Below are 61285 nucleotides of genomic sequence, written 5' to 3'. Positions count from 1 at the left end.
AATATAAATGTATAAAAAAACAAATTGCATAAAAAAATTGATTTCATATTTTGTGTGTATCAGTAATTGAAACCATAGTTTGCCTTGTATTGCACTTATGGGATTACATCACAACTATAATATTGGTAGTATTACAAAAATAAAAGTAGATTTCTTGTTAACTAGAATTGTAGATGCGTACAAGTGATGGTATGGGGCTGTTTTTCACTCTGTTTGGTCGGCAACGTAGTTCAGGTAATTTCTTAGTATGTCTAAGGACTCTTTTCTGAGTAATCTGGGGTAAGATGTTCTTTAATTGGTTCCTGGAAATACTTTTTCCAATGAAAGAGGTGCACAGCGAATGTCTCCTTTGCTCAAGTGTTTCCATATCACATCAGGTAAGAACGTTCTGGTAAGTAGTATAGCGAGCACCAACGATGATGCGGAGGGCTCGCTTTTGATTTTTTTCTAAGCTTTCGCATTGTTTCTTGGTGATGCCGCTATTCCAAACCGGTGTCCATATTCGAGGATAGGCCGAACATATCCATCATATATGGTTAACAAATCACGAACTGGAAGGCTGTGCCTTTTTAAGATACGTAGCATGTGAAGTTTTCCATTTGCTCTTTTGATGATATCTGTAACATTTGATTCCCATTTCAGGTCACTTTGGATCAGAATGCCGAGAAGCTTTATAGTATTGACGGATTGTAGTTCTAGACCGTCAACGCGAATTGCGGGTAGGACAGTAGGATTTCGTGAGAAATTGAGTTTATAATTTTATAAAGTTTATTGAGTTTAAAATCATGCAAAATAGTAATTGGTAAAAGTTTTTTAAAGTATAAATACATTACAATTGCACATTGATAACCATAAATATTGTATAGGGACCTACTCATAAAGAGCTTAGGTTGTAAAAAAAAAAGAGGTAAAGTATTATACAGTTATTGACTGGCAGGGGGTGTAATATAACATTATTTGGACCGCTGAAGGGAAAATATGGTCACGAGGGAAATATAACTCCCTTCAGGTCCAAAGAATGTTATATACCCCCTGCCAGTCAATAACTGTTATATTAGATAGTTTTTTTGTGGGTTGGGAGTCCACATTTTTTTTTTGCCCGAAATTTTTTTTTTTTCGGGGACATTCAAAATCACGGAAAAATAATCTTTTGAGATAGTTCAAGAAATAAAAAAAACCTTACAAAAAAAAAAATACCCCCCTGCCAGTCAATAACTATTATATTAGATATCCTTGTTTGTTTTTTTTGTGGGGTGGGGGGGGGGGGTCCATATTTTTTTTTGCCCCAAATTTTTTTTTTTTTTCGGGGACATTCAAAATCACGGAAAAATAATCTTTCGAGATAGTTCAAGAAATAAAAAAAAACCTTACAAAAAAAAAAAAAAAACCTTACCCCAAAAAGCATTTTTCAGGAAAAAAAATTACAAATTTTTTTTTAAAAAATTACCCCAAAAAGCATTTTTGTGGAAAAAAAAACAATGTGGAAAAAATAATTTCAAGGGAAAAAAAAATCATGAAAAAAAAATTGGAAAAAATAAAATGACCCTCGGTAATGGTGTAATGTGTGTAATAGGTAACATACAGTCATCAAGAGGGCGACATGCATTGATTAAAAATATATTCATTTCACCAGCCAGGAAAATATAACCAACCAGGAAAATATAACAATTTGGATCCTCGCAATTGATATCACGTGACGAGCTCTGGACCAATCACATCTCGGTATCTGTCTATAAGCTATCTAATATTACACGGTATTGGCTGTATGATATTATTCATATCATTTTCTTCTGTAACATTAGAAGCCTATTAGTACTTGGCATACTGCAGCATGCCCATAGAAAATACAATGCATTTAGGTGGGGCAATATTAATGTGTTATATAAAATCATCAATATTTCTGTAGCAAAATATTTCAATTTATAAATTACACCAACACGTTTAGCCAATCTATTGCAGATGACACCAGTGTATTCCTTCCAAATTAATTCATCACCAATTGTGACCCCAAAGATGTTAAATGCGTGACTTGTTCAATAACAGATTCCTTAAGGGAAAGTTGAGTTCTGTTGCAGAGGGCGCTACACAAAATAATGTTTTTTGTGAGATAATGAAAAACTGAGTGTCAAATTTGAAAGAACATGATAGTTAAATGACAAAATAATATTTGTTTGATCAAAATCGGTTCAGAGACGGCTGAAATATAACGATTTCTAATACTTGTGTACCACCACAATTATTAGATATTTTGAAAAATTTGAAAAAACAGTTGAAAAAATGAAATAACGCCTTTTACGTCGTATTTCAGCCAATGCCGATGTTGGATTTTTTAGTCCTTGGCATTTTCATGTTGCTTATATTACCCACAATTTGCCGGCTCATGTATTGTTATTTTTAATTAAATAATTAACGGTCTTTTTGGAAAGTGGAGCTGAATTGGTATGTATTGGCTAAATTTCACACATCTTGGGGTCTAAAATTACCTTTATAGCAATTTTAGATTCTAAAAGGGCACTATAAATGTCATAGATAAGAATAAGAGCAATAACTATGCACTATGAAGGTATTTGCGGTCTGAAAACAGAACTCAACTATCCCTTTAACTTTAACCTTTATTTTAGTAACATCGATGATTTTCTTCTAATTTATATTGATTACACGTTAATGTTTATATAACCAATCAACCAGTTTAGCAAATTCTGCATTAAACATATTTTGAAGAAATACAATATCTTGATGAGATATAAACACATTGCCATCTGCAAATAATATCAGTTCTAACACTTTAGAAACATTGCAAATATCGTTTACATATAAAAGAAATAATAATGGTCCTAGAATTGAGCCCTGGGCACTGCACATCTTACTGCCATTGTCTGTGATTCACATATTTCTAGTACAACATTTACTCTGCGGTTATTTTAATAATTTGTTTAAACCAATTCGAAATTCAGACTAATATAAGGTTGAAATGCAATCTAGAGGCATTAATTTCGAGTGTCTTTGTTTTGGGGAGGATCGCGATTAATGCGAGGTGTTGAATGATATCTGAGAGTTGTAAATTGTAAGTTGTAATTGTAAGTTCACTTTCATATAGGTTTGAACTTTGAAGTACAGTTTGTTGTGAGTTATAATCATTGTGCAAATCAAGGATGACAAGATTAAATATTGAGATGTTGTAGTCGGACAATACAGGTCCGCATCATGCAGGTTAGCGGGTGGTACTAATTTCTGCCAGCGGAACTACTTTGATGAGTGAGTTGAGTACATACGATATCAAGTCTTCGGGAAGATTGCTTATGGAATCTGCCCTCGATATTTCAACAGGTGAATTGGAAGTATCATTTTCTGGCAGTTCTATCTATTTCATCTGTTTTTACTTTCCGAATTGGCGGCACGAGTAATTGGCACTATAATGTGTATAAAGATATAATAGTAGAATAATAAATATGTAAGGTAAATGAAATGTCAAAACGGCCTGGTGTATTCATTTCAGTTCTGGTATTGGAGACTATGATAAAATTCACCCATACTCGACAGTGCCAGTTAATAGCTTGAACACGCCACCTTAAGAGAGAGAGAGAGAGAGAGAGAGAGAGAGAGTAGGAGAGGGGGGGGGGGGGGGGTAGTTGTCCTCGACTCCTTCGGGGTTAATTCTCCAGGGGTAATTTTCCAGGGGTAATTGTCCTAGGGGGTAGTTTTACGGGGGGGGTAATTTTGCGGAGGGGTGATTTTCAAGGGGGTAATTGTCCTGATACAGGTTAATATATTCAATTAATGTCTGGCCGCTGAAAACAGTGAACAGGGTAAAGTACAACAAATGGCGCGAGAGAGAGAGAGAGAGATAGAGATAGAGAGAGAGACAGAAAGAGAGAGAGAGAGAGAGAGAGAGAGGGGGAGAAAGGGGGTTATCATATACAGTGCGTCCCAGAAAAAAACGAAACCGAGAAGTATCAATGTTTTATCATAACTCAATCACAACCATAATTAATGAATGATACATATTTGGAAAGCTTAGAGTCTCCTCTTTCAGTTGATGCTACTCACGTAATGCATATTTTACGCATGAGTGATTAAAAGCAATTTGAAGGAAGGATACCAAAAAGTAATTTGGCGGGCGGTATCTGAATTTCAAAGTAGCCGTAGCAAAAAGCAGATTTGACAAAAGACTTAACTTCGTTTCGTTGACAATCAGCCATGCATGAAGACTCTCGTCTACGGCTGATTGTCAACGGAACGGAGTTAAGTCTTTTGTTAATTTCGTTTATTGATACGGCAGGCAGCCAGTGAAAACGAATTCGTTTAATCAAATTATGGAAATGCAAGCACTACTTTAAACAAACAGAACTTTGTCATTCCTCGCTCATTTTTCTTGATTGAGGTGTCATATGAAAGGGCAGAAACTCAACTTTCTAGAAATGTAAATTTTTCTTCGAAATTCAGATACCGCCCGCCAAATGTCTTTTTGGTTTCCTTCCTTCAAGTTGCTTTTAATCACTCATGCGTGAAATATGCATTACGTGAGTAGCATCAACTGAAAGAAGAGACTCTAAGCTTTCCAAATATGTATCATTCATTAATTATAGTTGTGATTAAGTTATGATAGAACATCGATAATTCTCGGTTTCGTTTTTTCTGGGACGCACTGTATAATGTGCTGTTTGCATGCACTTTGATCAGTCATCAATTGCCAAATATAACATGAATATGACTTTGCAAAAAGTATTTTCTACTTGGTGTATGCCACTCACAGCGGCGCAAGGGCTGAACTGAGTAGGCCTATTTATTTTCTTTTGGCATTTCATGTTGTAAGTCTATTGTTATCCGATCCCGGCTCTATGTCAAAGATGACGAAACGAGTAGCTTTGGTAAGTTCAGTGGTAGGCCTACTCTAAAATGAATTGTTCGCATTTAGTGATTCATGATGCTACCATTGCATTTGCGTAACTTTATTATTGCTTCACAACGTAGTTCGTAAAAATATCACACTTCTTGCTTTGCAGTAAAATGGTGGATTCTATAGTATGCACGTGCTACTGGAAGAATCTATAACATTTTGCTATCTTATTTTTGTAATAAATCTAGTTTAATATTCGTCATTCATTTATATTTAGAAGTAAGAAAAGAATCTTTTATAGGAGAAGACAAGATTTAGCTCCCTGGCAGTTGTCGCTCTCCCGGGATGATTTTTTTTTGTGGGGGGGGGGGGATGCGGCTGAAGCCTCCACATCTATTTTTCAAATTTGTAAGGGCATTTTGGCAGAAAAGGGAGCCTATTATTAGGGACTTCCATTCAAAACGCAATTATTTTTACACCTGGGATGCACTTTAGCGAGAATATGAGGTGAGGCATTACTCCGAAGAAAATAGTAACCGTATTAGGACAATTACCCCCTGGGCAATCGCCCCCGGAAAATTACCCCCCCCCCCCCTGGGAAACTACCTCCCCGAGGACAACTATCCCCCGAGGACAATTACCCTCCGAGGACAAATACCCACCGAGGATATATCTTCGGTATCTTTCCGCACAGTAAATTGTAAAAATCTATTTGGGTATAAATGCGAATCTCGAAGATGGAGAGGGTGGGGCGAGAGGGAGGGGAGTGAGTAAGGGAGAGGGAGAGAGAGAGAGAGAGAGAGAGAGAGAGAGAGGGAGAGAGAGAGAAAGAGTGTGTGTGTGAGAGAGAGAGTAGGGGAGGGGGGGGGGTAGTTGTCCTCGACTCCTTCGGGGGGTAATTCTCTGGGGGTAATTTTCCAGGGGTAATTGTCCTAGGGGGTAGTTTTACGGGGGGGGGGGGGGGTAATTTTGCGGAGGGGTGATTTTCAAGGGGGTAATTGTCCTGATACAGGTTAATATATTCAATTAATGTCTGGCCGCTGAAAACAGTGAACAGGGTAAAGTACAACAAATGGCGCGCGAGAGAGAGAGAGAGAGAGAGAGATAGAGAGAGATAGAGAGAGAGAGAGAGAGAGAGAGACAGAGAGACAGAGAGAGAGAGACAGAGAAAGAGAGAGAGAGAGAGAGAGAGGGGGAGAAAGGGGGTTATCATATATAATTTGCTGTTTGCATGCACTTTGATCAGTCATCAATTGCCAAATATAACATGAATATGACTTTGCAAAAAGTATTTTCTACTTGGTGTATGCCACTCACAGCGGCGCAAGGGCTGAACTGAGTAGGCCTATTTATTTTCTTTTGGCATTTCATGTTGTAAGTCTATTGTTATCCGATCCCGCTCTATGTCAAAGATGACGAAACGAGTAGCTTTGGTAAGTTCAGTGGTAGGCCTACTCTAAAATGAATTGTTCGCATTTAGTGATTTATGACGCTACCATCGCATTTACGTAACTATTATTGCTTCACAACGTAGTTCGTAAAAATATCACACTTCTTGCTTTGCAGTAAAATGGTGGATTCTATAGTATGCACGTGCTACTGGAAGAATCTATAACATTTTGCTATCTTATTTTTGTAATAAATCTAGTTTTATATTCGTCATTCATTTATATTTAGAAGTAAGAAAAGAATCTTTTATAGGAGAAGACAAGATTTAGCTCCCTGGCAGTTGTCGCTCTCCCGGGATGTTTTTTTTTTTGTGGGGGGGGGGGGGATGCGGCTGAAGCCTCCACATCTATTTTTCAAATTTGTAAGGGCATTTTGGCAGAAAAGGGAGCCTATTATTAGGGACTTCCATTCAAAACGCAATTATTTTTACACCTGGGATGCACTTTAGCGAGAATATGAGGTGAGGCATTACTCCGAAGAAAATAGTAACCGTATCAGGACAATTACCCCCTGGGCAATCGCCCCCGGAAAATTACCCCCCCCCCCCGGAAAACTACCTCCCCGAGGACAACTATCCCCCGAGGACAATTACCCTCCGAGGACAAATACCCCCCGAGGATATATCTTCGGTATCTTTCCGCACAGTAAATTGTAAAAATCTATTTGGGTATAAATGCGAATCTCGAAGATGGAGGGGGTGGGGCGAGAGGGAGGGGAGTGAGTAAGGGAGAGGGAGAGAGAGAGAGAGAGAGAGAGAGAGAGAGAGAGAGGGAGAGAGAGAGAGAGGGAGAGAGAGAGAGAGAGAGTGTGTGTGTGAGAGAGAGAGAGGGGGTGGGGGGAGAGAAGGCATTGTTAATATTGTTACAAGGCTACTAAGGACATTGATTCAACAATGTCCACTTGATAATGAGTGTGGTGGAGGAAGCACTCACAAAATTGCAAATAAAGACTTTCAAGAAAAAAACTCAAGGTCAATTTTAATACCTTATTGCAACAGTAGTGTATATATAGAAATACGAATTCGGAATACAAAATAATTGTGTAATTGTTTGCACATTCGTAACGCACAATTTAAGGTACATTTTTCGGAAGTCTTCACTGTTCCAGAAGAGTAGTTTACGAAATATTATGATTTTTTTTGTAAATACGAACTTCCAAACAGGCATGAAATGAAAAAGAAAAAAAACCTCCAAGGCAAAAATCTTCTACCAAAAAGGACTTGCATTCCTTCAACATTGGGCCTCCGTCTATAGATGCTGAACAAGCTTTGACAAGTAGAAGTCTGTAAAGAACTATTTCCAGATTGCGTTTGCGTTTTACCGTGTCACCCCCCCCCCCGGCCCTGGATACGCCAATGATTTTTTAAAACTTTTTTTCTGTTTCTCCGAAGGTTACTGGAAGTAGCAGCGGCCTGGGGTTGGCAATCGTCAGGAGTCTGTGTAAGAGGCTAGGCGATGACGGTATCGTCTACCTGACGGCCAGGAATGAAGGTTTGTATATAATGGCCAGCACACAATACCATAAAGTTTTTTCTAGATATTGAGTACACTGATTTATTGTACCACTTGGAAGCCTTATATAGATAATAATGATTGATATGTATTCGATACCTTTGATTAGTTGGTTTGGCAAAGCCCCCCCCCCCACCCCCAACAAGAAAAGCACAAATGAAATGGCAATAAACGTGATTCAACTTGGAAGTCTGAAGAAAAAAACATTTTCTCTTCCTCACTCGCTTTTCCCCTCACTTTATTTTTCTTGTTTGGCAAATAGGTGCAAAGAGAATCTCCTTTTCAAACATTTTAAAATTACTAGTAATGATTGATCGAGATAAAAGAGCAACTTTTGAATAAAGTTTTCTATTCCCATTTTTGATATGACCACGTGTAGAAAATATTTAGTTGTGAAATTGAAATGTAGACATTTTAATTTTGAAATTCCAAAATGAGTGCACTACCCGGGAATCGAACCCGGGTCATAAGAATGGGAATCTTGCATGATACCACTACACCAGCAGTGCTTATGACGTAGCCGAGTGATTTTGAAATATCTAACTTTGCTATTTACAAATGTATTCAGTCTCTAGATGTTATTTTTAGAACTAATATTGTATGAAATAAAAGTATGGTGAAAAATTAATTCCATTTCATTATCAAATATATGGAAATCCTCTCTTTTACATGTTTAGTAGTCATGTTAGCGATCGTCTCGTTTAGATGTTGAAGTCACGCGACATTGTAACAGAATCCACTCCATGTTCTGGGTATCTTTTTACTCTTTTGAGTGTGGGTGGATTCCGTTGTTTTGAGCTTGGACTTCCACTTGAAATTGAAGTGATCCCCAATAAAATTACTGGATGGTCACTCCTGTATATTTTGCGATTTATAAAAAGATCCAACCCAAAATGTATCCAACCCAAAATGTGCTCCACTTGCTTGGACCACTTACACAATAATATTTCACTTCGAAAAACAAACAAACGTTGAGCCAAAACAATCCAGTGGACCTTATCAGGCGCGGATCCAGGGGGGGGGGGGGTCGAGCGTGCCTTGCCCCCCCCCCCCCGCAAAAAAAAAAAAGAAAAAAAAAGAAGAGAGAGAGAAGGAAAAGAAGAGAAAGAGGAGAGAAAGGGAAAAAAAAGGAGAGGAAGAAGAAAAGAAAAGAGGGAAGAAGGAGATCGGGGGAAGGACTTGCCTCCTCCCTTCCCCCGGCCCCCCAATAAAAAAAATAAAAGAGAAGGAAGGAAAGGAAAGAAAAAAGATAAAGAGGAGATAAAGGGAAGGACAAAATAGGAAGAAGAAAATAAAAGAAGGGGGGATATCAGTTGCAATTTTCCCGCCAACAAGTTGTGGATCGAGGGGGGGGGGGGGCAAAAGACCCTAGCCTCCCCCCCCCCCCCCCTGTCCCCGCTAAAAAAAAGAGAGAAGGAAGGAAAAGGAAAAGAGGAGAGCTAAAAGGGAACAAAAAGAGGAAAAAAAAAAGAAAAGGAGAAAAGAAGCGGAGATCAGTTGCGGTTAATCCCGCCAACAATGTGTGGAGCGGGTTGGGGACCAAAATGACCGTGCCCCCCCCCCCCAGCAAACCTAGAGATAAGGAAGGGAAGGGAAAGTGAAAAAGGAGAGAAAGGGAAAGGAAAAAAAAAGAGAATGAAGAAAGGTAAGGGATATCAGTTGCAATTTTCCCGCCAACAAGGTGTAGATCGGAGGGGGGGGGGGGGGTTGGAGAAATAGAATTCAAACGTGGTTTATTTATAATTCCATAACGGTGGTTAACAAATAATGCTGAAATGAGATAATTTTCCTCACTTCATGCGTTTGTTGGAAAATGACAAATTCCTAAATTTACAGCCAGGCAGGAAAATGCTTCTTGAGATGCATACATATCAGGGCCCGCGGAACGGCGGGGATCGGGATCCTCGAGCAACTCCCCCCACACTTTCTTTGAAAAAGTATATTAAAGAGAAATAGAAAGAAAGAGAGCGGGAAAGAAAAAATAGTTAACTGCCAGTGTCACATTATAATGGGGTATCAAAATATGCTCATCTGACCATGATTAAAATTAATGCCTAAAATCCTAAGGGCTCTGCCCCCTGGATTCCACCTAGGGCCCTAAGACGGGCCCTTAGATGCTCATATGACGGTCATTTAATGCCTAAAACCCCTGATTTCTGGGAGCTCTGCCCCCTGGACCCCACGCCAAATAGTGTCCTGCTAGTGTCACAAATAATAAGGTATCAAAAATGCTCATCTGACCGTAATTAAACGCCTAAAACCCCTGAGCTTCTGGGGGCTCTGCCCCCTGGACCCAACCAAGAGCCCTTAGGCGGGCCCCTCGATACTCATCTGACCGTAATTGAGTGCCTAAAACCCTTGAGATTCCGGGGCTCCGCCCCCTGAACCCCAAGCCAATTAGTGACCTGCCATTGTAACAATTAGGTATCAAAATAATGCTCATCTGACCGTAATTAAATGCCTAAACTCCTGAACTTCCGGGGCTCTGCCCCCTGGACCCCGTCTAGGGCGCTCAGGCGGACCCCTGAGTGCTGATCTGACCGTATTGCCTTAAACCCCTGACCTTCCGGGGCAAACAAGGTATCAACATATGTTCATCTGACAGCAGGCGCGTAGCCAGGGGGGCGGTGGGGGTGGTCCCCCAACGGTACGAAGAATCTTCCTCTTTCTCCAATGATTTAATGAAAAGTAAAAGCTTCCGCGCTTCGCGCGGGTGGGGGAATCTAAATTATTTTCGAGAGCGGAACAACGAATCGTCTTCATTCTCTAAAAAATTAATGAAATGTCGAAGCGGGGGGGAAACTGAATATAGAAAAGGATTAATAGTCGAGAACAGTACAACGAATCGTCTTCTTTCTTTAATGATTTAATGAAACGTAAAAGCTTCCGCGCTTCGCGTGGGAGGGGGAAAACTGAATTTAGACGAGGATTAAAAGTCATAACGGTACAACGAATCGTCTTATTTCGCTAATGATTTAATGAAACGTAAAAGCTGTATTCAGACGAGGATTATTTTCGAGAACGGTACAACGAATCGTCTTCTTTCTCTAATGATTTAATGAAACGTACAAGCTTCCGCGCTTCGCGCGGGAGGGAGGAGGGGAAAACTGAATTCAGATGAGGATTAAGAGTCGAGAACGGTACAACGAATCGTCTTCTTTCTCTAATGATTTAATGAAACGTAAAAGCTTCCGAGCTTTGCGCGGGAGAGGGGGATGAATTAAGACGAGGATTAAGAGTAAAAAACTGTACAACGAATCGTCTTCTTTTTCTAATGATTTAATGAAACGTAAAAGCTTCCGCGCTTCGCGCGGGAGGGGAAAAAACTATTTTCAGACGAGTAGGCACGTACGGAAGGGGGGATGGGGTTAGGGGGTTGACCCTTCCCTCTTCGGTTTTTTATGTGTGTATTTTGGAGCAACCCCCCCCCCCCCCCTTTTCTGTGATTTTTTTTTTTTTTTTTTTTTTTTTTTTAATTTAAAAAATAATTTAAAAAAATATGCCAATGGCTGACCTAAAAAAGGTGACCTTACACCCCCCCAACGGAACAAAATGTCAAATTTTCAAATTTAGAGACCCCCCCCCCAAAAAAAAAAGTGTCCTCTTCCCCCCCCCCCCCCCCCCCCCCGCTTATTTAGCGGCTGGCTGAGTCGTTACGATTTTTTTTTTCGGACCCCCCCCAAAAAAAAGTGGGGCCCCCCCCTAAGAAATCCTGGATCCGCGCCTGGACCTTATAACACCCAGAAAGGGGGACTTCAGAAGTTTCTTGAACCGGTTAACGGAATAAAGCTATTTTTGCAATAGCAGGTAGCTTTTTACACAACTTTGAAAAAGACTTTTCCCTAGCACGTTTCTTATGTAGAGCCAGGTCGAGTTTAATAGCAAGACAGACAATTATCATGATGATGAGCGTTTATAGCGGATATGATGACTATGAACCAAGCATTATACTTATTAACTTATACACCGATTGGTAAGATTTTGAGTTGTAGACAGCAGGAGAAATTTTGATCGGACACAAAGATCAATCCAAGACTGTCCCTCGATCGCAAACCCCTAACCCTCCCATTTTCTGCAAAATTTGAGACGGATGATTGGATTGCAGATATCGATCTCTGATTTGTAAAAACCATGTATACTCCATCTACTCGATGTTTTTTTATAATCACAAAGAGCGCATTTTCTTTGTTATGGCATTAAATGCCAACCATATGTAGGTCGGGGCTTGGAGGCCGTTGATGTCCTTAAGAAAGAAGGACTCGGCCCGAAGTTTCACATACTCGACGTCAATGATCAGGACAGTATCGAGACGCTCCGAGACGACATCGCCGCACAGGACGGAGGCTTGGATATCCTCGTCAACAACGCAGGCATAATCTTTAACGTGAGATATTCATCTTTCCGATTTTCTCCTTCCGTTTAATCCCTTATAATGAAAGAATGAAAAAGATCTTTAATAAGTTACTTAATGAGATAAACGCGAGTGGGCGAAGCGAGGGGTGGATTAACAAAAAATGCTCTCAGTCGCTTTATATTAGGGGCACATGCTTGGAAAGCTATGAGAAATTATTGTTTCGGGGATATGAGGGGTCATATGGTAATTATTCGTCTTTTAAAGCTTATCTGCCGTAGTTTGCAGGAGGGATTTGACTGCCCTGCAAGGTCACTGGACAGGTGGTTATCTCATCAACTCAGCTCTCAGTTAACATAAGAAAAAGAGGATCATGGGGGACCAATGGTCACCGATTAGGCATTGTTTGTTATATAGAGGGCGCAATTAGCTACAAGTAGTGCAGTGGGCCTTTAATTGGTATTTGGTAATGTAAATGCAGTTGCCTTGAATGTGAAAAATCCTTCATTGTCAAGAATAGTATATTCTTGAGCGAAGGGGAATTGATTACCTTGGCCTTCTGTAAAGTTCAAAAGGGCATGGTAGAATGATAGATTGGAAGATGCCTATTTTAACACTTTAGTATAATATGTCATGGTAGTTTAAAGGGCAAACGTTCTACTGTAAACAAAAGGGGGGCACACTTCTTATATCAAAATATTATAACTTATCTAATCTTTACCTAACTTTTACCTAACTTTCTCTTTGAAAAAACGTTTCTCAGGATGATACACCAAAAGCAATTCAAGCGGAGAAAACGATACAGACAAACTACTTTGCAGTTCGGAATGTGACCAACGCGCTCCTACCCATCATACGGGACGGGGGGAGGTAGGTATAACCATTGGCAGTGGCGTATAGCTACAGGCCTATCCCCCATAGAATTGATAAATATAAAAGTAAAGGATGAAAGGAGAAGGAAGAAGGGAAAGAAACGACAAAAAAAGAATACGTCTGGACCACCTCCCGTATCCTATCGCTAATAAAAATTGTATTTCCTGTCCAGCCCCCATCGCTTCATCGCCCTTGAGATTCTTCAGACAGGACGCAAAACATGGGTGGATCCGGGGGAGCAGGGGGGGGGGGTAGAGTACACTTTTCCCTACTGCAAAAATAAATTCTGGTGAAAATATTTTACCAAAATGTGTTCTTCTGCATCCGTTTGAGACCAACAAGACACATGAAGAAAAAAAAACACCTACAAATTTGATGTATGTGTATTCAAACATGCAATGAAAATTACTCGAAGGTTTTAACGAAATTAAGATATATATATATATATATATATATATATATATATATATGATAAAAAAAGATATATATGATAAAAGAGAACAAGAGACTTGTAAAATCTCTATCAAGTGAAAGAATGTATGTATAATTTTGTCACCTCTTCGCCTTCACAATTCATACTTCGATTTAATAATTCATCAGTCAAACTTCAAACTTTAATCTCAACAGAAACCCCCTTTTTTTTTTTATCTCCCTTTCCCTCCTCCCTCCCCCTCTCTCTCTCTCTCTCTCTCTCTCTCTCTCTCTCTCTCTCTCTCTCTCTCTCTCTCTCTTTGTACATGATGTATACAGGGTTGTTCACATTGGCAGTTTAGTGGCTCCGATGACTTTCTACAAGATGAGCAATGAGATGCAACAGAGATTCAGAAGCGTTAACACTGAGCAAGGGCTCAACGATCTCATGCAAGAATTCGTCGAGTAAAAAGATTCAAACACGATCACAAAGGCATTCAAAAAATCAACTCAAGGGCTCTTTCAATACCCTCTTGTCATACGCCTCTTGCCCATATCGTGTTCTATGTAACGTTTTCACATTTCGAAGCGAGGGTTCAGTGACACAAAGACGTAACTCCATATTTTTCCAAAATGAGTATTTGATATCAAAATGTTGGCTTTCCAAGAAACACAAAGACTTAACTCCACCCAACACCCCCATTGAAGTCAATTGCTAGTGAACATTCAACTCATTAAGGCCCAAGTGCTCAGTGACAAATAAACCACTTTTTTTCTCAAAATGGCCAAAATGGAGTTACGTCTTTGTGTCACTGACCCCTCGAAAGGGTGATGGACAAGGCTATCAAAATTGCATTCATTTGATATTTCGAAAGTAGTTGCAACATTCAAACTAGCGCAAAGACTTTCGAAAAGTCCATTTAAGGGCAATTTCGATACCTTTTATTGCCTGTAGAAATCATGTGCGGATTACGTAAGATGCTACTATAATATTCGCATCTTCCAAAAGGTGGTAAATATTATTGTCAAGGATTTGACATTGCCTTATGTTGATTATTTGAAAGTCTTCGTAATCACGCTATTTCTCTCATATCAATAGCGTAGATCCCGGATAAAGGGGTCACAATTAAAATGAGACAGAGGGAGAAAGAGAGAGAGAGAGAGAGAAAGAGAGAGAGAGAGAGAGAGAGAGAGAGAGAAGAAGAAGAAGAAGAAGAAGAAGAAGAAGAAGAAGAAGAAGAAGAAGAAGAAGAAGAAGACGAAGAAGAAGCAGTAAGAAAACGAGGCAGGAGGGGGGGGGGGGCAACGTGAAGAGAACGCGATATTACACCCTCCCTCATTTTATGGCACGGTTCTCTCGCATATCATCCACCTAATATTTCCCATGCCCAGCCCCCTTATTTCATGATGCCATTGCCCCCCCCCCCCACAATGGCTGGATTTTGACACTACTACTACTACTACTACTACTACGTACTACTACTACTACTACTACTACTACTACTACTACTACTACTACTACTACTACGTACTACTACTACTACTACTACTACTTCTACTACTACTATTACTACTACTACTACTCCTACTACTACTACTACTACTACTACTACTACTACTACTACTACTACTAATACTAATACTACAATTTCTACCACTTATAGTAATAATAATGATGATAGTAATAGATTATCATAATAATAACGGTAATGATAATGATTTTAATGATAGTAATAACAATAAGAATATGAAGAATACAAGGAAGAAGAAAGAAGTACATGTAGAAGAAGAAGATTAGAAAAAGATAAAGGAAAAGAATAAAGTTAATAATCAAGAGAAATATCCATTGGACTTTGCTTTTTTTGTAGTTCCATCAAGTCCGGAGAACCTGTCCAAAAGGGATTTGCAGACTGGTCATACGGAACCAGCAAACTGGGCGTTACGACCCTTACCCGTATTCAGGGTGAAGCTCTCAGGAAGGATTCAAGCAAAAAGGATGTCCTCATAAATTCAGTGAGTTTAAAAAAACAAACATGTTTGTCTTTTGAATTAAAAATAGTCACGAATTTGGTAAACCTGAAACAAAATGCAACACAATCAATACCAAACATATTATATAAAACATTTTTGAAAGTGAAGAAAAATATTAATATGTAAAAAGATTTTTCTTTGTTGAATACATGTTGTGAAGATTTATGGTTAAAATGTCGAATTCTAAGGAATGAGACCAATATTTCTATGTTGAAAAGTAAAGATATCAAGACAAATGCAAAATATATATAAATGTTTTTAAATCACTGTTACCCCCCCCCCCCCCATTCATCCTTTTCTTTTATTCTTTATAACAATGATGTGGTGTTTGATGACGATAACGCTATTGCCAATGCATTTAAAGATGACTTCATTCGAACAAAACCATCTGAAAACTCATAAACTGTGGTTTTTGTTGCTTCATAATTTGAATGGGCATTTATTCTGGTGGTAGAGCGTTAGTTTTTGTTAGTGCTAATATAGTCAAACCTGCTTTAGTGACCACCTGTCTACAAAGACCACATTATTTTCTTGTTTCCCTTGAAAAAGGTTTCTCATTGAAACATGTACTAAAGGATCCTGTCTACAAAGACCACTTTTTGTGTTTCTCTTGGGCGGTCGATATAGACAGATTTGACTGTACTTTGACTATTTCATTATCACGCAGTGCTGCCCAGGATTTTTAAAGACTAGTTTCACGTCGCACTTCGACGAGGAGACCGTCAAGCAGATGATCAGTCCAGACCAAGGAGCAGACACCCCGGTCTACCTGGCTCTCCTGTCGCCTGGGACCAAGGACCTACAGGGCCAGTTCCTCTTCAGGAGAGAGATCAAAGATTTCTATAACAACGACATCAGACCCGTTAGTTATGTATAAGAACGACATCGGACCCGTTAGTTTTGTATAAGAACGACATCAGACCCGTTAGTTTTGTCTAGGAATGACATCAGACCCGTTAGTTTTGTATAAGAACGACATCAGACCCGTTAGTTTTGTCTAGGAACGACATCAGACCTGTTAGTTTTGTCTAGGAACGTCATCAGACCCGTTAGTTTAGTATAAGAACGACATCAGACCCGTTAGTTTTGTCTAGGAACGACATCAGACCCGTTAGTTTTGTCTAGGAACGACATCAGACCCATTAGTTTTGTCTAGGAATGACATCAGACCCGTTAGTTTTGTATAAGAACGACATCAGACCCGTTAGTTTTGTCTAGGAACGACATCAGACCTGTTAGTTTTGTCTAGGAACGTCATCAGACCCGTTAGTTTAGTATAAGAACGACATCAGACCCGTTAGTTTTGTATAAGAACGACATCAGACCCGTTAGTTTTGTCTAGGAACGACATCAGACCTGTTAGTTTTGTCTAGGAACGTCATCAGACCCGTTAGTTTTGTCTAGGAACGACATCAGACCCGTTAGTTTTGTCTAGGAACGACATCAGATCCGTTAGTTGTGTCTAGGAACGACATCAGACCCGTTAGTTTTGTATAAGAACGACATCAGACCCGTTAGTTTTGTCTTGGAAGGGTATCGGCGAATGAGGGTCTTATTCTGTGAATGATTATTAATAATATTAAAATATACAAATGTACCATACAGCCAATCTTAGATTATTCTTGTGTCGTATGATGATGATGATGATGATGAACAGCATTTGTATAGCGCCATTTATCTGCAAAAGCATGGGGGAACTGTTTTGTACAAAACAGAAATATTCTTTTAAGACTACAGAAAAGAGCTGTACGTATTGTAGTAGGCAACTTTGACTTGATTTGATCTGATTTGATTTATTGGTTTCTGCATCATTTTTTCTTCTTTTCATCTTACATTTTCATGAACATAATATGGTTTCATTCAATATTATGATATTAATAGCTTGAAAAGAATGAATTCATTAAATGGCAATCCATTGATACTAGAAGGGACAAATTTATATTCATGGAAAAGCCCAGGTACGATTTTGCAATGAAGTAATAATAATAATAATAATAATAATAATAGTTCAGTTCTTGTATAGCGCATAATACGTTATGAAATAACATCTCCTTGCGCTTCCAAAGAGCTTTGGACTTTATTACCCGAGCTTTAGCTCCGGCAGCCTTATGTTATGTTATGTTTTTGACAGACATGGTTTTAACACTAGACTTGCCAATACGTTGAATATTGTTTTACCCAAGCCTAATCTTGAATGTTGTAAGAATTGTTGTAGATACGCTGGTGGTAAAATCTGGAATATTTTACCTTTTGTTTTTCAATATGCTAAATATATTGATTTCTTTAAACGTATGTACAAGGACAAATTGTGTAAACCTGTGTATTACAATGTTGATTCATATACTGCTCTTGACATGGCTTATTTCTCTACAATGTATATCTGATTCTTGTTATCCTGATTAAATATATTTCAATAAATAGATAAATGAAAATTCAAATCAAATTATGAAAAACAAATTCTCAACATTTTCCCAAATTGTACTAATTGCCAACATAAACTGAGAGTGGAGTCATGTTCCCATTCCCTGCCTCCGACTTTTAATTATGTTTAATTTATAATATTCTTCATTATTTTCAACGCCTATCCTTCTCTATCCCTCTCTCTTTCTTTCTTTCTCGGTCTCCCTCTAACTCTCTCTCTCTCTTTCTGTCTTTTCCCCTTCATTCTCTCTCTCTCTTTGTCCCTCTCCCTCAGTCACTTCGATCACCGAACACCAGGGCCCCATTTCACAAAACTTGTCATCAGTGACAAATGATAAGTTTTTTGTTATAAGCTACTAAAATCCCAATTGCTTCTGATTGGTTATCAGCAGATTTGTCACTGATTATTGTAATTTGTCATTGAAAAAAGGGTTTGTGAAACGGGTCCCAGAACCCTCTTCGAGGTACTGGAACCTTCCTTTTCCACACGTACCTTTTGATTCTCTTAAAAAAGATGTTCGTGTCCACTCTCCACTTCTCTCACGAAATTCCCAAACCCTACATCTTCACAGTCATGCACTTCAAACACGTGAGTATACAGTTAATGGGCAAGAGACAAAGACCGGTGTAGAAATTCTTCATTTTCTTTCTTTCTTTTTTTTTGGAAAAACGATACAAGATAAAGTGGCATCAGAATATATACATTCTATCAAACATAGTATCATACATATAGTGGTAAATAATTACATGATTAGAAAATTATATTTTGGTACATTGCGTATAAAAACAAATTAAAATATATATCGTGACACAAATCATTATCGGAGTATGTAAACCCATTGGCCCATATTCTACTGAATTTATATTCAAATGCTGGGTTCAGTTTCGGTTTACAGTAATATTTTAGCAAGGCAACTTACACCAAGGTCTAATATTCATTTGCTAAACATTATTTAGATCCAACACTAGTAGAATATGGGTCGCTGGATATTAGTCAGATTTCAAATTAATCTCAAATGAATGTAGATATATCTTTGTAAACACACTATTGAATTTCGCTCACCAGTACCGCACAGGTGTGGGTATTATCAAAATAGACGTTTATAGCATGGATCATTCCAGACAAGAGAGATGCAGATAGAGAGAGAGCGAGAGGGAGGGAGAGAGAGATGGAGAGACAGACAGAGAAGGATGGGGTAGGAGGGGGTGTTGGCTATAGAGGAGAGCGAATTTTAAAGTTTTGACTGGTTGAGAGGGGAGACAGGGAAGAAAGTGATGAGAGTGGGGTTACAGAAAGAGAGACAGAAAATATATACAATTGATAATGATAAGGGAGGGGTGGGTAAGATGCAGTGGAGATACTGGATTAAATCATGTCAAGTTTAATTTTAGACACTAAATATCACTGTGAGAGTACAATTATGAATGTAACATTTAAACTTAGATTATAATAAGTCATATTGTATAACTAGAAATTGAACACATATTGAGGCAAGTTGTCTCCATTTACTTCTCTCCTTTTAACGATATTTCATTACTTCATGACACCAATAATAAACACTTTTATAACTATAACCTGCATACCTATCTCACAAACAAGGAGACATTGTGTCATTAAACTTTTGCATACATCATACGTGTTGCAATAAAGGCAATAACTTTTTATTGCTTCCGCGTCTCGGTAGTGCTATATAGTCTGCTGAGAGCCAGAAGGGTGTTAACCCTGTGTTACAGTATACAGGCTATAAATGCCCTTTTGGCTCTAGACAAACAAATCATTGTCTGTTGGAGCCGCAACGGCATTACCTCAAGTATTTTAACACATAGTAAGTGTCCCTGAATGGCTCCAAACAGACAATATGGTAGATCAAATCTTCATTGACGCGATAGCAAACTTGTATTAAAAATCCATCATTTAAAATATTTATATCGTAAGCAAATCACACTACTGCAGTTCTTATTGCTAACATGGACATTCATTATAAACATGAAGAAAGGAACGCAACTCAAAATGTTGAATTCAAAATGCACAAAACTACTGTACAAACTTTGTTGCCATGTGCAGTATATATATAACATCATAGCTCTAGTGCAAGATTTGTATATCAAATTGTTTTCCCATTCTCTTTTTTTTTATAAATCTTTCCTTCTCCTCCTCCTCCTCCCACTCTTCCTCTCTATCTTCCCATCCCTCTTCCTCTTGTTTTTCTTCATCTTCTTCATCAACTTCTTGTTCTTCTCCTTTTTCTTTTTCTCTTCTTCTCCTCCACCTCCTATTCCTTCTTATTATCCTCCTCCTTTGCAATATTACTACTTATTTACTAAAGATAGTACTAATTTTGTGTTAACGTTCCATTTTAAAATTACTACATGTAAATAAAATCATAATGAATTACAACTGATGAAATATGGAACAAGAAAGAAAGGTGTGATTGATAAAAACAAAGATAGACCCCATTTCTTTTTGTACAAGCGCCAAAGAAAAAACTAAGCCAAAACTCCTACAAAATGTGATTAAAACAAAATGCATGTTAACATCTTTCAAGTCCGTGTATTGAAATATAATATTTGTAAAATATATCTGTGTTGTTATATCACTAAGAAATTCACAAAATAAGGCACATTGTTAATAACACACATGTCTAGAACAGTTTTCCCGAAATCCATACATGAATTTGATAACATTTGTATTCATGGTATTACATGTATGTCATTTTTTTCTCAATACTCTCAAATCAACAAAGCATTAACAACTGAAAACATGAGAAAGGTTTAATCCATTATTTTGCTCTGAATTAACAGTTTGCTCCGATCATATTCAAACCACATTAAAAAGTAAACATACATGTAAACTGTTTTCAACCATTACAAGTAACTACAAGGGAAATCAATTTCATGTACTAAAAGTGTATTACATTCTCAAAGATAGTCTCGTAATTGATTGATAACATTGGAAGAAACAGGGCTATGTTCATTACAAGGATATTTAGTTCTCAAATTTTGAGAAGTTTAGTGCAAAATATGATATATCGCCCCACATATCGTCCCTATTTTCACGAAGTGACAGTAGTGAGGAAAATCGTAACGCAAAGTGTATGCGATTTTCATTCACTACCGTCACTTCGTGAAAATAGGGAAAATATTATAGCCCATTCCACTTAAACATTATGCTCATCAATAAAATCAACATCAATAGTACATTTCAAACAACTTATTTCCTTGTGTTAAGACTCAAAATATACATATTCAACAAGTACTCTAAAATCACTTTCCCTACAACACTTAGGTAACTTAATATGAGTCAGAGCAAAATCTAAATTCCTCACTGTCTCATAATAACGTATCTCAATACATTTCAGAGCAAACTCTAAAATTAGGAAAAGTTCCTGCATTTAGAAGAGGCTTCTCCGTAGAATAAATTTATTTTGTTATGCAGTAACTGGTGACCTCTCCAGTACGTAAGCAAAGTCTCGCCCTTTATGTTGCGGTCACACTTACATGCAGCCTATATGGAACCGACAAGTTTAAAAAGAGCCAACTTTTCAATCATACTGCCTTATGTTATTATTCATCTACGTGACATCTTAACTTTCAAAGTCATGAAGCTTTGTTGAATTTCAAGAACAAAGACAAGCATTTCTCTGTCTAAAAAAATGTCATATGGAATCATGAAAGCATCATTATTTTTTTACTTTTTTTTATTTTTTATTTATGTATTCATTCATTGTATTGTTTATTCATTTTTCTTTTCTACATGTTTTTTTTGTTGTTGTTGTTTTTTTTTTTTTTTGGGGGGGGGGGGGGGGAGTTGGGGAGGGGTTAAAACTACATGTACAAAAAGACATTTCTAATAATGTAATGCAAGGCTGAGCATGTCCTGATGTCACTTATGGCAGCTAACTCTTGTGGTAAAATGAAGTAAAATGTTGGACTATATTTATTGCTCTCTTTAAGACACAGAAATCCTTCTTTCCCTTCTCAGTGGTCCTCTTTATATTTACAATGACAGATATGTTGTCCCTAAAATAATTCTTAAGAGGCCAGGAGAGTTAATTGTACATGTTTTTGTTGTCTATTTTCAAATGCTGTACATCATCATGAAAAAACATTTGAGTTGACCACAACACATTTCACCATAGTACAGTATTAGGTTATGATTTTTCTTGCAGGGCTGGCGCTTGCTCTCCTGTGTCTGAAAACTGTGCTCCATAGGCAGGGTTTTTGTGGACCGTGCTAGCTGGCTTGTACAGCGGATTCTCGTTCTGCAAAGATCAGAAAGAAAAATAGAAAATATGGTTTCATGGGAGTCACATATTATATTACTACTACCAAAGAGAAGGAAATTAAGAAGAAGAAAAGAAGAAGAGAAAGAAGAAGAGGATGAGAAAGAAGGAGAATTAGAAGAAGAAGAAGAAGGAGAAAGGGAAAAAAGAAGAAGAAGAAGAAGAAGGAAATGGAGAAAGGGCAGAAGAAGAAGGTGATGAAATCCAGAAAAAACAAACAGGAAAAGAAGAAGAGAAGAAGAAAACAAAATCATCTCATGATATTTTTCTGCATAAATGCATTCAGACCAACAATATGATATGACACTATTATACAGAGTACCGGCATTGAGCTGAACCGTACAGAGCAAACAAAAACAAACAAAACAAATTAAAATGACAAATATATTAAAATTAGTAGCTGCTTTTTAAAAATTTTTTAAGCTTTTATCAGCCATTGTCAATCCACTGCAGGATGAAGGCCTCAGCATTATGTCTCCAAATGCCTCTGTTCCGCGCCTGTTGGTGCCAATTTGTCAATTAGTAACTGCATGGTCCCCTTAAACCTGGTGGATACAATAAGATTTCAAATATAACTATTTTTCTTATTTTCCATAAATACCTGGCAAAATAAACTCAGGATTAGTTTTCTACAGATTAATAAAAAGGTTCACTTACCTGACTAAATTGTGCATTAGCTTTCTCCTTCTCCCATTCATTATACTCTTTCCTGTCAAGCCACATGATGTAACACTTGTACAGGATGATCAGTAGGATACCGATGAGGACGATGGCGATGGCTAGACCGACCGCCACCCATCTAGCATCAACCCCGGGAGCAACCGGTCCTCGGGGACAAACTGGAGGAAAATAACCAACAAAAAGCTGCATAATAATACTTATGATAATAATAACATGTATTTTTAGTGTACACTTTCTGGTTTAGTAACACTTAAGGTGCTACATTGTAGTTCTATAGCTGTTGCCTTAACAAAAACAATTAAATATCAGACATAATACAATAATAATGTTATCATACTATTCCTAGTACATGTACCTCTGGGTAAAAAGGAACTGTGCGATTCTCGTTAGAAATGTACCGTAAATTAATGTTTCTTACGTCACTGGGTAGTCTGTTCTATATAAATATTTTTCCCATGATACTCTTCCTGACTAACATAACAATAATGAGAGAGTTCAGATATTATCTTTCATGTTTCCCTGAATACCTTCTCTTTTAAAGGGATTGGGTAACTTTGTCTCAGATTCTAAAACAAAATCCAGGATTTAGCTCATGCTGCAATGACAATTATAAACATTTAGGTCAGTCAACAACCTCATGACTTTTACAAGCCGATCGCCTGTCTGATTATTAACCCTATTTTAAACTGGGCTATTTCAGACCAGGTTTTTACTGGGGGGGGGGGGGGGGGTCAATTTGACCCCCCTTAAGATCTCGGCCGTTACACCGCCGATCGCCGCGAAAATTTGCATGCATGTCAAGTGAAGTGTATAGAATACTATGGTAATTTCAAATTTTTGAAAAATTCACTCATTTGCATATTTATGGTAATTTATGCAAATAAGGTCATAAAATTCACATTTCGGCCCATAAATCATAGATTATTCATATTTAAGTATTCTTTTTCACTACATATATTTATTAGACCATTTGGAATAATAATACGACACAAAAATTGGAAGAGCCAGGTTATTCCTTATGTTATCTCTTGTTTTTATAATTTCTTATGTATTTCATTGTTTTTTTAACTTATGTATTTTACTGTTTTTGTTGTTTTATTTCATTTATTAGTACAATTCAACTATTTTGACCCCAAAACAAACATCTAAACTTTATACAAGACTGAATAACCAATGTTTTATCTATTTTTAGGAAAAATGACTTTTACATATGTTTTGTACACAAATCACGAAAATGAGCGATTTTCGGGCTGACATGCAAAGACAAAAGGTCACGCGACCTTGTAACCGTAGGTCCGATTTTCAAAAAAATTGTTTTAAAAGATGCGTAACACTCGAAAGTAAAAAGTCATGAGAGGAAAATTTTGTATCTGCCGCGGTTTCGGAGTAGTCGCGAAATTTCTACAGGGGGGGTCAAATTGACCCCCCCCCCAGTTAACGTAGGGTTAAGATATGAATGATTGAATATCGAAATTTAAAAATTCTGTTTTCCTAATTTTTTTTATAACGCTACAGTCTATGGGGAAAATGAGCAAAAAAAAACTGGTCATTCAAAGATTTTTACTTATTTGAGGCACTTCATAATCATTTTGAAGTGCAATTTTGTTAGCGCTTCACTTTTACACCATATCACAGACACTGATAACACATAAAGCCGTGCATCTCAGATTTAACATTGTTACACGATGCCTTTAATTAAAACTTTGAGGGGAGGCCATTTCGCCCCTCCCACTCTTTATAGGGTTCAAAGCTTGTTTGATGCAGCAAGGTGATACCTGCCAACATTTGAAAATAAGAATTAAGAATTTTTAGCACGGTATGCCTTCGAAAATAAGAAATCGCACTTGCAGCGGCAGTGTTACTGGCAATACGCAGTAAATCTGTACCAAAAACGAATAGAAATTTGCTGCTCGATCATGCAGCCATTCAATGCACACAATACGTAAACTCTCGAATCGCAGCACATTATAAAACAAGCTTAACTTGGCTTTAGCACAAAAGAAATAAATAAAATATTAACAGAATTTTTTTTTTTTTTAAATTCAAAAATATTTAAAAATTTTAAAAAAATAAAAAATAAAAAAATAAAAAAATCAATAAATAAAAAAATAAAAAATAAAAAAAAAAAAAAAAAAAAAAATTGAAAATTCAGAATATTCCAGATTATTCGGAAGGGTTGGCAGGTATGCAAGGTGCGTCTTACCTGTGTCTTCAAGGACGTAAATAACTGGAACCGCGTCCTCTCCATCCATGAAGTAAGGTATGAAGACGATAGTACAGTTGTCAATGTGATTCACTGAGCAGTTGTACGGGTAGTCCACTGGAAGATGAAGTGAAGACAAAGAAACAATTTTATCACAGGAATTAGTTTTCAGAGAGGGTAATGATACATATTGTATGAATCTCAATCTACCCAAAGTTAATTAGAATGATAGAATAGCAACAAATAGAGACATACTGGAGCCTTTCATCTTGCATTCATCACAATACAGGAAATCAGACAACATTAACGGAAGCTATAAAGAGCCCGAAACCGCGCGTCCGTTTTCATCCATTTTCTACGCGCTATAGTATATGTCTACTGTTAAAATGTTATACATGCGTAATCTGCATAGAAAAATAGCACATGTTTCATATTGTTCAGAACAATGTAAAAATGACAGCAATATTGCAACATCTTCCAGTGAGTAATAGGCCATTTTTACAAAATCTCTAGTTGCTAATAGGTTGGGGCACAACTCACCTTCAGGGAATCTCTCAACTATAATGACCTCCACGGTACACATGTCGCATTGCTCCTCTGTGAGTGGGCCACTGTTGAAAGCCTTGCATTGGACACACTCTTGATACACCTCACACTGTCCGGTGCAGGTCTGTCAGAAATTTATAAAGCAAGGTCTTAATCTACATTAGCCAGTCTCCACCCGGGTGAAGTAAATGGATTCAAGGTAGGAGGAAATTCTTTGAACGCTTCAGCCTCTTATCATGATGGCCAGGCTAAATGGGCAATATATAATTAAAAGGCCCTGAGGAAGAACAGTATCATTATGGATGAGGTTATACTCTGGGCCATATAAGACCATAGTATTGTCGTTATCAAATAAAAGAAGAGTGCGGGGGGGGGGGGGGGGGAGGAGGGGGGGGGTAGAGACGCCAAGTTCAAAGATCGGCAATGTGTGACATTTTCATGACTCGGCTCGCGCGAGGGTATAACACACGTATAGGTATGGTGTTTTTTTTAATCTAGCGCGTGCCGTGCGTGAGAGCCGTTTTCAGACCCTCTAAATGCGTGATGTCACGCCTAATGCGTGACACTTGGTAGCTCAGGGGGGTGGGGGGGGGGGAATTGCAACACTCATTCTTTAGAAAGGTGATTGTTTCAAATTATTCAAGTACTGATTCTAAGAAATGTATCTCCCACCGAGGAACTGACAAAAGAAGCTGAGACAAAATTAGAAATAAATCAAGACATTTTCAAGAGGTACATGAATAGGGAGAAAAGCACAAGTAAAGGAAATGCAACAAATTCTTCATGAGCCTCATTCACAAAGTAAAACGTCTTTTTGGGTCCTTAATGTCATCACTCTAAGAAGTGTTATACAGTCAAACCTGCTTTAGTGACCACCTGACTACAACAAGCACATTTTTTGTTTCCCTTGAAAATGGGTTCTCATTGAACCATGTACTTAAGGAACCTGTCTACAAAGACCACCTGCTATGAAGACCAATTTTTGTGTTTTCCTTGGACGGTCACTATAGACAGGTTTGACTATATAATACTGCTAAATACTTACAGCACAGTCAAAGCATGTTGGTCCTTTGAAGGGTGAATCTGTATCACACCTACATGCGCCACATGTGCAGGTACCATGGGCATTACAGATAAGCTGAAACACAAACAGACAAATACAGAATGAATGTCAGCAATTCATGAATTAAACATCATTTACATTTCCACATATTTTCTATAAGATGATGCATGCTTCCTTTATCTTTATATTTTGTCTAACCCTGTGCTTTCATGAATTTTAAGCCCTGCATGAGTCTAGTCCGTCTTCAACCCCAAAGTCATAAAATTCAGACGATAGGTTTAATACCACGCTGCATCCAAACACTTTGTCATACGCATGTCAACATTGCAATCTCCCTAAAAAACTAATTCACATGACGCCTGAGCATATATATGAATAATTAATTAGGTGATTACTCCAAAACACTAAGTACAGGAAGATTGCAAATTTGACGAGCCAGGACAAGGGCAACAAGAGTTTTTAGGATGCTGCGCTCTATTCATTAATTGTCTGAATTTTATGAATTTTATGAATTTTATGAATTTAGGGTCAAGAGATTGATGCACGAGACTCTGGACTTTAAATTCATGAACGTGTAGAGTTAGTCAAAATAATTCCAAGATAACATCAAAGATAAACTACAGGAGGTGGAACCAACCCCCCCCCCCCCCCATCCCCCACTCACTTTTAGTTTGAAATAACTTGATGTTAAACGTACCCCATTGTTAGCAATACAAGCTTCTTGGGATCTGAGACAGTTGCAGGAGTCTCCTTCGTACTCGGCCGTGCACTGGCATGTGCTTTGCTGAGTGGTTCGGTCACATACACAGGTGCCTCGGGAAGGACCTATACAAAAGCGTTTGTAGATGGAAAAAAGTACAACTAACATTATATTTTATTCTCTAAATATGAGTGTACAATGTTGAAGTCATTCAGTGGTGAATTTTTCATTCTCTCCTGGGGGGGGGGGGATGGATGAAATTGCTACTTGGAACAAAAATAATGTTTGTACTCTGGTGTAAACAAAACAGAAGATTTTTTTTTGGGGGGGGGAGGGAAGAAGGGGTTTGGGATGGGAGCAAGTGCCCTATCAGAATTCCTTACACTATTTAATTTTTTTTTTTAATAATACATGAAAGCATAAGAATTGAAAGGAAATAAATCAGTAGTGCAGTAAACACTTGAGATCAAGAACTAGGGGAATACAATAGAAATTTCTTGTCAATTTTAAGTGAAATGTTAGTTTGGCAAACATAGGGCTGCCTTACATACATACCTCCACAGAGCTGCCCCTCAAAGAGAGGACAGTTGAAGTTGTCGCACTGGCAAAACTCCCCAGAAACAACTTGAGTTGGATCCTGAAATCAAGGAAAAGCAGTCTATAAATACAGGGCCATTTCATTAACTTCTTCATCAATAAAAAACTGACACACATCTGACAATAATGGTATAAGTTGTTATTGATAACAAGTTTTATAAAAGAGGACCCAGTCTGTCTTGGTAATGGGAAGGGTGTTCTCTTATGCATTGTACTTGCCGAAATGACATGCAGACATAAATGTACATTTCACTCATAGTTAAATGCTACCCGAGAACCATCCAAGGCATAGGTTTCCAAAAGGTGGCCCCAAAACTGTTCCAATTTGAATTTTAAAATCTGAAGTCTTTAAAATCAGAAAAGATTCATACATACTTCTAAAATTCAGGCTGTTCAAAATGCTGACAGCATATTGCAGGAATTATGGGGTGGTAGCGGTATCAGGCCTCATTCACGTATGATGCAAGAAACCAGCAGTTTTTTTTTAAAATGATGACGTAAAATGTAATACCCTTCCCATTTTAGGATCTCATAAGACATGGCTCAGTGAATATGTGCCACACCTTTGTTGTATGCAGTTGCAATTCATTTACATGTAAAACAAGCTGTGGCATATATTTTGCAGCGGTGTACCGCATCTTATCTTAACGGGCCTTGAGTCTTTGCGGTTGAATAAACTTACCTTCTGTTTGTTACAAACACATTCCCCACAGATGCATTCACCACGCCCAGAGCAGATGGACAAAGAACCGGATCTGAAATCATAGAATAACAAGCAAAGTAATATATAGAATATGGAGATAATGTAGGCATTATGTAATAAGAAGAATAATTCTGTACAGTATGTCATATGGCGCACATTTAAATTGATCAAAAATCAATACAAGCATGAACAATTAAAGAGAAGGTTGAGTTCTTGGAAGAGGTGAAAAATAATTTGTGAGCATTACTCATTCTTATTATGCAAGTGTGGAAGAACATCAGTTAAGACATGTTCCCTGAAAAGCACGGCTCTTCAAATGCCTTCATATTCTAAATATGCATGTAACATCGTAAAAATCGGGAAGGGGGGGGGGGCGGCTTTTTACGCCACGTGTTCGTGTAGTCCCATATACATCTTTCTGTGCAAGTGTTTGTAACTTTACCAAGACTTGGCCACATTTCTTATCATTTTGATGATTCCAGAACCTTGCAATACATACAAATTCTTATATGCTAGATGATCAACCTTTTCTGGTTGGTTCCACACCGTTTCTTTCACAATGCAATCACATGACCAGAACTCAACTTCATCTTTAACAAAAGTACAAATTAACAAAAAATACAATTTCTGAAAGTACAATCAACAATTGATTATCATGATAACATATACATGTACATAGAAGTAGCAACAAAATAAAAATACATTTAATGAAAATATCAAGCACCAAATAAGTATTGATAAGTATAGACTACCCAGGAAGGTCACTGAAAGGTGGCTATCTCATCGACTCAGCTCTCAATTAACATAGAAAAAGAGGTTCATGGGGGACCAATGGTCACCGATTAGGCATTTTTTTCTATATAGAGGGAGCAAGTAGCTACAAGTAGTATAGTGGGCCTTTAAGTGCTTTATAAATGTAATTTATTATTATTATAATTATTATTAATGTACATGATATGCCTACGTATACTACATGTATATCATTTGCTGAAAATGCAGCATTCTAGTATCAATTCAACTTGACCCATACAAAACTAAAGCAAAACAATGATACTTACGCGATACAGGCCAGCCTATCGTCTCCTACCGATGAACTCTCTCCACTACACTGGCACTCATCACCATACCGTCCCATGTTACAGGCACACATGCCACACTGGTTTGTCCCGTTGTAGTTACACTCCGGACTGTTTGTTATCTAAAACATGAAGAAAAAATATACATCAAGTCAGTCTTGCGTTTAGAATATAAGAGTCCAGCTAATGAGATCCTCAAACCTTCTGCTAAAGGGGGGGGGGGGGGGGGAGGGGATATTTAAAAACAAAAATGCCTCCACCTATATGCATATTCCTTGATCCATGCTACTGTGACCTTTAACAAAAGACCTCATGAAAGCAAATGCTTTTTGCTTTTTTGTTGTTGAAAGGTTTAACATACTTGAGCCCAGTTTTGTCAACATTGGTTCATTTTTTTCAATTATCACAGTAATAAGATTTTGGTACCGGTATCTTAAAACATTTGTATGACTCTGGGACCTTTGAACACTAATACCCATTATCACCATCACCATCACCACCACCACCACCGCCACGATCATCATCATCATTATTATCATCATCATCATCATAATTATAATAATAATTACAATTATTACTATTATTATTAATGTTATTATTATCATTCAATACATTTATGACTGGCTTACCCCTTCCTTCTCACAGTCACAGCCGCAAATGACATCAACCATAACAAGAAGCTCCTCACTAAAGCCAACTGGACTAACAGAGAAACTTTACAGATGAGATAGAGAAATAAAACATGATTAGAGATACGTTGAGTGAAGGTTAAATTGTATCATCAAGAGTGAGAGTCTCCAAGATTCATTGTGTTCATTTGAATATGTAATATATAACTCATAATATTGACAGGTTTAGATGTCAACCATTTCATTCTGTTGAAAACCACTGCAAACAGGTCTGTGAATATGGAACAGTTGGGACTTTACATACACACAAACAAATGTGTATATATGTGGCATAAAATTAGAATATTTAGATGTCCCTAGAATGAAAAACATGTCCAGAGCCGGGCTATATCTTTTAAAAAACAGAATTCTGGCTCTAATTAAGATGGTGATTTTCCATCGGAATCTGAAATGTCCCTGTCATCATTCAAGAGAGAGTGTTTACCGGTAGTGTATTTAGTACATTTTGGAATTGAGTCCCATCACTTTTGTAGGGAAGGACAATGCTGATAATTATGTTGCCCTTTTGGATTGCTTCCCAGATTATGGTTTTGAAGGTTTCTACTGAACTGCAAGCAACAGAGGGGAATTCTTTGCATGTATATCAATATATATGTACATGTACAAAGTAACAACTGCTCATTGCATTTTGTGATTTTCACTTGAACTGGGTAATTAAGTGTTATAAATGTGAGAATGAAAGGTAATAATAACCAGCGCCGATTTGAGGAGAAGGCCAAACCGATTTGTTTAGACCCTGAGAAAATTCTGATCAGCAATGGGATTCTTTGTACCTTTGAGAACTTCTACTCACAGTTCAAGTCTCTGTTAAAAACGTTTCTGTTCTCAACATATTAGTTTGCTAGTTATGTCATACATTGTACTACCCTTATATAATTTGTATTACTGTAATATGCTTTGTATTGGATATTAACAACAGTAAATCCTATATGTTTCAATTCATACCTGTGTAGATATTAAGCGTACCGGTATGTAACCTTGCTTTTAGTTTTTTTTTAAATATTGTAATTCTATTATTGCAAAATTATGTCCTGAAGCATGTTAAACTTTAACTTATGTGTATTTTACTTTCTTTCTTGAATCCCTTGATGGTCATATGCCCACAAATATATATTTTTCACACAACTGCGCCAGGTGTGTCAATTTTGACAGAAATGGCGCATTATAAATGTTGACTATTATTACCTTGTGGTGCCGCCCTCTATGCATTCCTCTGCCGTCACATCGATTTCAAACCACACGGTATCTCCTATAGCCAGACCTTCACAGGTCATCTCCCCCGGAACCCCCGGGGCAGTTGGATCGACGTCGCAATGGGAGGTAAACTCCAGGAGAAGTTCTTCAGGGGCTTGAACGGACAGCGTTACCACTGATGTGATTTTCTGAAGATGAATAGTTACAGATAGGAAACAAGTTAGGCTCGTTCAGACAGGATGTCGTAGAACGTTATTGTATATAATGATGTAAGCATGATGAATTTCACATTTCTATTTCTAATGGCTTGTTCAGATATGGCGCAGTAATCTGGCCGCCACAAAAAAGCTGGCGCAGTTGCCATGTTTGAACAAGCTTTTATGACACACAAAGTGAGTACGCATAGGATCTCTGTTGTGGGCAGCTATTTTTTGTCATCACTTGCACTTGCATAAACACAGAACTGCTACGGTAGAATTGTCACAGTTTTCCGCGTAATGTTTGAATAAGCTTTTTTTGGAAAGCTATTATATAACAGAAGCTAAGTAACAAATGTGATTTTCTGTGGTTTATCATCAAAAGCCAATAGGTCAAAAGAATGTTCACGGATATATATAATGAAGAGGGTTTGGCCACATGTGATTTTCTGAAGTTTCAGAAAGTAAATGTGTCTTGGTTTTGTTTTATATTTTTGACTTCCAAATCCTTTCATTCCCACAAACTTTTTGAAATTTCGATTTTCCAATCATAATTATCTTAATAATCAAACAGGCGATCGGCTTGTAAAAGTCATGGGATTCCTGACTGACCTAAAGGTTTATAATTATGATTGCAGCATGAGCTAAATCCAGGATTTTGTTTAGAATCTCAGGCAGAGATACCCAATCCCTTTAACAATACAGAACTACAAGAAATATTGTTTTTCTCAAATAATTTTGACCACAACACTGGAAGACTTGTCTTAATTCTTACCTGGTAAAGATTTTCAATCCAAAATAAGATGTTGTCAGAGTTAGCTGCAAGTGTTCCAATCTGCGACCCGGGGAAAAAACGTCAAAATATCCTGACAAGAAGAAAAGGAAAAAAAAAACATACCTCGTAAAGGAAGCCAGGTCTGATTCATACATTGGATAACTTGATTTGACTTGATTTAATTTGATTATTTATTATCAAAATTCATCTTGCAGATACAAAGAACAGATATAATACAGTGTACATAGACATATTTTGGTAAAAGGAACTAACAAAAAAGTAGAATGCTAATGGAGAATAGTTCCATCAATATATGCAGTTATGTGTATTTGATATTCAAACTTATTTACCATTTACAATTTGATATTTACAGTTTACAATATTTACAGAAAAATAATTGAAGAAATCATATTGGTAGATAGGATTGGATGAGAGTTGATTCTGACTGTATGCACGTCATTGAAAGTCATTATTTATTTTTCACAATTCTTGAACTTTGTGCCTGTATTATATCAGCCAAAGAAAGAACTCAAAAATACCATGAAAGCACCCACAGGCTAGGTGCTGTTTAAAAGGGATAACTACTATAATCATCCTCATTATTATTATCATTACTATATCAATATTATTATTATTATCATTACCACCATCATTATCATCATCAGTATAGTCATCATTACCATTACTAGTACAGTGAAACATGTCTATTAAGATCACCCAATCATTAAAAACACCACCCCAAAATGGCCACTGTAGACGGCTCATTTTAGACAGGTTCTTCAACATGTTTCCTTCAAGAGAAGGCAATATAGGTGACCACAATAGACAGGTGGCCTTTATATAGAGGTGGCCGCTGAAACAGGTTTGACTGATCCTACAGGTGCCCAGTTATGTGACTTACCCTGTATGTTTGCTGAACTTCTGCCCCCACCACAAACATCATGATGATATCTTTCTCCCTAACCAGACTCGACAAGTGACCAAGAGATGGGTAGTCCTGTTGTAAATAATGTAAATTCAGAGAAGATATATATATGAATCCAATGACCGGGGTAATAGTAAAGGCATATTTATATTTGTAAAGCGCTTAGAGACATTTGTAATAAGCGCTATATAAAATCTTAAATATTATTATTATTATTATATAATAAGAATGTTAAAGAGCTACATGTATATGTTTATTTTCTCTATATACTTGTTTTATGTTGTATGTATCATGTCACATGTATATTTTATCTCTGTTTCTCTATGAATAATGCATGTAAACACAACAAATTTCCTTTTGTACCAATAAAATTTGAATTTGAATTTGAATTTGAGTTGATGGAGAAAAGCTGTAATCATCCAGTGCTCATCGTTTACTCAATCTTTAAAGTCTATGAAAATCTTACTACCCTTTGGGATCTATATCTCACAAGCATACATGTAGCTTACACCATAGGCCCCTCCATATTTCACTCTTCTTCTAGTTCAATCTTTGAAATGAACACTGAATGCAAACAAATTTATATGAGTTTACCAGCTATCTCAGAATAGTAGTGACGTCATACCAGTAGAACGATGTGAAGCCGATTCGGCAAAAATGCTTAAAGGCTTAAATGCACTAAAATTCTCATTGTTAGTATTGTTATCATTACTTAGAACCTAAATCAGGAAGAGGTTTGTCTAGATTTCCATATCTAATTGCCATTTCTTCAAAAATCAGATTGCAGGAAGATACGGTTGGAAGTGTGCAGTTGGTTTTAAGATAAACTGAAGTTCTGGTCAAGGGATAAGATGGTGAAAGAAAGTGCCTGGAAGCAATTCTTGTAAAAGGTATACCGTATTTGCCGGCGTAAAGGCCGCAGTAATTTTGGAAGAGAAAATATCAAAAAGTTGGGGTGCGGTTGAAGTTGAATTTGCACATATGGGACTACGAACGGTACAATAACTATACCACTATGGTACAGGACATTTCCACACATCTTACCGACAATTCAATAAGAATATTGATGAATTTGGTATCAGTTTGTAAAAAAAAAATAGTGTTTTACAAGAAACTTACGATTGTTTTGTTTTGTCCGGTTTTTTTTTTCCTCTTTGAAATGTCAAAGTTGGGGTGCGGCCTACGCAGCGCTGCGGCCTTATCGCCGGAAAATACGGTAATGATGAGCTACAATGTATCAGTGTATACGGGGAGGTTTTGGAATCATCCAAATTACAAGAAATTGACTTGATCTTGCCGAAAGTCACATGCTCTGCAAAAAAAAAAAAAATTTATACAAATATATACATGCATGCAGTATGAAATGCATGTCTGGTCCAAACTCTCCAGCTATGGTACATGAAGTTCTCACCAAATTTTGAATATGGGCATTTGAAAAGCAATCCTTTTCAGGGGATATTGTTACTTTATTTGTCAAAACTAAGATAAAAACAATGAAAAATGTTCTCTACAGTATTTCAACTTCACCAGTACTCAACCTCAGTTCTCTTGAAGGAAACAAAATAAATTTGAAACTTGAAAGATGATTCTCAACTGATCAAAAGATTTTTAGCAAGGAAATTTAGGGTCAACTAACCTGGAGTTTATCTATCATGTATTCCCCTGTCACTGGGTCGACGTGGCACAGGCCATCGTTGGGTGTTACAATGCCACCAAGCTGCCATAGAAAAGAAACATTAAAGACAATAATTACTTAAAATAATAACGTCTTTTATAGCTGTGGTATCAACCAGCTTCAGGGCTATCATGGCGTTTGCTCCTACAATATTATAAATAGTCAGTTAACCCTAACCTCCTAACTTAGCCCTCATCCTAACCTTGACCCGTACTTTAACCCTTGCCCTAACCCTGACCCTAAACCCTATTATATACCTCATACATAGATTGTCATTCACTGATTGGTCAAAACTATATCACATGTCAAGGAGCATTTCGATCTATCAAGTATCATTACGTCAGAGGGTTTGATAGCTACTATCAAACCCTGGGATAGGACCCTTAACCCCTCCCGCGACTTAGTTGCGCACACAAATTTTTTGAGTTGCTAGGCTACCGCAATCGCGCGGTTACGCGCAGCGCGTAGGAATTCAATACTCTTGCCTTGGACTTAATGTTGGATTTTTCTTATTCGGGTGAGTAAATTCCTCTTGATCTCGTTTCCTGTTTTTTAGAGCTAGATCTAGACCTACAGCTAGACCTAATCATGAATCAATAAAAAGGATGAGGTATATAACACAAATATGGACTGCTCTGTAATCGGATGATGGTGGGAACTACCACTCCCTCGGTGGTGTTCACACCGGCCCTTCTATCACCCCCTCGGCTTCGCCTCGGGGTGATAGAAGGGCCGCTGTGAACACCACCTTGGGAGTGATAGTTCCCATCATCATCCTCATGAGCAGTCAATATTTGTATACTGTCACCCTCATCCTAACTCTGACCCTGACCCTAAACCCTACTTTAACCCTCACCCTAACTCTCATCTGACCCTAACCCCTACTTTAACTCTCACACTCACCCTCACCCTAACCCTCACCCTGACCCTAACCCCTACTTTTTACCCTCATTCTAACCCTGACCCTGGGTATCAATGAAGCCCCAATAGTTTCTCCTCAGCTTCGTAATATAGCCAATCATCTTGTGCCTTACCCGACCATCACCTGCTGCATGGTATGGCGCATCTGTTAGGAATACAACCAGATGACGAGCACTATCCCTCCATCCAACAACCTCGTCACAAACAGCGACCTGAAGCAACGCGTCAAGACCAGCTTCCGGTTTATCCAAGCTGGTTGAATAACCAGTTTCACCCAGTGTTTGCTGATAATTGAGAAAAGGAATAATAAAAGTAATGATATCTCTCTCTCTAAGTGCCATATTGTTTGGCTTTGGCGATCATGCCGTTCCACAACCCTCGGCTCCTAGCCTTCTGTATTATTACCACTCCCAATTCTTTCACTCCTCTCTCTTCCAACAATTTCTGCAGATTGTCCATCCAAACTATCCTCCTTCTCCCCCTACTCCTTCTTCCCACAATTATATGCAATATAAAGAGATGTGGCCTTTCACTGATTTGAGTGTACACCTGCCCAATTTTACATTGTGTGCTTCACAAATTTGTGTACGACATGTTTGTTACTTTTGTTTTTTTATAGATTAATGAAACACAACATCATGTGAGCAGCGGCAAACCAATTTGACTGGGTAAATTCACAAAGATGTCCCTCCAACTATTCAATTCACTGTTTACATAAATGCAAAGTCAAAATCTAGATTAGCAACAGTCTACATCTACAGTTAACAATTTAATTATTCTTTACTCTTACCAAGTTTTGTAATTTTAGAAAAATTGATTTGTCTTGATTTATGTTTCTTGAAAATGTGGCATTAAAGCTTACATCTAAAAACAATTAACAAAGGCCCTAATTCAACCAGTTTATCGTTCATTCTTGAGCTACGAAAAACACAAAAACATCAGATTCACGAGGGGTATGCATAATTAAATTGTCAACTGTTTATGTATAAGGTTAGATTGATTGAAATAATGACTTACCCCAAACAATTCGGAGCTATTAGTTAGGGTCTGTCCATTCTTAAATAGGTAAGGGTCTTCACATTCTGGTGCACAGTCTAATAAGACTTCCCTGTAATAAAAATGAGATGAGACAAGATCTTATTCTCTTACCTCTTACCTTATAAAAAGAGGGAAGAGTGGCGGGGGGGGGGGGGGGGGGGGGGGGGGGGGGGGGGGGGGGGGGAAGGGAGATGGGTTGACAGATGGAAAAGGGGAAGAGAAGACATTAATGTTAAATTAATTGGAGGGAAAAAAAGGTGAAGGGTTCACATGAAGTAAAAGTAAAGATCAATAATAATTGAATTGAATTACCCTATATTTTGCAAGTTATTGGATAATTATGATTAATTATCTTGAGTAAAATTGCAAAAACAAGGAACACACATAATAAGATCGCAATTACCCAATAACTGTCAAAACATATTGGTAACATGATACAAGAGTGAAGATTTATTGAGGGTTTTAAAAGTGGAAGTGCTACGGAGTATAATGTCATAGGAAAGAAAATTTCTCCACTAATTTGGAGGATCGATACTCCACGCAAGAGGTAGAGGGAGGGAGTGCCATCATGGTGCAAGTCAGTAACCCATAGAAAAAGGGGAAATGCTGACTTGAATACTTGATGATGATGATGATGATATCACCGGCTCTGTTCTCATGTGGTGTGAGAAGTATTGGTGCTAGTACTTTTCATGTGGAGATACTGAATTGAAGGTAAACCAAGAGCCCTTTAGCAAAAGCACACCAGCACTTGTCTGGGCTCTTATTCCTTTGACCAAAATACAGTGAGTGATTTCAAGTTGGGTGTTTAAGGCTGGTGTTAGTGTTTAATAAACACTAACACCAGCCTAAACACCGAAATGGAAATCAGCTGGTGTTAAGGCTTTGACCTCTGAATATCGTCAACTTCCGGTAGCTAGTGTTATCGATTTTGCAAAATTGTCGTCTGCTGAACCGACCTTTGTGGCTGGTGTTAATATTTTACGTACAAATGTCCTATTCACTAACACTAGCCCCTAGGGATTAAGCAAATGTTGATTTCCAGTTCGGTGTTAGTGTTGTACCCGCACACAGTCAACGCGGAACGACGATCAAATAAAAATATGTGAAACAGGTAATTCATATATTCTTTCGTGTAAAATGAGTTATTTTCTAAGACCAGAGAAATAGGTGGGTGTAAATTTATTCTGTACTTTTCATGATATCTTTAGTTTTGAAGAACTATTTTTAAATCATCGTCTTAAAACCAAGTATGTGGTGATGTCACAGCTGGTGTTAAGCTATCGATTTTGATATCGGTATCAGGCTCTTAATTTCATCAGCAAATTCTCTGCTCGATTTAAGAGCTCTTGACTGCTCTAAACACTAACACTAACACTAACACTAACACCAAACTTGAAATCACTCAATGTGTAACCCTGAAAACTGCTCCTACAAAAGTGAGATTTATGGTGCTAGGCAATCTTCAAGGACTAAAGAAAGTATGCTCACCCATTTTCCTTCAAAGATGCAAATGGTATGATATTCTTATCGACGAAGGAACCGAAGCCCACCTGGAAATTCCTTGTTAGTTCCTTCATTTTATCCACTGTGAAAAGTAAGAAAAAGTTGCAGCTATTAATTGCAGGGTGTCAATTGAAATATACATGTAAGGTGTATAACATCATGGCAAAGAGTTTAGAAAAAACAACCCTGAAGACTTTAATGTAGCTTTAGTTCTGAAACCTCCCAGCATACACCAATTCAACCTATCCTCAAGTGCTTTCATATAATTACATTCACAACGTAATTGTTTGACCAAAACTGAATATTATTTTTAAAGTGTAACAATCACCAAAGCCCCTTTTGCTCTTGATTTGAGGGGTTTTGTGTTGCTATACTGTATTAAAAGAACAAGCTTTGAATAATATTTTCCAAAGAGATATTGCAATTAAAACCCAATTCAGTAAACAGTAAACCTACTTATTCAGTACACTAGCTCACATAGAATAGGGCGCTCATAGGCCATACACGCCATTTTCTGGTATCCTTTATTTTCTTCATACTAGCTTAAAATGAGTCACTCGTCAGTTACCATGTGCAGAAGGCCATAATTCGCTGACACCAGACTTGGTGGAAAAACCATTAATGGGAGTTCAAATCTGCACACAGCAAACTCGTTAGCCAGTCAAGAATTAACCCCTTTTCTATCAGAGAGTCTAGCTTCGGATCCGCTTTGGATCGGGTGAGGGAAAAGCAAAGCCTTACCTAAGGTTGAATGGTCATAAAACTGAAGGCTAACCCTGGTGACTGACAACACCTGTTATTGGGTACACACCGAATGGTGTTGAATTCCCCATGAGAGCTAACACCTGAGTGTCTTTAACTGTGAACCTAGAGAATACCAGGTAAACTTTATGAGGTTGTTTTTATGCAATCTAGCTGTAATATAGATTTATTTTTGAGGTTATTGGTACACTATACATATCATTTTAGAATCAGTACCTAGATCTCCAGCCAGTTGTCTAATGGTTTCAAGATCTTCTTTCATTGACTGGCTAAGATCCATAAGGTAGTACATATCTACTGGATAATCCTCTGCCTGTCTGACATTCATTCTGAGGGTTGCTGTTTCACCTGAAAAGGAAAAGAGAAAAATGAGAGATCAAGTTGCTAAAAAATAATTTTGGGTTATGGTAATGAATTCCCATAGCATTGAATGACACTTATATTGAATGTTGTTAGTTCAGGCCGTTGGGTGACTAAATGACTATATTATGCCATCTGTTTCCCTATCTAACCACATAATTTGCCTAAAAGTAATAATAAACAAAGACAAAGCAACTGAACAAATACATAATACACCATCACATAAACCCTAACCCCCAACCTCAGGCCTATCTTGACCCAAGTCCTACAACCCTAGCCTCATACCCATTCCCTTACTTTGACCCTAACCAGGCCCAACCCTAAATTATATATATGTACATTGTGTGCTTTATTCTGAAGTTTAGCAAAAACACTAGCTGCCCAAAATAAATATAAATTGGACATATATATTACATATGAATATTAGATGCAGAGGTTTACATTTAAGCCAAATGGGATGTCAATGAAGGACTACAGTCTCACCGATCGACACACTTCTTTGTTAGCTTTTTTATGGATGTATAAATGTAGAACTATGGTCCCACCTACACACTTCTTTGTAGGTTTATGGATGTAAATGTAGAACTGTAGTCCGACCTACTTACCTCTGCGTATTGTCAGATGAATTTCCTGAGGCTGAACCTGTACAGCCTGTCCCAAGGGTGCATCTCCAGCATTGCTCAGTTCTTCGTTCTTGGGGCAAAGAGAAAAAAAAGATTATTTGAAGTGACGGTTCTGTGCTGGATTGAACATTTTTTAAATGGGGTGTGTTCTTTATATGTAGTTCACAACTTAAAGCCCCACTGTCCTACTTGTAGCTACTTGCTCCCTCTATATAGAAAACTTCCCCAATCGGTGCCTGTTGGTCCCCCATGATCCTCTATTTCTTATGTTATTTGAGAGCTGAGTTGACGAGCTAGCCACCTGTCAGTGACCTCGCTGTGTGGTCTAATCCCTCCTAGCCACACTAGTGTTGATAAGCTTTAAATGAGGTAGAATGTGCAGATTGCAGAAGAAGAGATTACACATATAGTACTCTCTAGTTAGCCTTCGTTTTGAACGATCAGTTACATACCTTAGGGAAATGAAGAGGCACAAAGACACGTCCTGAACGCAAAATGCATAATTGTTGAAAATCATACAACCCGTAGAATAACAATCTCTCAAGGAAGATAACATGTATACATGTACAATGATGAGCTATGATAAATATATTTTACTACTTCTACTACTACTAGAATTACTACTACTGATAAAGATAACATTAATAATACTAATAATGTCTTTATAAAATTACCTGGGTAATGTTGACAGCATAAGCCTCTGGGTTTTGAACGTCTGAGCAGTTTGAAATGAGCAACGTTGAGGATAAGTCACATGACGCATTGAAAAAGTCCTGCAGAAGGTAAATTATCAACAACATAATATAGATTATTTAAACATATTTGTGGCTTACACCCAGTAAATAAGATCAATTGATCGATCTGTATTGAAAAACAAGTCAGAAAAAATCTTGGAACCAGCGGGACTTGAATCTGCCATCTACTGCTTGCCGGGCAGCGACTCTACTGGGTGTAAGCCACAAATATGTTTAAATAATTGAAATTTCTCCCCGGAAGCATTACATTTATATAATATAGATTGTTTACTAGCATTCAGATCAGCATCACGGAAGCACATGCAACTTGTTACAAATACAATAATATTTAGTGAAAATCTCAAAATGGAGACTCATATATTTCTTGGTTCGTTTTTGTAGTGTTTTTTTAAAATAATTATTATTTGTGTCAAATGTCAATTGTGGCATTCCCCTCTTTGTTCAATTGGTCCACCTAGGCAAGTAAAGAGTTAAAGTGGATTTTACATTGACCTTATTCTTTGTGCGCATTCTTTCAAATACATTATACATGTAAGCTGTATTTGTGTCAGATGTCAACTGTGGCACTTCCACCTTTGTTCAATTGGTCAAACACGGCTAGTAAAGAGTTAAAGGGGATTTTATATTGAGCTTACTCTTTGTGCGCACCATCCGCAAGCCGGACCAACTGAGATGCAATCTGCACAATTAACGGCCAGTCTACATTCCTCTGAATCTGTATGAAGAAAGAAGAAGATAACAAATTTGCAGGTTACATGTAAAATTATCAATAACTAAGGCATGTTTTGCATGAAAAAAACATTTACAATGATGGTAGTGATGATGGTGATGAAGATGATGATAATGATGTTGTTGATGATAATGATACCAATGATGATGATGATGATGAGATTGATGATGACGAGGATTGATGAAAATGTTGATGTTGATTTTAATGGCGTTAATGAAGATGGTGATGGTCATAATGATAGCGATGAGAATGTAGAGGATGATGTTGATGATGACTTGATCAAATGACCCCTAATAACTAATGATAAGTTGTATAAGTTACAAATGTTGACTTCATGATAAAATTGGTTTTCAACAAGATGTGAACAACTTAAATTTCAATTTTTCATTGGTTGATTATTTGTAAACTTCCACCCATCTTGTCAATAAACCCGAAGCCTCTGGAAGAAGATATGATTCTTACCTTGACCACTGCAGTATCCTACCAATGTCAAGAAGACCACTGACATGCATACTCTCCATGGCACCCCCATATCTGATTTGTCTCACAGAAATTCCTCACAGAACATCTGAAAAGAAAAAGAGGAAAATACGGTCACTCTTTATATCCCTCTTCCACGTCATGTAACAGATAATCAGATTCTCCTTATCTAGTGGAAGATTCGGGTCTACTGGTGTTAAAAGTGTTGCAGGGCTGAAATTACTCCAAGGCCACCAAGGCCATGGTCGTGGATGCCCTTTTGATTGGCCTCAATGCCCCTCTCATTGGCCTTGGAGATTTCGTGTGCCCTTTCCAAATCTTCCTATTTGTGCTGTAATATAGGAATGTGCCCTAGAGAAAAGTGGTCTTGCCCTAAAAATGATGGAAAAGAGTCATTTTGCCTAGTTATTGTGTTGCACAAAGCTATCTTTCTGTCAATGAGTGCCTACTACTTTGTGCAAAACTGCACATGTCGAAAACAAGCGACCGTGCAGAGGGGCAAAGAAAGCATCTAAAGTGTTAAAGGAGCTACACAAAGAAAATTCACTAACAACTCATAATTAGAACAAATTACATATGGATGGAAAGATTTTCTCTTGAAAAACACGAATAATTTGCTGAGAAATCATATAAATATCATGGAAAGGCGTAAAATGCAATTTTTCAAGACCCTCCTTAGACCCCCGAGCGCCCCTGAACGTAAGTCAAACACATAAGCGTAGCGAGCTCTGAATTGTGACGTCACACACTGGACGAACAGCTCGGTGCCGTGTTGCAGTATGCAGCTAGCCAGCCGTGTCCCGTATGTGACGTCACAAATATTGACGCTCTACAAAGGACCGCTGAAGGCAGAAAATCTGGATCTCAAAACTAACATTTTTGAGAGTTGATTACTGCGGGCCCCAAACATATTTTGAAGAGAAGAGTTGTTGTATTTGATCGGCAAGGCTTCCCCTTCGCAATGATATAAGTTTTGCATCAATTCAAAACACTTTTGATTCTTCGTGTGGCTACTTAGAGAGAAGAGAAGAGAAGAGAAGATTTGGAAAAGTGAGCAACACACAAAGATTTAGCTACATTGTAAGAATGGAGGAGAGTGACAGACATCCTACTTGGATGGAGGAAATTGAAGATGGCCTCACAATCTGACATGAGAACGTGGGCGTTACTGTTTAGATGGGGTTAAAGACGACACTCTTTCAACAAGTACCGGTATGCAAACAATGGGGTCCTTATAGTCTGCAGAGGAGTAAAATACTTTTTTAACACGCAAACAGTTTTTCAAACTCCTCTTTTTTTTAATAGAATTTCAGATAGACATCGATAACAGAAAATGCAAATTATTGAAATTAATATAATGTTAAACTTGTTTAGTTTTTTTGAAAATTCTTTTATGACCAGGTTAAAATAGATACATGAAGTACCTTTAAAAAACTGAATGATAAGTTGGTGAAACAACATTCATTGACCCTCAAGGCTATTAACAGGTGGAAAAGGGATATGAGCGGGAGACATAGCAAAAACATCGGGAGATATGGATCCAGCAAACAGGATGAAAGTTCGTTAACCTGTTGTCTGCTTAGTCTACGACCCAGACATCTCGATTTCATTTGCGATCAGGGAATTGACATGTAATATTTCCCTGCTATATCATGCATGATAAACTTAAAATGCAAGTCGACAAAGCTAGGGCCTATACGTCTACCTTATTTTATTATCCAAATAATACACGTACAAAGTTTTCTTACAATGTGCATGCGGGAAAACCAGAAAAGAAAAATGTTCTGAAGCTTTTTTCCCGTACTTAAATCCACCCCTAAGCCTTTTTCCGGGGGGGGGGGGGGGTGGCGACCCCTTCTTTCCTTCGTCCTAGATATGCCGATGGAGCTGTCATATCTGACCTTGAAACAAATTTCTAAAACTGCAGAATATATACATGTTTTCTGAAAACAACTGATACGTTCAATTTTGTTTGTCTAAGAAAAAATAGGGTAAACTAGAATCTGAAATGACAAATCGGATCACTGTAGCTAATTCCAGGTACCGTGTAGACTATTATTGTGTATGTAGCTGTCCCACTCGATCCTTTGGATAAATACAGGCAGACCTCTTGATTGATCTTAATGCCAACTTGCGAGGCTCAAAGTCAGACAGATCTGAAACATCATCAAGATCATATCAATAACAAGAACCGAATAACAATCATGAGGGGCGGACTTTTCTCTCTTTTTTTTAATTTATTACTTGTTGTTGCCGACGTATCTTTGTTGTGATCCTTTTTGCTTTACATGGAATTATAACTTTTATCTTATCCATTTCCAAGACTTTACTCAGACCGATCTATAAGATCATATCAATAACTAATTTAAAAAATCCAAATGAGGGGTGTCAGTTAATTTTTTCTATCGTTTTTGAAGTTGTTTTTTTTAATTTGAAGGCCCTTCAATTTGTCTGTGGATGTAGTATTGGTTTACCCATAGACCTACTTCGTAGTAGGTCCATGGTTTACAAGTCTGACGGTATGCACAACCATGACAAGGAAACGTGAATATTTTTAAAACTAGAAGAAATATCAATTTCTACCACTTTACTGTACAACAGCGGAAACAGGAGCGACGTTGTTGTTTACGAACAGGAATTGAAATCTGTCTTTCTGGTTTTAATTGTGACCACTTCCTGTTTGAATATATACAAAATATATCGACACGTCGGCTGCAGGAATATTTTTTTGCATTTTGAAAAGAAGTTGAAGAAAATGAGCCACAACACTCGTATGATAATGATGATGGCTCTTGCATGTACATGTAAAGGTGGCCAATGAAACTTTACACTGTATGCTTCCTTTAGTATTTTGTTCGCACAATTTGATAAGGAGTTAACATTCAGTGTGAATGGATTATGATGAAGACATTGTGACGATTTAGGAGCAGAAAGAAATGATCTACTACTGCGATTAAGTATTACGCAATAATAACAATCGTTCTATACAATGTAGTTTAAACATATTTGTGGCTTACACCCAGTAAATAAGATTGATTGATCGATCTGTAATGGAAGAAAAAACTGATCTTATTTACTGGGTGTAAGCCACAAATATGTTCAAACTATTGAAATTTCTCCCAGGAAACATAACATTTATGTAAAAAAAAAAAAAAAAATCGTTCTATTGTAGCGCATAACACATAATGATACGTCGGATTTACGTCCCCATAATATGCGATTACAAAGAGCCAGAGCTTTGGATATTATTACCCTCGCAGCAAGCTATAATTCCGCAGGGGCTTCGATCCAAGACGCTGGGCAGAGGCCGTTGCCCCCTCCCCCCCCCCCCGCCCCACCCTCTACGTTTCATCAAAAGAGAAAGTCGATAGTCACTGGAGACGAGTACAGTACCTTGATGCAATTAATGACTTTCACCCGTGCGCATAATAGCCCTTGCGCATAAGATCTACAGTATACTTCCAATTTCAGCCAAAATTATACCTCGGTCTAAAATAACCAAATCTGATTTTTGAAATTCTCAACGCACTGAAATTATTCTGTTATTTTCCCTGCTGAAAATAGTAGTTACCGTAACAACGTTGACAGACGAACATCCGCCATGATTTCACGAGCCGATGGCTTGATTTCACCACGCAGACAGATAGCGAAGTGTGACCGTCTGAACTAGTTCATAACTATCCAGTTCACATTCAATCTGCTCTAATTATCTACCCGAATTATAATTACCCCAGAGGCAAAATTTGTCCTTAAATATAGATTAGGCTATCATTATAATATCCTTTGGTTTCTACTAGACTGCAATTAAATATTGACAAACCAAACCTCAGCATGAACCTTCAACGTTTCGTAATATCTTCACAATCTAATAAAGTAATAGGAGTTTTCAAAAATAAGTCGTTTATTTTGTAGAAAAAATCTCGCAGAAGACAACTATGGAAATTGTTTTCTTGTAACTTTGTTTGTTTGGGCGCGGGCGCTTGGCGGTCCGACGAGATTGTATTTGGGTCCCTTACGTCTCACCCCCCCCCCTTCTATTTTATATTTTGAATAGATATTTCACGATTACTTAATGGTACCGTCAATTGGAAGTATACGGATATAGCCTATACATGTCTCGTTTCACTGACCATTCACACGATAAATGGGTTTGCCACCAGTACTGTGTAATTTGCAGACCTAAAATGTATCGCTTGAAGCCTTGAACATCCATGACTTACTTACTACCTGTACTTTATATGGCTATAACCATACATCTAACTTGCAAAAATACGTGTCATCCTTCTTCTCAGAAAATGACGACATAATTCTTCGGGGTAGCTGGAATCGCCATGACCTTGACAATATCAGTGATGCGCTCTTGACTCACGATCTCGATGATGCACATTAATATGAGATTCCTGCGATGCGATGTGCACACCCTAAATTCCAGAATTGTTTACACTCATACAAGACAGGAAGTAATGTACATGTAGACTTGTGATAAATATATTAATAATACAGTCAAACCTGCTTTAGCGACCACCTGTCTATAAAGACCACCGTTTTCCATTGCCCCTTGGATATTATTTCTCATTGAAACATGGAACAAAAGAACTTGAACATAAAGAAGAGTTGCATGGATTAGGTGTGTTTTCAGATGTTTTAGGACAATCCAAATGAAGTAATTTTCTTTCTTTTTACAACAGCGTTCTAAAATCACTCAAAAAGATGAATCAAATAAAGAAATCTACGAATATGCAGTGTAGACTAAAAATATAAAACCAAGACTATACAAAATAAAGAAAGCACAGATGTCTGGAAATAATTGTCAGACGTTGCCTTTAATGTTACATGCACAGTTGGTCATGCATAAAATGAATGTTTAATAATTTTGGCTAAAGTATAATTGAATTATTATTGGCAAAATGCTATCTCAGCGGGGATGCCTTTGTGTTGGATAGGGAGGTCATACACGTTTAGATTGGTATCATGTGACTTATACAATATACATGTACATTATTGTTGGCCCAAACTTAATTTAGAGTTCAGGCAAATAGTATGTACTATTGCCACAGGCATAATAGTATTCACCATTGTTACATTCAAGGTAAAGAGCGAGGAGGTACCTGGTACCTCCTTTGAAAGAGGAACATGTTCATATATAATGTAAAATACATTGTCCACTTCCGTTTTCATTTGCACAACAGGAACATAATATTTTAGAGGCATACTTTACGGTATTTTATACGCAAACCTAGAAATAATAACATGATTGATAAAATGGTCATTTTTTCTTCCTTTTCTTAAAAAAAACAGATAAGCACAGTATCAACATTTTCATGAAATTAAACGTGAGTCGTATTTTGCTGTGATGATTTTATGTCGTTTTAAATAGACATGCACGATATAAAGTTTACAACGAGCGTTTCGTCGTCATTGCCGTAGTTGAAAACCAAAACAGGCATTTGTTGTTATAGTGATCGTGAAAACAAGAGCGATTTCCCAATACCTCTGACAATGCATGACGCCTCACATAACATACCATTGAGATAACCAGGCCTCTTGAAATTCTTCGTTTACAATAAATAGCCTTATAAGGTTGGCCTATAGTTGAGCCTAAAACGACTGTAAATCATAATTGTAATGCGTTATGGTTACACAGGTGAAACGGCACTGCACGGGGAATTAATTTGATGACTCGATCCGCTTTCGGCGAAACATTATCTTTTAAAAATGTGTCATCAAGTCAACCTAGAAACCAATGCACTATGCATGAATTTTGTCATCACTTAAATATGACCATGAATTCGTGAACAATCTTTTGATTTCGTCTTTCGAGATAGTTTAGAAATAATAAATGACAACATACATGTAAATAAAACTCAATCAATCAATCGATAAATAAATAATAGAATATGTAAATCAGAATAAAAATAAATACTTATCTTATATGTGAATAAATAAATAAATAAATAAATGAATAATTGAATCAAACACATTTTAAGAACCAAATCATTGTAGTTTAAGACATCTTCTCTCATCAAGCTCGAGAAAACTAATTCAATCAGCAAATGGATTAGCGCTCTTTTCGATTAAGAGTTGTTCTAGGCGTACAATTGTACCCATTACAGGTATGATTTGAATTCTTTAATTGGATTGCTAGTTGCTACCAGCATAATACGGCAATGAGGAGTTTGAAAGTTTGAGAAGGAAGTGAGATTTTTAAAACAGAACCAAAACTAAGTTGGTCGATGGGCTGTAAATCAGATTAATGTTCAGAACGTCTCATGCTAAAAAAAAAAAAAAAAAAAAAAAAAAAAAAAAAAATCGGATTTCTAAATGTTGGACGGGTACATGTATACAATAATACATGTATACATGTATAATGTTAATGTATATTAAACTCCAAGATTGAGAAAATAGATTTTTGTTTTTAAAATATTTCTGTTGAGGACAACATTGGAATTGGCCCCATGCCACCGTCAACGAAGGCAAGCACATCTGGCCGTCAGCGAATGATAATCATCAAGTCTTGTAAACCGTCTGTCATTTTCTTGGCGGATAATCATGACAATATGAATTGAATTATGACGAACAATGGAGCACGATGTACATGTACATGTCGTCTTAATGTCACGTCGTGACCTTGTGACCTTGTAGCCTGAATTATGGTAATCATGAACATGTACTTGACTTCTCAAGAAGCAATCTTCCATGAACATGATTGATGAGAGCGTACATGTGGAACACCCTTTGGAGGAATAATAGACAGTTTTATCACTGCATTCGAACGGTGGGCAAATTAGTCTTGCTCACCTTTTTCCCGACATATCAACAAACAGAGGTGCCATTATTAGGTCTGAAGTAAAAAAGAAATAAACATAAACATGATCCAACCGTACATGTATATGAACCCAAGTGCATTGAAATGCAACACGTTCATCAATTCTAGAAAGAAATATCAATTCATAATACTATTTTAATAAGCGATCATATTTTATTGATCAGTCCGAGAGAAAGCATAACTACTTATAAACTAATACAGTGTCACAATGAAGCCATTAGTAGACAAGTCACTTAACACTTCTAGGACAGAGAATAAACTGACCGACTGAGAATCAGGCTAGCGTCCTTGGCGGGGATTTCCCTTTGGAATGCCTCACATTGTCTGGTTCATAGCGAGTGGGGAATTTCTAGTTCTGATAACGCCCTACATGTACATCTCTACATGACGTGTTGTAGACCATACATGTAGCAATGATGATGTACATCGTGTACTAGTTGTCCCATTGATTTATAGTTTGCTGTTCTACCCTAGTTTGTAGGAACAGACCCTTGTCAGTCGTTGTGCGTAACAGTGTCTGCAATAATTATGAGACTACAGCAGGCTCTGTACTTTAGCCACTCATGACACATCCAGAGACTGACATGTTATTAAAACTCTGGAGTTAGGAATTGTGGAAGTGTGCCATATTAAAATCTGTGCTTACAGACTTGTAATTTACCCGACTGTAATGCCTGTATAGTAGGCAACAAGGGGACCGACGGCTTTGAGTCCTCTCAGAAGGACTTACATGTAGTAATGAGAAGTTATGCCTACACAAGTCTACACAAAGGGCACTCTCGCATCGAATTGTTCTCAAACACGGGCCTCCTCGATAACGATACAGGTGTTTATATTTACGAGGGTAAACACCCGTTACAAATACAATTCAACAAAAACTGGCGTCATGTTTCATGACAATAATTACAAAATACCGATATTTATTTCAGAGACAAATTGATTGTAATTGAATTGATTTGTGTCATGACGTGAACACTTAACATCGCCGTGGAAACTTACATTCATAAAAAATGTAATTGAATACCTTGAGATATTGCTCAGTAATTTTCTTTTCAAAAATAAAGGAAATCTGTCAGCCTTTCATTATTACATTCCACGGTTGATTTTAATCGAATATGATTTGCAATCGAAAGTGGGTTTTGGCAGATATTTATAGTAGCCCAAAAAATACCAGGTCCCTCATGTGTCCGTCTGCAGGGCACCGCGGGGCACATTGTTTAATCTATAATTAGAATGTTGTCTATCTGCCGGGAATAGTATGGATTGGAATACCCCATCTGTTGAAAAGAAAAGGCGTTAAAATCACTATTCACTCTATTGTGGTTCTTAGATTATATACACTGTATACTTGTCATTGCTTGAACCAGGGGTTTGGGAATCCCAACTCCCTGCTTGTACAGTAAAATATAACCAATCACCTTATAATACAATCAACATACCAAAAAAGAATAAACAACCTTCACTCAATATAATCTTGTAGACCATATTGCATACATGTATGTACATGTAATAAACTAATATGTACGAATACGATTCTATATACTGTACCTGAAGGTGTTATTTTCAAATCCCTTTCCTTTTCACACATACTGTACTTGTCAACCTTACTATGAAAATGTCCTGATTTTTTTACACAAATAGGATGAAGTGAAAGTGATTATAAATTTCCTATATTTTATGCCAGAGTAACTATATACGGACGTAAACAGAGTTGTAGCTAAAGATACACGAGAGCACTCCCCCCCCCCCCCCGACCCTCATCGAATGTTGTAAATGGGAAAAGGGGAAAAGAGATGTGGGGGAGAGAGCGAGAAGGAAAAACAGAGGGAAGAAAGTGATAGCACCCTCCCAACACCTCCTCCACCTCCCTTCCCCCAATTGATGGCTTTGTTGATTTTCATTCCGACCTTTAAATGCCGCGACAGCCCACCCCCCCCCCCCCCACTCGTATAACAAAAAATATCTAGACCTCATAATATACCACTGGTAAAATTATGGCTTTCGAAAATGAAAAAAATAGTGACAAAATACGACAGTATTTTGGATTAGATGTTGTACTGTAGGTGTATTCTCATTTCAAAATTCAAACTGGAAATGTTATCAAGGTCGCGTGTACATGCTCACCTCAGCCTTTGTTTCGTAGAACTTTACTTCCTGAAAGTTCTCCGATTTCATAAATATCAACCAATTCAAAACGACACAAATTCATTCCAACTTTTCCAAAACAAATCTTGGTCTACAACGTCCTGTGTCGGGAGATACAAAGCAACCCGCACTGAACGCAATTCGTGTCAGTCGGTGAATTGACCTCAAAATACCGAATTCAAAGGCGATATAATTGCACATTCTAACCAGGTAAGGATATTCTTTTCACAGCAAGGTTGCTCCTAGGGATTGAATTTCCGTGTAAGGACATTGATAGATGGTTCCTTTGTTGTTCAACTGGGGAAAAAATTGAGCTTTTGAAGAATGTGTTTACATTTTTTCAAAGTATATCTGAATAATACATTCATACATGTCACGTACAAAACCAATTATTTCCTGGTGAAATTCTAAATTACAATATTTATTGTGGCTGCCTGCATTGATCTATCACATTGTTACATGTGCATGTACCCCCCCCCCCCTCCCCTTTATTATTTTTTTTCCTCGTTCTTTCGGCTTTCTGTCATCCGTTGCGCTGGAAACTGGTGTTGTTTTGTTAACCTAAATAAATACAAATAAGGAAGTAATACCAGTGAGTAAATAGAAAATGTCATATATTTCGCACAACTACAACTACAAGTACAAATTCAACCTCTTTTAAAACCTTTTTACTTACTATCAAGCCTACATGTGTATGATTACATGTGGGAAATGACAATATTTATAAGAATTGTAATGGAATTGACCCCAAGTATTTTTGGTGCTGGATAATATGAAATGTCAAATATTTTTGTCTTCATTTTCGAAAAAAATCCAGACGAGAATCTATAAATGGATAAAATAAAATTTGGTAAATGATACACTGGTAAATGCTTGGCCTACATGTACCTGTACGTATAAGGTGGATTTCTCGTCCGGAGTTTGCGAAATATTTAACGCTTTCAGGACTGGAAATTCCCCGTTTCCTTTTTAAGGTTAAAAACTTGTCGCTTTCTTGACCCTAAAACGTATTGTTCCGCTCATTGCTCCAAGTGACAAAGAAATAAATAAAGTGAAAGAATGTCGTGAACAATTTCGAAAGTGGGGAATAACGCACACTAACGCACAATCATTACAATATCTGCTAGTTTTCCTTTCTTTTTGTCATCCTTCTCGCGCAAGCCCTACTCCTAGGTTTTGTTTGTCCCATTCCTCCCTTACTACAGTTTGTATCCTTACTCCAGATGGGAAAGAGGTAGGGGCTGCAGGCCCGCCGCCACCCCCCCCCCCCCCCCCAATTCCGAATGTTGTAACCCGTTTTAAGCATTTGTAACCGGGAAGCGGAAATGTTATGAATGTGCATGCATGTACATATATCTTCCTGCTTTTATTTGAATTGTTATCATCACATGATTGACTAAAAGGATGCTGAATAACCCAGGACTAAACCAAATTATTGGTACATGTAGATGCGGGGCATTAAAAAATACTATTGGACTAGAATTCTCGCTTCGTTTGCTTGCAAAAAAAAGGGGTAAGCTGATATTCGAATACAGGACGTCATCTCCGCCCCCGCCCCCCTTCTCCCCGTGTAAAATAATGAGGTACCCGCCTGTAATCCCTGTATATGGTATTCTCCGATCGCAATGTACATGTATTAAAGCTGGAACGTGTCGTGGGGGAAACCCCAAATATTATTGCCAATAATGTTTGGAACGTGGAAACTTTCCATGCAGCTACAAGTATCAATAGTGAATTTTTAGTGAATTTCACCTGTTCATAGTATGATTAATTACATGCATACACGTACCAATTGAATAGGCCATTCTTGTAATGCAATCAAATGTATGCTAATGCCTTTGTGTTGCTAGGTAGGATAGCCCTACCCAACAACACATAATACATGTATATAACATTTGCATTTTGACTATTATTAAAATACAATTATTCGTAACATGTGAATGAAAAACTTCGCATCGAGGCACTCGGAAAATTGCATAAATGGATCTACACGTACACACCTGCCATGTTATGTTTCAAGCCACGTCTAATTTTGTAAGACAAGTACAAAGTCCTCTGCTAATTGTTCTATAGGCATCGTTTCGCACTGTGGCGTCAAACCACTCGAATGTATATGAGAAAATAGTCAGTGCGATCATGGACCTGTACATGATGCGATCAACGATAATGCAGTGCACTATTAAAATGTCATTCAAAGAGCACATCCATGTGACTGTAAATTGAAACTGGGCATGGAAATACAAACTCTGAAGCTCTTTGCGATTATTTAGTTGTTGATAATACAGACAAAAGATTACCATGAAGAAAAAAACAGTCACGGTTCAAGGCACAAAAAGCGGGGTTTTTAGGGTATTTTTATCGTGGTATAAGATCGTTACATGGCGGCAGTGATTGTGTATAATTAGATCACGTAGCATAAAAGAGTTTCGTTTTTTATTCACGACGCCAAGGTCCGTAACAAGAAGGCGTAGTTTTAGTTACTCGTGCAATAAGGCATGTGATTAAGTGCAAGGTTAATCATGTACAGTTGTATGCCTGTTTCGGTATGTCATTAACAAAGATAAACGGCATGAAATGTGAATGCTGACAAAAACAATGACATATGGACAAAGGGGGTACGAAAAAAGGAGCAGATTTGTAATCGTTGAATACAGTACGTTTAGTCGTGTCTATTGTTCTAAGGGAAAACTATTATCCTCAATTAGGATGTGGAAATGATTTTCAAAAGCATTTGCAAAATAAGCAACAGAGTCTGTAATTTGACTGATCTTTCTGTTTTTTTTTATTCGAATCACAATTTAACTTTGTGGTATCTATCACCTGGTATGAATGCATGTAGTTGTTATGTTCATGGGATAAAACGAAAAGATAGGAATTGAACAGAAACTCGTCTGATTGGTGACATAATGAAATGCACTTGTGACATTATTATTACACGGAAGCAGTCGGGTTGTGAAGCAAGTCGTGTCTCTTTAATGACATGTTTATTCAGTATTATTTTCAAGGATACACAAACATGCAGGCTGCCAGATCATGAACATTAACACTGGTATGTGAATGATTTATAATCTGAAAAAAACAAATCTAGACCTACAATGTTACATGATGTACGCCTAACGAGATCGTATACTGCTAGTGCTACATAACTATATCAAGATGTCGCCTCGTTTTTTGAGACGGTGAGGTTCCTGAAGCTCATGTAGTCGGGCGTCGATTTCGAAAGAGAGGGGGCAGGGAGCAGGGGCCCCTCCCAGTAATTACATGTATCGGATGATGGATCATTCCAAGCATGACAGTGCTTCGCTTCTACCCCTAAAAATACGAACTGCCCGATCCTCTCCTACTGATAACATTATAGAGAACCATAAAGAGTGATTTGTAGAAAACAGGAAAGTGTAGAATAACCTACCGCATGAAAACTGACAGAGTGACATTGCACATCGCAATATTGCTATCATTTTCACTCTCACCTGTTAAACCGACAGGCCCGTAAATATGTTGGTTTTTGGCAACTCTATCACGTATCAGTATCAGTGTTTACCCGAAATCTTAAATACATGTATTGTAAACCACAACCTACAAAGGTATACACCGCACCTCATACGAAACATTCCAAGGATCCAACCCCAAAATGTTGTATTGTAGTTTTACATTGATTTGTGAGGTGTGTGATTCAAATGCATTGTACACATAATTTCAGAATATATCAATCATTTTTCGCAGATGTGCACAAGGGTACATGCACGTCGCCTCAGCGTGAGACAGACTGATCGAGTCTGCGATACAAAGGTCAATTCCAACACACGAACAAACTATTATTTGCTTTGACATGCATTCAAACATATTTGATACTGATAGCGATAGCTGTACATGTATAGTGTGCAAGTCTGTTAGAGGAAGGATGCACTTGAAGTTTGAACAGGTAGGTCTAATCAAGGAGTTACTAGCATACCAGTTACCAGTGTAATAACTCATTGGTCTAATGCTTGGGCGCAATCATTGAATCATCTCATACAGTAACAAGAGGAAACAACGTGATAGGCAGGCAGTGGAGCCGTAAAACACGATTGAAGAGATTTCTGGATTATCATGAGAATCCTTCATATCATATTTGTTCTAGACTCTACATATTCCTTTAACAAGTGTTTTTGTTTTTAAGTATATACTTCGTTATGAACACCTAGGATTCCTGTTAATACACCGTTGTGTTCAATTTCATAGACCTGACAATTATACCAGTATACTTCTACTGTTCTACATGCCCCTCCTAATACATGTAAAATAAATACATGAACTCTAAAGCACCCACCCCCAGCTGATTTTTTTTTTTAAATATAACAACTGCTCCTGAATTCCACAGCTGAGAAAATACAACAGTTGGAAATATGGAAAGTTTGAAGTATATAGTCATAATAGTCAAGTAACTAATAGAAGAAGAGGAGGAAGAAGATATATTTAATATGAAATTGCAGACCTACATTATATATAGCTTCATTCAGATCTGAGATAATTATTTACATTTTAAGAAAATATACGCCTAGAAATATTACCGGTAATCAAAAATTTCTAGTTAAACTTGAACTTTGAAGTACAGTACAGGAATGCGGTCGCTGATGAGGCATTTCAGCCTATTTGATAATGTATGTCCTATATCGAACGAGACAAAATGATAGTTTTCCAAATTAGTTTACGGAAATTAACCGCACACAAAATTTACCGGTACATAGTTCAAAAAATATCTCAAATGTTCGGGGTTCGTAGATCACTGCCTACCAGTACCAAGTACGTATTGGTTTACCATACATCGGAGTCGAATTACGACGATGCAATCAAATATTTATGATTAGTTTAACGACAGGCGATATACATTGGTACAAACGTTGGTCAACCTTTTCGCATAGCTGGATGACCAGGCTAATAATTAGTCACAATATTAATGATGTATGTTTACTTACGTAATCGTCGGACCGACTGACGATGCGATGTCCACCACCACAGCTAGTCCACCAGTTGGAATTGGGCGAGCTATGCGGAACCACTGCCGATTGACTAGCCAAGCCCAAGGCTTCCCGATGTAAATTCACTCAGTAGCTGTACACCGGCGTCACAGAGTAATTCCAAAAAGAACTGTCCACTTGAGCAGCGAATTCACTGTAAATATCCGGGTTATTTGTCACAAATAAGGGGCTGTCATGTAGTGTTGCTGGTGATAAGCTCCGCTATGGAATAGAGGCAATCAGAAAATGAAATATGGTTATTAATCTGTAGTGCCGAGAGCGTCTTCCGCGCGGTGAATCAGTGTGTTCTGAAAATTATGACACACCTCTAAACTCTAGTTTACAACGCACTGTATTCCATTACCGTATACATTCAGCGGACTGAATGAGATTGAAGAAGTCACTCGCTACACACAAACCGCACAATGCGTGTATACGAGCTACGTCATAATAGTAAATACAAACAATAGGCCTATACGATAACAATATGGATTCGTCAGAGCGGGTAGAGTTGATTTCCAAAGCGAGACAGCCAGTTGTCTTTGACAAGACAAGCATGATACTGATAGGGATTTCCTTGGATTTAAGGATCGCTTTGATTATCATGGCAATATTCCAAGCCAAAAACGAGGTCAAAAATACAGCTATAAAACTCAAATATGTCAGTTAAACGCGGGCCTTTTATAGCCCATACACGTTGCCGCCAACGTCACACAATTTTATTTTATTTGATATAATTCTAAGAACAATCGTGCTGGAGATGATCAATGTTAAAATATTTTTTGTGTGTGTTAGTACAATTTCGGGAATATATAAGCAATTGCCTCAGATTTATCTGGATTGCAGCCATTTCATAGGGTGGTATTCTCGAAAGCGGCCTAAGTTAAGCCTGGCCTAACTAAACCACGGACTAAGTTAGGCCAGGTTTAACTTAGGCCGCTTTCGAGAATACCACCCTATGGTTTTGTGTTTCTTTTGCCGCATATATTGGCCATAACTCACCATAATCCTTCTCACTTTTTTTCCCTTAGAAGTCCTTCCGTTACCTTGTATTCTGTCGTGAAAACCATTTCCCGGTTAGCAAGAAAAACGACCGACATGTTAATGGGCTGGAAAATGATCTTTGTACCACACAGGACATACGCTGGACAGATGCTATTAGGCTCTACTAATATGATTTTAATTGATGAAGCTAAACAAGAAAATTATAATAAAAAATGTAAAAATATATTGATTAACCAGACATCAAGTGTAATTGTCAATAATCAATAATTAGCATTCGAGCAGCCTTTTGTCCACCCCCCCCCCCCCACCTCGCCCCTCTCCTAAGTCCTAACTGCAGTCATTATTTACGAAAAGGGTTTCTTTGGGGACTACATGCTTACAACGATACATTCACATACAGAAAGTTTTGTCTCACTGGCATGACACTGACGCAAAGAGGTATGAGGTGGCAGGACTGGAGCACCACCTCAAGAATTTCGAAGATTCCGCAATTCGGTAGCAAGGCGCCCAAAGGATGCAGTGCCCGTAGCTAGTTACGCAATAGAAATCACGCGTTATGTGCTATGAAACAGAAACAGTAATTATAAGTAACTGCAAAAAAACTGACTGTCATTATGGTCATTATCACCGTCAAGGAACTCTTAATTACCCTTTTGGAAAGTTTACCCATAATCATTATAGGAGTGTACTCAGTGACAATGTAAATTATCTTCCTGATTGCTAATGATAAATGACTTCAAATATTTCTCTTCTCCGTCATACAATCAGGACAGTAATTTTTTTTCTTTTCAATACTGCTCTAAGGACGAGCCGCGCTGGAAGGACCACAGCCTTCTAAAGTCTGAATGCTTGCATATTTCACCTTCTTACTCTTTATCTACAACTTCTTTCCTAGCTCTCTTCTTCCTCTCCTCCCGTTTCTTCTTCTCCTCCATTCCTCTTTCCTTTCTTTTCTCCTCCCCTTTGTGTTCCTTCTCTCTCTCTCTCTCTCTCTCTCTCTCTCTCTCTCTCTATCTCTTTCTTTCTTTCCTTCATGGAACGATAATGTGTTCGGGATTACAATACTGACCACGTATAACATGATAGCAACTACTTTGTTCCTCTTCACTCTCTCTCTTCTTCTTCTCTTTCTTCTTCTGCCCCTCTTTCTCTCTCTATCCTCTCTCCTTATTTCCCTTCTTCTTCTCCCTTTTCTCTATCTTCTCCTTTTTTTTCCCTTCTGCTTCTTATCATTCTTCTCGCTCCTTTTTCTTTTCTATACTTAACTTATCATTCATACTTGTCCAACAGCTTTTGTATGAATGTAGAGTTCATATGAAACTTGTTCGTTTCCTTTAAGATGTTATTTACATATCAGATTATCAGTCACATGTGTTGTTTCTAAATTATATATATCCATATAATCCATTTCGTATTTATGTAGCTGCTACATCGTCTGTTTGGAAATTGGCTATGCTATACTTCCTTTGTTGATATATGATCGTTAATGAAGAGATATTGAAACCTCTTGAGCGCGTGGTAATGAATGATCGTAGCGGGGAAAGATAGTCCAACTTTAGTTTCATTTTAACCATTAATAGTTAATTTTACTTTCACCATGTTCACAACAACACTTAAAGACCGTCACCACTACTGGGCCAGAAGGGATTAGACCACACAGAGAGCCATCGAGGTCACTGTGACAGGTGGCTATCTCATCAACTCAGCTCTCAGTTAACATAAGAAAAAGAGGATCATGGGGGACCAATGGTCACCGATTGGGCATTGTTTGTTATATAGAGGGCGCAAGTAGCTTCAAGTAGTGCAGTGGGCCTTTAAGAGCATTTTAGTTACCTTCTGTTAAAACGCCTTTACGCTGAAGAGTCTAGTATTTTCTGGCGGAGGGAGGGGGGGAGAGGGGTAGAGGGGTAGGGGCATTGAAAATGTTATAGCAAGCAAGCAATAACAAAAAAGTCAACAGCCAATGCTATCCTTCCTCCTTTTTTCGGGGGGCACCCTCCCCCACTCGATCCGCCACTAAGCAAGAAATTGAAATGTTATACTTGTTCCTAGAGGGAATCTGATTATGGTACTAATCCTGGTTCGAATAATCAGAAAATGCATTCAGATGAAATGACCCCAGGTAAAGTTTAACCTCTACATTGAGTCGTTCAAAAGGTTGCCGTTCCCCAAACACCCTTGCCGAGCTCGGTGCACTAAAGTTTCTACAAAAGTCAGAAGACGAACTCTATTGTATGAGTGCATTCCGGGGAAAGCTTTTCAGTCTTTTTTCTTTCTTCTTTCATTTCTTTCTTTCACCTCTCTCTCCCCCCTCCCGATTTTCCCTTCTTCTTTTTTTTTGCATTCGATTGGGAGGCATGTGCCCCGTGTCCGCTAAAGCTACGTCAATGGTAGGAATTTGGTAGGAGATAACATTCGTTCAGTCAATTGATATCAATAATACCAAATTTAAAAGACTAACAAATATTTGTACAAATATTATGGTGAAGGATCATACCAAGATATCACGAAATAATAGAAATGAGAAGGAGGGGGGGGGGGTAGGGGCTTAAAGAAGGCTTAAAATAGGGCACATCATATTTGGGCACTTCCCGGTATGATTGAACCACGGACCCTTTCTCGTATCACTGGCAGACTTACGAGCGAGTAACCGAGGCAAGGAGTGTCTGCACCTCTTGTGGTCGCGAGAGCTGGAGGGGTAATATTCCTGAGGTTTGGGGTGTTAGAGGGGTGCAAGTTGATCCCCTTACTGAAAATGAACCTGTCAAATATCGGATTAAAATGCAACCTAACCCCTGTTCGATGTGGTTACTATACAGTATCCGTCATTCAGCCTGTGTACACAATACACTACACTGTATAAACATTTGAGCATTCCTCAATTTTCGTAAATTTTTGTGAATTTTTTTCCGACCCCGAGTGATTACATGCTTGTAAATTTTTGAGATGAATTGATGAATGATTCGACGTGAAATGAATACTTTGACTTCGATTTTTAATAAACCACAGTCAGTGCACTTTCTTGAGGAAATACGAAAGGACTCTTGCTCTTTTTGACAACTTTGAAAGCAACCGGAATTTTTGTGCGTCCTTTGTTTGAGAGGGGGTCTTTTCTTTGTTTTCTTTCTCAAAAAGCTCAGTGGGGCACTTTGATGAGGGAGGGGAAGGAATTTTGTGTTTTCATAATTTTTCCTACAAAAAAGAACCAGGGCCCACAATCGATCATATGATCGATTTTTGGGATTGATTCAAATCTACAAAGTGATCAATGTAATAAATCGCAATAACGAACCGTACGCTCAATAATTTTGCTAAGTTTTGTGTCACGGGGCCAAGAAGGGCGTTTAAACTCATATCCTAGAACATAGCTAACGTCCTTCATGCTATCGGCAAACATACGTCCGTATTTTAAACTGTAGTTCAATTTAAGCTCCTGTCTAAGTTAAACCATAGTTTAAGTTAAACCAGACTCCAGAAAGTGAAATCTAAAACTATGATTTAAAGGGCCGATTTAGAGTCAAGTTAGGTTGGGCTTAGACCGCACTTAAACCGAAGTTTAATTTAAACCGGAGTTCATTGGGTGAAGTTTAACATGCATTAAATACTCTTTTATTTTCTTCGAGTGTATCAGAATAATATTGCCTACAGATAAAAACAATCATATCCATATACCAGCATCATGGAATCCGTTTCAAAATTATTCAAGTGGAAAAGGTACTTCCGTCGAAGGCCAATCATCTCGTCTTCTTCAAAACAGACCACGAAGTACGTACAGTGGCGGAACCAGGGGAATTTTAAAAAAATGCTACCATGTCTGTGACAGACACATAGCAATAGCAGCCCCTCCCTCTCCTAGCCAACATATGGAAACTTCACCTTCTTCACATCCCTCTTTCTTCTTCTTCTTCTTCTTCTTCTTCTTCTTCTTCTTCTTCTTCTTCTTCTT

At 37.8% G+C, this 61285-nt stretch overlaps 2 protein-coding genes and 1 non-coding gene across 4 annotated transcripts; 1 reads left to right on the top strand and 2 right to left on the bottom strand.

Moving 5' to 3' along the window:
• The first annotated feature begins 6152 nt into the window (after positions 1-6152).
• LOC100892458 (carbonyl reductase [NADPH] 1) lies at positions 6153-17091 on the top strand. Its single transcript, XM_030990087.1, has 7 exons — positions 6153-6270; positions 7677-7776; positions 12015-12181; positions 12912-13018; positions 13772-13897; positions 15301-15445; positions 16131-17091. The coding sequence occupies exons 1-7, from the start codon at positions 6241-6243 to the stop codon at positions 16338-16340; spliced, it is 885 nt and encodes a 294-aa protein (XP_030845947.1). The 5' UTR covers positions 6153-6240; the 3' UTR covers positions 16341-17091.
• TRNAG-CCC lies at positions 8236-8306 on the bottom strand. Its single transcript has one exon. It is a non-coding gene; the product is annotated as a tRNA-Gly (tRNA).
• A 4591-nt stretch (positions 17092-21682) lies between the features above and the next one.
• Positions 21683-56684, bottom strand: LOC587915 (integrin beta-1-A). 2 transcript variants are annotated; one of them, XM_030990085.1, is made up of 13 exons: positions 33493-33517; positions 32592-32682; positions 31611-31807; positions 30366-30450; positions 29719-29858; positions 28640-28712; positions 27916-27997; positions 27358-27485; positions 26643-26735; positions 25592-25721; positions 25052-25168; positions 22825-23006; positions 21683-22146 (listed from the first exon to the last, which is right to left on the bottom strand). In XM_030990085.1, the coding sequence occupies exons 3-13, from the start codon at positions 31697-31699 to the stop codon at positions 22036-22038; spliced, it is 1230 nt and encodes a 409-aa protein (XP_030845945.1). In that variant the 5' UTR covers positions 31700-31807; positions 32592-32682; positions 33493-33517; the 3' UTR covers positions 21683-22035. The 2 variants fall into 2 exon arrangements, with proteins under 2 accessions (XP_030845945.1, XP_030845946.1); XM_030990086.1 differs by lacking the exons at positions 21683-22146; positions 22825-23006; positions 25052-25168; ... (6 more) ...; positions 30366-30450; positions 31611-31807 and adding exons at positions 35153-35233; positions 36226-36396; positions 37130-37220; ... (5 more) ...; positions 42349-42454; positions 56293-56684 and having other exon boundaries at positions 33493-33588.
• Between the last annotated feature and the right edge of the window lie 4601 nt (positions 56685-61285).

This window comes from Strongylocentrotus purpuratus, unplaced genomic scaffold, assembly GCF_000002235.5.
Source record: "Strongylocentrotus purpuratus isolate Spur 01 unplaced genomic scaffold, Spur_5.0 spur5_scaffold_19, whole genome shotgun sequence".
Classification (NCBI taxonomy): domain Eukaryota; kingdom Metazoa; phylum Echinodermata; class Echinoidea; order Camarodonta; family Strongylocentrotidae; genus Strongylocentrotus; species Strongylocentrotus purpuratus.
This window is presented reverse-complemented; position numbering and strand designations above follow the sequence as displayed.

Bases quoted from the DNA above. Each gene is read 5' to 3' on its own strand.
- LOC587915 (XM_030990085.1), bottom strand. From the start codon at position 31,699: ATGACCTGTGAAGGTCTGGCTATAGGAGATACCGTGTGGTTTGAAATC. The intron at 28,713-29,718 runs GTAAGTATCATT...CTATGATTTCAG, and splicing joins GATAGGCTGGCCTGTATCGC to ATCCGGTTCTTTGTCCATCT. The intron at 23,007-25,051 runs GTAAGACGCACC...ATTTTCCTCCAG, and splicing joins TTACGTCCTTGAAGACACAG to TTTGTCCCCGAGGACCGGTT.
- LOC100892458 (XM_030990087.1), top strand. From the start codon at position 6,241: ATGTCAAAGATGACGAAACGAGTAGCTTTG. The intron at 6,271-7,676 runs GTAAGTTCAGTG...GTTTCTCCGAAG, and splicing joins TGACGAAACGAGTAGCTTTG to GTTACTGGAAGTAGCAGCGG. The intron at 12,182-12,911 runs GTGAGATATTCA...AACGTTTCTCAG, and splicing joins ACGCAGGCATAATCTTTAAC to GATGATACACCAAAAGCAAT.